The sequence below is a fragment of the Platalea leucorodia genome (genome assembly GCF_965183815.1).
Source record: "Platalea leucorodia genome assembly, chromosome: 1".
In the NCBI taxonomy this organism is placed as follows: Eukaryota; Metazoa; Chordata; class Aves; order Pelecaniformes; family Threskiornithidae; genus Platalea; species Platalea leucorodia.
In genome coordinates, this window is record NC_138823.1 from 66,636,647 (window position 1) to 66,708,010 (window position 71,364).

General features: G+C 43.7%; 2 protein-coding genes across 8 annotated transcripts; one reads left to right on the top strand and one right to left on the bottom strand.

Annotated features, from left to right (window-relative positions):
- Positions 1-10,349: 10,349 nt before the first annotated feature.
- ALG2 (ALG2 alpha-1,3/1,6-mannosyltransferase) lies at positions 10,350-13,043 on the bottom strand. The gene is made up of 2 exons (XM_082337644.1): positions 12,688-13,043; positions 10,350-12,271 (listed from the first exon to the last, which is right to left on the bottom strand). The coding sequence occupies exons 1-2, from the start codon at positions 13,024-13,026 to the stop codon at positions 11,369-11,371; spliced, it is 1,242 nt and encodes a 413-aa protein (XP_082193770.1). The 5' UTR covers positions 13,027-13,043; the 3' UTR covers positions 10,350-11,368.
- Positions 13,044-13,144: 101 nt separating this feature from the next.
- Positions 13,145-56,586, top strand: SEC61B (SEC61 translocon subunit beta). 7 transcript variants are annotated; one of them, XR_014228484.1, is made up of 6 exons: positions 13,153-13,450; positions 13,551-13,648; positions 14,001-14,102; positions 14,487-14,570; positions 17,555-17,821; positions 18,132-18,465. XR_014228484.1 is itself a non-coding variant. In XM_082315006.1 (5 exons), the coding sequence occupies exons 1-5, from the start codon at positions 13,448-13,450 to the stop codon at positions 55,671-55,673; spliced, it is 378 nt and encodes a 125-aa protein (XP_082171132.1). In that variant the 5' UTR covers positions 13,145-13,447; the 3' UTR covers positions 55,674-56,586. The 7 variants fall into 7 exon arrangements, 3 of the variants coding, with proteins under 3 accessions (XP_082171132.1, XP_082171134.1, XP_082171133.1); XR_014228485.1 differs by having other exon boundaries at positions 17,607-17,821; XR_014228486.1 differs by having other exon boundaries at positions 17,614-17,821.
- Positions 56,587-71,364: the final 14,778 nt, after the last annotated feature.

Consider the following 71,364-nt stretch of genomic DNA (forward strand, 5'->3'; position numbering starts at 1 on the left):
TGAAACATTAATGACAATAGGCAGCAACTTCTGCTCCTTACTTCTTGCACGTGGTGACCATGTGTGGTGGTTTAGCCCCAGCCAGCAACTAAGCACCACACAGCCGCTCGCTCACTCCCCCCCGGTGGGATGGGGGAGAGAATCGGAAGAGTAAAAGTGAGAGAACTCATGGGCTGAGATAAAGACAGTTTAATGGGTAAAGCAAAAGCTGCATGCACAGGCAAAGCAAAGCAAGGAATTCATTCACCCCTTCCCATGGGCAGGCAGGTGTTCAGCCACCTCCAGGAAAGCAGGGCCCCATCACGTGTAATGGTTACTTGGGAAAACAAAATGCCATAACCCCAAACATCCCTCCCTTCCTTCTTCTTCCCCGAGTTTATATACTGAGCATGACATCATATGGTATGGAACAGCCCTTGGGCCAGTCGGGGTCGGCTGTCCTGGCTGTGCCCCCTCCCAGCTTCTTGTGCACCGGGCAGAGCATGGGAAGCTGAAAAGTCCTTGACTTAGTGTAAGCACTGCTCAGCAACAACTAAAACATCAGCGTGTTATCAACATTATTCTCATCCTAAATCCAAAACACAGCACTCTACCAGCTACTAAGAAGAAAATTATCCCAGATGAAAACAGGACACCATGCAGGCCATTCTAGGATGAAACTGTCTCAGATGTGGACAACAGCTTCTCACGTATCTTGTATTAAGAAGGTGCCTCTTATATCATAATAATAAAGGACAGAGGAAATGAAACCTGGTAAAAGCAAACAGTAAGTGTATGGGGGGAAAGGGGGAGGGAGAGTGTGAGGGAGCAAACACAGGGTATCAATGCCAATATAGCCGCTGCTTATCACAGTGGGACTCTGAGCCTGAGGTGTGGCTGCTCGCAACACGATACAGCTTGTTTGCAGTGTGGTTCTTCCTCTCCTCTGGACCACTCTTCAACAGGCACAAAGCACTTACTTACAATGTTTTTTGCACATAAAAATGATTTCATGGTTGGCAACCCAAAGTGATGTTACATCAGGTTCTAGACTAAGATATGAAGAATATTACTGTATCCAGCTGAGTTCATAAGAAGATCTTATATTAAATATTTCCTTAAATCAGAATATATTTATCCACTTGGAATTTAGGTGAAGAGGCTGTGCCTTTCTCCAGTTCGTTAAAATAAATCAAATATATGTGTACACATGTATATAAATTCTGATTCCTATTACTGTGAAGAAAATTATATGTAAATCATCCTACTCACTTCTGTTACTCCAAGTTTGTTCTTCAAGAAATGCATGTAGTTAGGGCCTATTTTATGTCTGATTGAGAAAAATGCCCTTCAGGAGACTGGTTCAAGGAGGAAGCTACCTACTCTGGAGAAAAGCACATTTCTTGGTGAAAATCCTGCCGTTGTTATGATCTCCTGTGGAAATCTTGGTTTCTCCTGCGTCTCAGTTTGAAGAAGATCCTGGCACAGAGTGTTTTATCTCAGGCCATTCCATATCTTTCCAATCCTTTTTATTAACCATTATTTCAATACTTTTTGTGATCGCTTTGTGCTTCTTCAAAATGGATCTTTCTTCTTCGAAATTCGCTGCTCTTCTGTGTATAGTGGTCTCAGGATTCACTTTCTTATGTCCTTTTATAAGGATCAGCAGAACAATGAATCATTTCTTGATAACTGTGAGATCTGGAGCATACAAAAGAGTATCCTTTGCTCAACTATGGAATTTTGCTTTAAGTTACTTTTGGGGACAACATTCATGCTGGGAACCACATAAAAATCAAGGAATCTTCTACAAATCTAGGTACCGGCTTCTTCGCACCTTAAAGGAAGGAATGTTAATGCTTAATCATTCCTATCAAATTGATATATGTTCTCTAATCCTTCTGGATTGCTGTCTATTAGTCTTTTGAAAATCTGCCTCTACAATCCTTGTCGAGGTGCTTTGTTGGAGATGATCACAGTTGATATTTTTCAAATTGTATTTTAAGGAGCCTGTTCACCTGCATGAGTCAGAGTTTGTTTTGCCTAATTTTAGTTAAACTGGTACATAATCAAAATCTCTTTCCCTTGCCAAATATAGAAGTCTGTTAGAGCTGTAGGGTTAGACTACCATGTTAGATTAACGGCAAGTGCCCTTACACACTGAAGAGATTACTTTAAATTTAATTCTGATTAATATCTGCTTCAGCCTCTAGAAATGTAGTCTCACTAATAGCCCCATAACTCCCAAGTTCTAGGAACTGACTTCCCTTTAAGAATATATAGGCAGAAGGAAAACTTACACAAGCGTTTTTATCACTATGGGTGACAGCCTGGACTGGGCCTCTCTCACTCAAAAGATCAGATCTCCACAATGGGTTTGTACATATACAAAGTATTTTGAGACTTGAGCATCCATGATTATTTATGAAATATAGCAGGAATACAAGCCGGGGAATTTTACCCGGTCACTTATCATGAACTTTCATATACCTTTAGTGATCAAAAATTCATAGATGGTGTTTTGCAATACTATTCACTTTATTCACAGTAAGTCACAGCTTAATTTAAAAGTGCCAATTTCTTGTCTTGAATTCATGCTGAAGTGTTAGAAGAATACTTCTATGCAGAAAATTAGATGCTGCTGAAATAGATGACAAAGCATCCTGTCCTTTAAGTATTATTAAAGCAGACACTAGCATTGGATGAATTAAACATCCCCTCTCAGCAGAATTCTCTCGGTGTATTGCTGTTTATGAGGATGCATAGATTTTTCCTGGGACAGGAACAGTTTCAGGAAGGGACTTGCCTATTTTCATGTCCTTTAAGCACTGCATGTGCTCTTTGGGTGCCTTCTTGATCCATTTTGCCATGGTTTGGGATACTTAGGGATAGAGACTTTCTGCCTAAGAACAGAAAAGGTCTGAATATGGATCAAAGATCAGATTTGGTTTATATTCTGTTTTCAGCAGTGCCTGAAAGCAGATGCTTATGTCTAGTATTATTTGTGTGTTATCTAATATAGTTTCCAGCACCTTGCTGCTCCCTGGCAGTCTAACTCTATCCTGACTGGATCCAGACAGGTGGTGAGAGATAAGAGAAAGGATTGACTGGAGGGAAACTGAGATAGCTGGGGACTGAGGTGGCCCCAGATTTCTTCCTGGCCTATTTGAGTGCTGTTTCCTTCGTTAGCGCCAAAGATGGCTTCATTCTTCCTGACCACTGATGAGCCCCCACTAGAACATCAGGCATCTTCATTCAGCTGCTGCATTACGTGTCCTGCTCCTGTGGGAGCTCTGCTTGGACCCCTCTCACCTTGGTGGAGGGTCAAATGCCCTGCTGGCCTCCAGTCACCAGGTCCCTCTGAGCAGTCCTTTGCCATGTTAATCTTCTTGGCTTTCACTTGGTTAAGAAAATGTTTTTTAAAAGGGGGGTGCAGGAGGCAAACAGTCTGTCTCATGTGCCAGGTGCTAGAAGAGGGGTGCCAATGAGAGACACGTTCCTACTATTTTTTATGCTTCCATAGTTCTCTGTCCTCTCCTCCTGTGTTCCTAGAGGAGGTGACAGTCAGGATCTCTTCCTGCGATGAATCATTACAAGGTTTAATGTTTGTTATTACACATAGCACCTTGTTCAGCTGTAGGTTTGTTTACAGGGCTAATCCTAGGCCAGGCTCAAGATTAAAAAAGAATAAATCAGACAAGGTGTGACGCTCCTATGATTTGTTTTACACATTTGTAAATACTTAGAGACACAACCAAGAATTATGCTTTCCCCTCCCTGCCCCGCTTTTGCCTGGGAATAACTGAAGAGGGCTTCTCAATTTTTTGTCTTTTACAAATCTTGCTATACAGTGCAGGAGTTCTGTGTATAATTGTGAGTGGGAAAGTTCATTACATTAAAATATGGTATGTGCCTATAGCTGTAGTGTAGGTTGTTTGAAGGCTGATTTCCCAGTGATTGATTATATTATGCAAGGGTTTTAAAACTTAGCAACTCTTGTTCCCTTTCTCCATGTAAAACAACTCCAAATGATTGCTATTTTCATTTTCTCAATCGTTATATTTTTCTTCTCTTTCAGCGCACAGGAATTGGAGTCGTAAAGATACCATAATGTTAATAGATTTGTCTCAGAGTTCATGAGGTCAAACTTGTTGGTCTTCCCATATGACTAACAGTGCAAAAATCTGGAATCAACTCAGTTAATCTTGGGCACAAAATAACCGGCACTGAAGAACTGCACATCCATAAATCAATAGAGACTAACCTCTGATTTATTTCTTTTTGGGTCACATGTTCTACTTTCACCATAAAAGCAGATAAAGGTAACTATAATTAAAATGTCTATTTCCTTCTCTACTATTTGTGTTAACATTCATGCTATTGAATATACCCCTTCCATAATACTATATCTTTTCAGTATTCTACAGTTATTGTTTCATTAAAAATACCCCTGTGATATTAACTGTATAATAAATTACAAGTCAAAATAAAATATCAGCCATTTCATCCATGAGAGAGAATAATAAAGCCATAATAAAAAGGAATAAAGTTTAGCAATATGATAATGTAGCATGAGGTTTTTATAGACTCCATGTAAATGTTAAAATCTATAAATTTTTTATATTGTGTAAAAAATAGTAATGAAGGGGGCAAGGAGAGGGGAAAAAAGCAACATTAGCCGGCTGGTTTAATCCTGAAATTGCTGTTATTCCGATTTCCTTTTATAATTTGAAAAAGAGTGTATAAAAATTATGCGTATGAAATTATTCGTTTGTGGCTTATCTTATTTACTGTAGGTATTAAAGATAAATTGAAGAAGAAAAACTGTGGCTTTCCACTTTCCGGCCCACGGTATTGGCAACTGAAGAAACTCTAAAGCCTAATCACCTCTCTCCTTGCCTTTCTTTGTTCACACCTAGTATCCCTGTACATACTCTGCGCTTATTTTTAAAACTATGCTTTAGAAAACTTCTGTATTTGGCTTCTTTTTATATATTTGTGTTCTAACTGAAGGTAGAAGGATGTGCAAATATGGGAAGGAGAGGATAGGACATGAAATCCTTCTTGCAACCATTTTCTTCTTGTTGCATCCTCCTTCACACCACACTGGTGGGATACGAATTTAAAACCTTCATTTTCTTGTAGGCTAATGATAATTTATTTAATTGTACTAGTCCAATACTTAATATTCCTTCTGATAGCTGATTGCACAAGGCATTTGCAATTTGATTTAGATAAAACTCTCTTAAATGATTTTTTATTTAAATAAAGGAGAAAGGAGGAAAGATATACACACAAAGAGTATGGATTTCTAAAACAGGTTCAATGCAGGTACAAATAATTATTACTTTAAAAAGCTGCCATTTTGGAAACTCAACACTGGTCTGCCTTCGTTTTTTGTACTGTGTTGGTCTAGAGACAGCACAACAAAATGTACCCAATATCCCCTAGAACATGCTGACTTGCAAAATATGGGGGCACTTATTGTCCTCTCATGATGGAGCTGCTTCTATTTAATTGACAGGTGGCTCGTCACTGACAAGGACATCATGCATTCTACCTGCATAATCAAGATTCTTGCTGCATTTCCAAAAAGGAGATGAGGAAGTAGAGAGGAAACAAAGCTACACTGGAATAAGATAAGGAACTGACTGAGCACTTGCACTTCTGAAACAAAAGGTTTCTTTCTTCTGTAAACCTAAAATTTGTTTTCGTGTGTGGGTCTTTAAAACAGCAGTAGTGGAAGGACAGTACGGGACTAGATGAAGAGATGCTCAAGAGAACATATCAATATGAGACACTGCATAATCTGAAAACATTTAAGGACAACCATAGCTTTAATCTCAAAGGTTACAGCTCTGAGACACTGTGTAGTATTAGAACATAGTTAGCTTTCCTCACACACAGCAGTAGCACTCAATAGTTTAAGACAGAAAATTAAGATAAACACTGGACACAGCAAAAAATCCTGAGGCAATTTATACAGATGTAATGTTATTCTTCAAGCTGCAATTCACTCAGGACTACTGAGGATTACTGAACCTAAACCACAAAGAGCCAAAGAGGAGCTGATTTGTGCCTCCCCTGTCAAGAGGCAACCTAGGGCAGATTAATTAAATAAGAAAAAAACCCATCGTCTTTCTATCTCCTGCCTTATCCCATGCCAAGGAGGTGGGCTCTGGGGGAGGCAGCATAGAGTTCCCCTCCAGCAGGAGACAGTGAGAACGGAGAGCAAAGAGGGAGGCCTTTGCAACTATACTGCAGTTATGAATGGCGTGGGGAAGATGGATAGGGTTGAGTTGTTCACTGTCTCTTCTAAAGGAAAAATTAAGAGGCTTAAAATGAAGCAAGCAGGAGGTAGATTCAAAACAGTCTGAAGAAGGTGGTCTTCATGCAATAGGGGAGTTAAACTGTAGAAGTCCTTGTAGTTGGGTGTTATGAATGCAAACATTTCCATGAATTTCAAAGGGAAAATGGAAAAAGCGATGGAGGAGAAATCCATTTGAACAACACAAAGAAACCACAACTGGCTCAAGAAGTCCCTTGGCTGTCAGGGAGCTGCAGGAGTGAGGGTGCTCCACAAGGGCACATAAATCAGGAGCCGAGGGCTATCCCAGCACACGAGGCAGTGACCTCGCCAGCCGGGGCACAGCCCCACTGTACCCAAGCAGCTTGGTAGCAGTGACAGGGTCTCTCAACAATCCAGCAGTCATCAAACCAACAGGTCTTATTGGCCCTGACCAGACCCACCTGGGGCTTCCACCCACACCCGCTGCTCATGGCTGCAGGGGCTCCATTTACACTCAGGCCTTCAGTTTCTGCATGAGCTGTGTTGTAGGCGTACCTCTTTCTAGCCCTGTCCTTGAGCTGTTTGGCTTTCCTGGTTTGAACCTGGACCTGACATGTTACCTTATTTCTGCCTGACGATCACTGAACTGTTGATAGGACCTTCTTTTGACCGCCCCTTCTCTACTTGCCCAGTTCAAGAGCTGTGGGACTGCACCTTCTCAGTGAGATCATTGCCCAGCCTTCGTTGTGGCCATCCTTGGCTCCTGGCTTGTTCTCTGTTGTGGAAGAGTTGCTCTTGCTGCTCCCTGGCAGTTCAGGCCTTCTCAGGCCCTGAGCTGAGTACCATGGAGCCTGGCCTTCAGACTAGAGCTAGGGCTTGCCCCCACAGCCTCCCTGCACTTAGCTGTCATAAGACTTGACCCCGTGGCCACCCTGCAGTTTCTGTTTCAACCCCAAGCCCTGCAAGGAACTGTGATCAGTAACCTCCCCTGCACCCAGAGTGACACCCCCTGCCCACCAACTCCTTTAGCACCTTTTGGGAGCATCTAGGCTTTGTCATGCTCCAAATCAACAGCCCTCAAGGAGCATCTCAAGGACGATCTGGTACGTGGGTTGATCTGCCCCTCTACCTCCACTGCCAGTGCCCCGTATTTTTTGTCAAAAAGAAATATGGGGGTTTCTGACCCTTCATAGAAGGAGCCTGCCAACTTAAGGTGGCTTCAGCCTACCTGGGATCCACATGCCAGCAGCTGGGGTCCACCAGGTACCCCAGGAACTCCACCCTGTGCTGTTGAAAAGACCAAATCTCTGGGGTTTGACATGGAGCCACTACTGCGCAAGTGACTCAGGGCTTCCCTGGCATAGTCTGTGTGCCTGTTGAGCATCAGAGAACATGAAGATGTCAAGAATGCCACTACATAGCTATCAAGTAGGCTGTGCAGGACATCACTTACAAAATGATGGGAGGTGGTCAGAGCACAGAAGAGACCAAATGGTATCGCAAGATCCTCGTAGTGTCAGTATCTGGTTCAGAAAGCAGTTTTCCACTCCTTCCCTTCTAGCGTGCAAGGACTGCAGAGTTTCTTAGAATTTGCCAACTTCTTTTGATGACTTGTAACAGGGTTTTCCAGTATCATGGCTCCTATAACAGCACCTACTTGGAAGGGACCTCACTTTCTATGGGCATAAGAAGCACACGCAGCTTCTGAGGAACTGAAACAGGCATTCACCACAGCCCGCCTCACAGTCCCACCCAGGCCCTGGCTGGCATTTCATTGCGGAAGCAGATGCTTCTGTGTCATAGGGGCCATACTCTCCCAGAAGCTGGCCCAAAGCACAACCCAGGACCCTGTGTCTATTTCTCTAGGCAGCTCACCCCCACTGAGAGGAATTACGATGTCTGGGACCAGCAGCACCTGAAAATCAAAGCTGCCTCTGAGGAGTGGTAGCACATTCTTGAGGTAGTAGAAGAACCAACAGTGGTGCTGACCTATCACCAGAACCTGGAATACAATTGAAGGATGAGTTGCTTCTCTCCCCACCTTCTCTGCCCAGCTTCTCTCTCTCTTCACACTTTGTTAACTGTCCATTCATCACTAACTTTGATTTCCAACCCAGAAGTCTGCCAGCCACACCAGCTGCCTCACGCGTACCTGCACCAAGTGACTGTCAGAGCAGGGGGTCTGTTGGTGCAACTGACAACACAGTTGCCATTTCTACCACAGCAAAAGCAATCCCCTTTTCTCCATCTGTATTCTCATTCTTGGGATGAGGGGTGAGGTAGATGGTGCCTATGTCCACGGGCTCTTCCTCTGGGGATAGTAAGGAAGGTGGAGCAAAACATGGTAGAGGTCTGCGTATGCTCTTCCTGACAGAGCTAAGTGCTTCTCCAGTGGTAGGCCTGTCTGATAGGCTGCCCCAGGCTCTGGGGCAGGCCAGTCCTACCCATCTCATTTTTGAGGGCCTCAGGCAGCCCTAGACTTTAGAGGGCTGTAAGGGCTTGCTCTTCACACTCAGTTTCCCCAATAAACTCCATGACCTGAATTGTGTAGTTAGTGGCCAACTACTTCCCCTGCTGGAGCTCCAGCAAGGCAGCCTTGGCCACTGCACAGATGCGGTCCCCTAAAACCTGCTCCAAATCAATGAATAAGTCCTCAGGTTTTGGAGCATAGGGCCATTAGTCTTCCACATGGTCCCAATCCACTCCTGGGTTGCCCTGAGCATTGGGAGATTACTCCTGAGCACGTAATGTTCCTTGGGCTATACAGCCCCTGGATAGGGTGTAAAGATTAGCCACATCTGACTAGTAAATCCTGATACCATTGTCCAAGTCCCCACTGAATCGTTCTAGAAGTTGGGGAGCAAGAGATGCTGAAGCAGCCTGAAAGGCTGTGCCACACCTCTCCATGCTGACCATAGCTTCCTGCAGGATTCTGAGGTTAACCTGCAGCTGATGGGCAGCCGGAAGACCAGGCTCCGTGACAGTCAGCTCTGGGCTTGAGACGGCCCGAGCTACCTGTCAGGAAGCAGCAAGACTGGGGCTGCTCTGCAAGGGATGACAGTCAAAAGCCGAGGGAGACCGTATCACAGAGGGACGGTGATCTCACCAACCAGGGCACAGCACCCAGGCAGGGCAGCCTGGTGACAGTAACAGGTTCTGTTGACAGCCCAGTGACCACCAGGTAAACGTGAGACGGCAGGTCAAGTCCAAGTGCCAGTCATGAAATCCAGTCAACAGGAGCTGCAGGGCACAGGGCTAGGCACACGCCTGCCATCAACACAGCTTAGGAAAGGGCTGGAGGCCAAGGTTTGAGCATAAATGGAGCTACCCCCACAGCTAGGCTGGCAAGTGCGCACTGGCACGTACCTGAGGCTCCAGCTTAATTCCAGCGCAGTCTGGAGAGGAGAACGTAACATAAACTAAGCAGCCACAGGAATCGGCTCCAATTATCTTGCACCTTCTAACTGGAGCTTAAAACCCAGGCCAAATATGTCTTGAAGATGTTAACATCAATGACCACAGATTATTTTCACACTCTCCAGGCCCTTCAGTCACTCATTGCTACACCCATCCTGAAAAAGTTGCACAAAGATTTAGGAAAACTTTTAAGTGGTGGGGAAAGAGCACAAATGCAGGAACAGGCAAGAGAGACGATAAATTCAGGCTTGCCAGTTCTTCTGACATGAACAGCAATGTTGGAAATAGGGCCTGTGCGACCACCCGCTCTCAATCCACAATGAATAACCATTATAGCATCCCAATGCCCTGATTAAAGACAAGGACAGACTTTGTTCATGGATTTTTGTTTGTTTTACTTTAAATAAAAGCCTTATACTGAGACCTAGGTTGCAGTCCTAAGCAACAGAAAGACTGGTCTCTCTGTTGTGAAGTACTAAATGTGAAAATGCCTGAAACTTTCTCTTAAATACAAATTGCAGAATTTGGACTACAAAATTGTATTTTATGGATAAAACTGGGATTTCAAAGAATGAGGAAATCGTATAGTTACTCAATCCATTTTGAGACTTAAAGTTCAACTGTATGGATTCCGTGTTATTGGAAACCAAACAGAACAACCAACTAATAAAGATGCGCTAAAAAGATAGGTAGATGAAAAAAAATCAGATATTCCTTGACCAAAACCAGGTATTACACTTGGAAAAAAAGTCAAATTACTGTCACATGTGCAGTCACTGCATTAGGAGAAAAGTATCCCCCAGCTAAGCTATTCAGAAAAAATATACCAAAAAGTTACCACTAAAACAAGCAAAATAAAATCTCTCTTTATTGCCTGCTCCAGATTACCACCTTTTTTAAAAGCGTGCTGTCATTTAGAATGAAACGTTAAATAAAGGGTATATCATTTAAGTCTCTCTAAACCAGAAACTCTCAAAGTAAAATTACATCCTTAAACAGTGCAGGTAACTGCACAAACGTAGAACTTCAGCACTAACATTTTTGTCCGAGGTAGTCTGATGTCCTTGGTTTTATTCTAGTCTCAGCTTCCTCCTGCTCACACACCTGTACGCTTGCTTATGACACCCAGTGTGACGACATAACACAATTTAAGTACAGTAAAAGGTCAATAATTTTAAAACCATACCATTCATATCCCTAACGGTGTTGGGTTTTGTAAACATGCAGTTGGTTGTACTGTGCAATTCTCTCCATACTTCAGCTGAGATAGCTTTTACTTAAAAATTACTGATTAACATTTTAAGTAAATAAAAATAAAGCTGCGCCTGTCTTATCCGTACAAATCCACATTTTGTAAACTGAATCAGCCATACTGTACAGTATTAAAATAAAATGTGCAATAATTTCCTAGTAAGTTACTGCCATTTAACTATGCATTTTTCCAAGGCACAGTACACAAAAGAACTCCTACAATGGCAGACCAGCCTACCACATGAAAATTTTAACCTTCTAATGAAGACAGTGGGACATGTTTTGCTCTTTCTTTGTGTTGGGCAACATAAGGCAGCACAAGAAGCACAACAAGGAAATTCAGGTGTCCCAGGTTCTTCATCATAGTCACAATGAATACTGCTCCCCTATACAAATGACAGATACAAAGCTGTAAAATACAGGAATATAATTTTATTGTGTTAATCTGCATATGTATTGGTACAGCTGTTCTGTGAATGCTTCTGAAGAAAATTTTTCCATAACTCTGGCTCTCCCAGCTGCTCCCATTGTATCCTTTAAGAGAGGATCTCTCACAATTTTTTCCATGGCCTCAGAGAATTGTGTTGGCAGAGGATCACACAAAAATCCTGTAACGTTATGCAAGACTGATTCTAAAGGACCGCCTGAATTAACCGCTATAACTGGACATCTCATATACATTGCCTCCAGAGGAACAATGCCAAAATGTTCATTGCTTGGCGTATAAAGCACACATACGGAGTTACTAAAAAGAGAGACTTTCTGTTCATCTGAGAATGATCTCAGAAAAGTGACATGGTCATTAACACTAAGCTTGGCTGCAAGTCTCTTCAGCTCTTCATAGTGCTCCACATTCTCCAGAACTCGTTTATCATAACCACCTGCCATAACCAGGTGAACTTCATTCCACTCATGAGAATCCAGTCTTCCTTGAAGCTCATGCAAAGCTTCAAGGGCCAGTGCTAGATTCTTTTTTCTCTCATACCTATTAATGGAAAGAAACAAGAACTTTTTCTTTTTGGGTATCAGGTCAGTTATGTCCCCAGGAACTACTGCTTCAAAGCTACTGATATTGAGCGATGGGTAGAGGACATCTGGGTTTATGTGAGATAAAGACTTAAACGTGTCCTTGAACACGCTGGCGGTGAACCTGCTGTTCACAACAACACAGTCTGCCATGCCAGTCGTGTACTCTTCCAGCCAGTCGAGCGGTAATCTGTAGACGCGCTTTAGGAAAGAATCTCTCTTGGTCAGAAGCTGATCAGGAAAGTGACAGTAAAACAAAACCTTCTTACGGGTTCTGGCCAGTCTAAGTACAGGAATGCAAGCAGACACCTAGTCCACCCAGGAGAGACATGACAAGAGAAGACGTTCGTTATTTGCATTGGCGCCACTGGCGCGTACGTCTGATTTCAAAGCCGCGTCCCGAGAGCCAGCCCTTTGCAAGCCAAGGGCCTTCTCCCTCTGCCCTCCGCAAGCGCATCAAGCTGCACCCCCTCGCCCGGGGCCTCTTGCTGCGGCTCTGGGTTTCCTCCCTTACCTCGGGCCTGCGAGGCCGCCCAGACCCCTTCCCCGCCCCGGCCCCATCAAGCCGCGGGGCCTCCCCACGCACCTCCTCCTGCCCAGGCCCCACCACCCGGGGAGCCCAAGCGGCAGTGGCTCCCTCTCCCGCCAGCCCCCCTCGGGCCTCCCCTCGGGCCTCCCCTCACCGCAGGAGCGCGGCGGCAAACGGCGGCCGGCGCCCCCCGCACCTGGTCGCAGACGAAGGCGTCGGCCCGCTCGCCGCTGAGCAGCAGGACGTAGAGGGCCACGAAGACCATGCGCAGGGCGGCGCACAGGGCGTGCCCGCGGCCCCACAGGCTGCGCGGCAGCCAGCCGCCGGCCTGCCGCACCGCCAGCCCCCGCGTCTCCGCGAAGCAGCGCCCGGCGTCGTAGTGCGCCGTCCAGATCTGCACCCGGCAGCCCCGCGCCTGCAGCGCCAGCGCCGCGTCCACCACCAGCCGCTCCGCCCCGCCCAGCCCCAGGTCCGGGTGCAGGAACACCACGGACGGGCCCTCCCCGGCCTCCTCCTCGTCCTCCGCCGCCGCCATGGCTGCCGCGGCGGGCGGAGGGGCCGGCCCGCCGGCCACGTAGCGGGCAGCGGCGCGCATGCGCAGCCCGACAGCCACCGGAGGCCACGTCAACCTTCCTCCGGGGCCTTCCCTCTCGCCCCACCCGCCGGGCGGCCCGACCGCTGCCCGGCGCCTGCTCCCGCGCCTTCCCGGCTCGGCCGCCCCGGTCCGGCCGCTAGTGAGGGAGCGGGAGCGACCGAGGCGTTGCGCGGGGTCAGCTCGCTCAGAAAGCGGCCGCTGAGGGAGAGGGGCAGGGGAAAGCGGCCGGCGCTGCTCAGGCATCGTCCCGGGCAGCCGCGGCGCGGGGGCGGGGCCTGCTGCGGGCAGGGAGGCGTCGGGAGCGGCCGTGCGGGAGCGTCTGTGAGGCTCTGCCGATCCCGGAGCCGCCGCCGCTGCCGCTATGGTGAGGTTCTGCCCGGGGCGGGGGGTGGCTGGGGCGCTCCCTCTCCCGCGGCCGTGCCCACTGCCTCTCACCCCCTCTCGCTTCTCTCCTCTCTCCGCAGCCCGGGCCCAACCCCAGCGCCACCAGCGTCGGCTCGGCCGGCCGCTCCCCCAGCAAGGCCGTGGCTCCCCGCGCGGCGGGCTCCACCGTCCGCCAGAGGTAGGTGCCCGCGGCGTCTTCGTGGTGGGGGCAACCCTTTCCCCTCGCTGTCCCTAGTGCCCTGTGGCTGGGCGGCCCCAGCGGGGGGCGGGGGGACGGTGGAAGGGGGCCGAGCTGTGCGCTTCCCTGGGGCGTGCGGGCAGGGCTCCTGCGGGGCTAACTCGTCGGTCCTCGGTGAGCCTGGCTGTAGCCCCAGGCCGTACTGTGCCAGCCGTCGTGCCCTCTGCTTGCCTGGCTGTGCAGGCTGAGGCAACTGTCTTGCTTCTGCGGAGTCTCTTGGGGTGCTTAGTGCTAGAAGCTGGCAGAGCGCTAACGTGCTTTGGTCTTGGTTTCACTCCGTTACCCCCTGAAGGAAGAATGCCAGCTGTGGGACAAGAAGCGCGGGCCGTGCCACCTCCACAGGTACCGGTGGGATGTGGCGATTCTACACTGAGGACTCTCCAGGGCTCAAAGTGTAAGTTGGATATACAGGTGATGGCAGGCATGGGGGCTGTGTATTTTGCCTGCTTATGTAGTCTTTCAGTTTTTTACGTGAGATCAAATGTTCTGGTCTATATGGGAAAACATACTGAATTGATGGCTGCTTAGATAGGTTTGGGATGAAATATTTTATTTAATCTGTAAACCTGGAGAGGTAGTTTTTAAGGTTATAGTGGCTTTGAAAAGGTAGGTACAAGTTACATTTTGTAATTGCCGAAACTTACCCTAAGTGGTTTTTGAAGACTGCAAGCAATCCCGATGAAGCTGGGAAAGATTCCTTGTCACAGTGAATTTAGGCATCTTCGTGCATGTTTTTGTTCTCTTTTAATTAAAACTGGTGTTTTTTCTTTGTTAATAGGTATGTTGTGATACTGTGTGCCCCCCCCCCCCGCCCCCCGAAAACATAATGTAACTGATATGACACGTGCTTGCAGAATCTCAGGTGTTTTTATTAAAAAGCTGAAGATAAATTGTTTTAGCTAAACTTGCAAAGCAAATAGCATTCCAATACCTTGTATAGCTCTGTCTTTACGAGGTGAATATTCCAAGATTATGGTCAAATATTTGGTGGTAGCATCCATTAAGCTGTAAAGAGAGCCTAAGTTTTTCCTTTTTGGCCAGCTTGACTCATTCAGATCAGTTTCCCAAACAAGCTTTGTAGCCTAATGCTTGGGTAACAAAGGTGGAAGGGATATTTCAGCTGATGGGTGCGTGCTAAGTCATAACCTGAGTGGGAGTTTGTGCTTCTTGTAGAGTTATACTTTATGGCTTCTTGTTCTTACTGGGTTAAAGAGATTCAAGACACTCAGGGATGTCCCTATTGCTTCTTTTTTCTAGAATTCATTAGTATTTTATGTTGGAGCCCTTTAAGAGGACTTCTGCTGGCTGCATAAACAGAACGTTTGGTGAAGGGCTGGTGATAGTCTAGTTAGTGATTGTTCCACGAGTAATCCTTCCTCTGAAGTTGTCTTATGTGTTTTCATTTTCATATGTGCTTGACACTTTAGAAGATATAAAACTATACAGCAAACCATCGAAGCAGTGGTGTTCTGCTGCTGCAGGTCTTGCTTTCTCCATTCTGAATTCAGAGAGGAGGCAAGGCAAAGGAGAGAAAAAGATAATGAGCAATGATAGTGTTCTAGAGTAAATCTGTGCAGATAGGCAAGGCAACTATTTTCTGTGTTTGGTCTACTAAAGCTCAATTTAAAAAAATGAATAAAACCAAACTGAGAAAACCCAGAAGTGTTCTACCATTAGGTAGATTTTTTTCTTCAACAGACTTGTAATACAAGCTATCAAAGCAGCTTTACCAATTTCAGTACGTTTCCTTGTGAATCCTTTAGTTTCACTTCTGATGTTGAATGGCCACTCAATTGTTCTAATCTTCAATACAAGCAGATCAGTAGATAGATTTTCCCTTTTATTTATGTTGCAACACAGTGGTTCCCAATTTTAACATTTTGGAACACAGGGAGTGGGTTTTTTGCAAGCTACCATGGGTGGCTGTATGGTCAGGCTTTTAGTGGAAGAAACAAATCTGTAGTTGGTTTTACAAATTACCTGCACACTAGATGTAACATTTTCTGAATCATGGCTTGGGAGCAACTTTCTTGCTTATAGTTTTCCATGTATTTTTCTAAGTATGTTTTTTTTTTCCATAGCAACCAATTATGATCTCTGTCCTATCCGGTAGGCTTAAAAATGAAAATGGGTTGTGGTTGCCTCAGTAAAGTGCTTCAGCTGAAGTTGTTTTTAAAAGTGGTTGTGATCACTACTGCATAAAGCAGTGTGAAAGGTTAGCCTGCTGGTGGGTTTTTTTTTGTGTGTGTGTGTGTGTTTTCTTAAAATTACTATGAAAAAATACAGGAAAACACCAGAGAACAGGCCATTTCATGCTAGCTATGATCAGGAGAATTCTGCTCTAGATCAAATTTTATGTTGTGCATAATTATACCTCTGATGCTTCAGGTATTTAGTATCAACATCAGAAACAATGAATATGTTGAATAAGCAAGTTTGATTCGCCTCAGGAAAGTACATTTGATCTGCAGTACGTGATGCTACAAAGTATCTGTCTTTAAAAACAATATTAGCAAAAGGGAGCTGTGGGGGATCTGGTTGAGAGTGGGATATGATATTTTTCTCTTTAAAACTCAGATCAAGCATCGCATACTTTGAAAAGAAGACTAAACCCAAACTTGTTCCTCTTTGTGTGGCACTTGGTAGCTGTGGTTCCTGTATCTTTCCTTGAGCTTTCTTGCTTAAAGAGCTACAGGCAGTGTTTCCTGTGGAGCCATGATAGCGAATCAAATGGGGCTTGTGGTATAATATGCAGCCTTATGAAAGACATTCTGAGAATGCATAGCACCAAATCTTTAGAGGTGCCTGAATTGTTTGGGTTTTTTTTTTATTTATTTAAACTGTGTGGTGAGCTGAGAAGATTCGGGTGTTTGGCAGAGAATTGCAGGGTTTCAGCAGGTTCTCTTTGGGACTGGAGGAAATGAGATATACGTGTCAGTATTGGAAAGCTGATTATTCTCCAGGGGGATCAATGTCATCTGCATGTTTAAAAAAGACACCAAACACACAAACAGTCCCACCCTGTTTATTTCCATGCCACTCTGTTCTCGTTGGTGGTGCTCCTCTATTCCTGTGTGCCTTTGGCAAAGAGTAGCTTACATATTACTACTACTAAAGGCTCAAATGAATTAAATAGTAATTCAGATACAGTGTAAGGACTTTGTGCACGGGGTATCATTACGATTTATATTATGCAGGGCATAAACTTCAAATATGTATAAAACACTAGGGAGTGAGAAGTGCATTCTGTTGCTTAGTGAAAGATATCCCTTGATAGAGGTTGCTTATGTACTCACTGTGTGTGCGGACTTCTTTATTTTGCACATTTTGTCATTGGTTTATTTGCTAAATGCTTTATGTCTGTGTTCAGGGTTCTCCATACCCAAATAAGTTTAAGTATGATAGATAATAATTGAGTTTTAAAACTTAGTGTAAGATTATAGTTATGAACATCTGAAGTACATGGACCATGATCTCATAGAAAAATATGTTAGTAAATTGTTTGAATCCATTTTCAGTTTCTTTTTTACTTTGTATTCAAGTAACATTTACCTGCTTATAAACAGTAATCTGGAGGGTAATCCAGGCTGGATAACAGAATTCATGGTGTTTCTCCCAATAGCAGGCTGAAAATCAGGAATGAGATTGTATGAAGTGGGTGGTATGAAGCAGCGTTGAGTGCGTGTAATTGTTGTGTCTCAGAAGTGCGTGAAACAGCTGATTTAGTCTCTCAACATGCACCCTAAGATTAAACAGTTTTTTAAAAAAGTCACTATACAATTTCTAAACAATGTATAAAAGTGGGAAGGAAAAAAGTTAAGAAATTTGTTAATTTATACGTTTTAGGTAATGATTTAATGATGGAGTTAACTTTGACACTCTGTGTATCTTTTTCAAGAAAACAGAAGTCCCCGTCTCTCACCCACTGCTGCCATTGTTTTCAAATGAAATAGAACCTCTGAAAAAACAGCTAATGCAAATTTTATGCCAAAATTTTACTAGCCGCTAGAGGACTCTGTTGGTTTTTGTATCTGACTACGTCTCTGCTCAGGTGGCTATCTGAGTAGTAAATACAGATGATAATTTTCCGGAGATTGTTTTCACAATGATGAGGTAAAATGAACCATTAGTTACTTTTTAAATAAGTGGGGTTTTTTGTTATTATATTGTGCTTTATAGTTACGTAACATTTAGGGTGTGTAAAACTGTGTCTTTAAAAATGTAGGGGTAGCAGCAGTTTTTGATAGAGATGGTTGTCTCATTTCTGTGTACTTTAAGGTATTTCTTTGGGAATGGAATAACACTTTTCTCATACAATTGCTTATGAACTGATGAGTTCACTTGGCTGATAATGACCAGCCTTTGGACAAAGCAGACTTTTTTTTTTATGTTAATACTTTTTTTTTTTTTTCTTTATTTTTAGTGGGCCTGTTCCAGTTTTGGTCATGAGTCTTCTTTTTATTGCTTCTGTGTTTATGCTGCACATCTGGGGTAAATACACTCGGTCATAGACTCAGCTGCCAACTTAAAGCATACATCTTGGACCAAAAATATGATGGATCCTGGTTGTTCTTGGAGAGAGACTGGGGAAGCTTCCTATCACCTATTGAAGTCCTGTCAACTTTGGCTCTAATACCGAATTAACTTCTCAGTTTGCTATTTGGGCAGGCTTAAAGTCTGTTGTGGGTCATTTTATATTTGTATCTGTACACTTAGAATACAGGTATTGCAATAAAAGTTCTATATGGAAATAGAAACAGTCTTAACTGTATTTTTTCCTCCTATTCCAACATACCACAACTAAAAGGTTATACTTGTGGTTTTCATATATAACCGTATTTCTGAGTAAATGCTATTTGACAGTTCAAACCAGATTCTTCTATACTGTACGTTGCTATATAATTTTATGCCAGAAGATCTTTTTTTGTGAATGGGAGAGGCAAAATCAGGTGCCCAAACAGGCAAGGGTAACAAACATGTTTGTTGAAATGAAACTGAGGTACGCTAGCTGAGCTGTTCATGTTCTTCTGTTAACTCCAGAAAAATAGCTGGATTTATTTCTTCTATTTTCTAAATGCAAGTTAAACTTTACTCAGTGCTCGTTATACATAAAAGTATATAAGGATGCTTGTTTTTCAAATTGCACTTGAGGAACAACATGAACTGGTACCTAACTGATTTTAAAAAGAATAATTGCACGGCTGTCAAAGAAATGTTTCTCTTGCAGGTCCAGACTCTTTCAAGGAGATTTAGGGAGGAAAATGGAATGGGAGGACTGGAAAAGCAATGGCTGCATTTTAAATAACAGGACATGCAAGCAGGCTGAGATACAGCTAAGTGGCTCTTCAGATAATCACTCTAGATTCCTTCTGGGTGTTGTTCTTTATTTTCATTTTGAACAGTCAGACAGCTCTTCCCTTTTTTTTTTTTTTTTTTTTAAAGGTACATACATATTGGTGCATTAGTGTTTCAGTTGTTTCTCACTGCTGATGTGGTCTTGAGATTCAGATAACCAAATCAGGCCTTCCCATACAGTTGGATAGAATTATTTTTGCCTGTTGTTCATGTTATGATACCTGTTTGAGTATCAGCTTGTAATGGGAAAACAATGTTCTTGGTTATGCAGCCTTGACACAAGTGTTGACTGCCGACATGCTGTAGAAGTAGCCTCTCTTATGCACCACCTTCCTTTAAAGCAATTCTTAAAGTAGCATTACTTCTGGAAAGAAGAAACGGTTCAGAACAAAAACAAGAATAAGGAGTGCGGACTCAGGGCGATAATCATAATTGCTTTGAGCTGTGCTTATGCCGTAATACCTAGTGTAAATGTAGAGGGAGAGACAGAAGACTTGGAGCAGAAACTGAAAATTGTCTTACAAAATGTTAGGGTAGGAGGGTTATGTTTTCAGAGGATTGAAAGTTGAGGAACAGGGAATTCTGGTGACTCAAAGGCAGTAGGGTAGCAGAATACACTAAAGCGGTGGTAAATGAGCCAAATAAATCATGTATCCAAGGGAAAAGGATCCACAAATCACTTACTGCTATGCATATAGAAGGGAAGTAAAAACACAAGGGAAAATAAAACAAATAGGGGGATTAGCTCACCACTTCAAAAGGCAGAGATAAGGATCTCTTATTTAAATGCTGTGCTTAGCAAGAAAATAAAATCCATGCAGTTAGTGATTTCATTTTAAGGCAAGAAAGAAAATGCTAAGAAAAGACCAAATACAAGTCAGTTGTTCTGCTGACCATGTGGAAAGACTGTGCTGCTGTCTTAGTTTGTGGTACTCAAAGGGAAAGGAATAATGTACTCTAAAATAGCGTAAGGGAAAGAAATAATGGATAACAGTAATATCGAAGTAGGTAACCTCTTCTTTACTCTTGATGATACAGTTTTCTAACACAGCAGGAAACAATTTTCTTCAAAACACTTCCGGTCCCTCAAAGCTGTTTTGCCACATCAAATAATTCCATTTAAAGCCTTCCATATTTTTGCGTGTCTGGTATCTTGCTGCTTCTAAAGACCAAAATCAGCTATGAACTCAGAAAAAAGAAGAGGGGTGGGGGGGAAGGCTTACTGCTGTACAGCCTACATTTAATTCAACAGAGTATAAAAACATTGACTATTTTGACAGTGCTGTCCTTGATTAAATGTTTAGTTTTCTAGAATGGCCTGTACCATAGATCTTTGCATAAACTGTCAGTCTACTGTCTCTAGTTTTGCACAAATTACTTCCCACACCTTCTTGACTTTGTATTTTGGAAGTGTGAGCTTTCCTATGGTTTAAAAAACCTTGCTGCTTTAATTAATGAAAGAAGTGATACTTCAGTTGGATGCAGCTAGCTGAAACATACATAGCTTTGTTTGATGTTCCTTGTACATGATAAAAAGACAGATTTTGCTATCGTATGTTTTCAATTTGTGATCATTTTAATGATTAGCATAAAAGTGTTAGATATTCATGCTCATATTTTTAGCATTTCATGTACATGAGCTGGAGTGCATTCTTGCAATCAATGTTTATCAAAACTTCAGCTCTGCAGAAGTGCAGATAAGGAAATGCAGGTTGCAGAGACTTACGAGAAGTTTGGCTAATAATGAATGTGCAATTCTGTTTGGCCTGGGTGAATGAATTATGGCCACGCTGATAAACAGTAGCTAATCTGTAATACAGAAAACTAGTCTTTCAGTAATAGGTGGAAAAGAAGAAAGGACGGTCATTTGCAAAGCGTTGTATCAGACAACTAGGAATTAGTAAGACTTTGGATTTTTATGCCTACTTGTATGTGATTGAAGTACAAGCTTGGCTGAACTGACTGTTAGAAATTGTAAATATTATTATAGTTTACTTAAGTGCTATAGAAGGCTCTAGGTCCACAAAGATCTTCACTTTTTCTCCTTAACAATAGAGGTTCACGAAATCTGGAGGAACTTCTATTTCCATAGAAGATATAATAAAGTACTAGAAGCTTTTATTCTTGACTTTTAAAAAAAAAAAAATTTTGCAACCTCAGGACCCATTATTCCTCAAGGGAACAAAGGGTTTTATAAGGAAATGGTCCTGTTGTACATGGGTACGTCTGTGTCACTTAAGCTTTCCCTCCCTTCCCCAGTGATAGATCTGGGTATGTAAGCCAACTTCAGTCCGACTTAACAGAGGAGTAGAAGCTGAAAGACACTATTCTTGAGGGCTGGATGGAATAGGTAGCTGGTGGAAGAGGGAGGCTGTAGAAGTTCCCTCTGAGCAAAAGACTCACTTTTAACTTGTTACCTAGGGAGAACAGAGGGAGAGCCAGACTTCTTAAATGCCTTTATGACAGGAAAAGCCTTAATCTTCGCTCTTGCACCTTTTTGCACATTGAAGTCAATCACCCACAAGCTATGGATCTGTAGGTATGTGGGCTTCATTAGTTCTAATGTTTCAGAACTACATTTTACTTTTGGTGTCTGTGTAGAAGCCAGCTCTACTACAGAAAAACAATCTTTGGTTTTTTTTTCCTCCTCTGGGCTGCACGATTTAGTGGTATCCAGTTGGTCACATCCAGGCCAGCCTCTCTTGCAGCGTGCATATAGCATGTCAACTCCTCCCATCTTTTGCCATCATGTCATAATAAATACTGTGCCTCTGGTAATCACTCACGATGTTTCTCATTCTTGAAGGGACCAAGGGCAGTTGTTCAAGTGCATAATTCATGACGGTCCCATACGTACGCAGCTCTTTTGCAGCAAAAGGATTTTTTTTTTTCTTTTATCACATCAGACTCCGAATTTAACCTCCAAGAAGAAACTCAGCTCTTTCCAATGTCTCATCTATCTTCAGCTGTTTCTTAGGCTCAGAGAGCTTATCAGACATAGCATAAACTAGTATAAGCTCTCTTCAGTACTGTTTGTAGTAAGTTATAATGCCTTTACTACAGGCATATTTATATATCTGTAAAGATACATGCATGCACATGTGTATGGTCACTTTATCAGTTTAGAAATGCAAAAGGATGTGTCTCTGAAAATGTAAGATGGTACGCCCTTATTAGACTGCACTGTGACAGCAGTGCAAAGAAGCAGATAGAACAGCTTGTGTTCTCTTCCTCAGCTGTGTTAGCTAGAGATGAGTGGATGCTATGCTGAGATCATGTGGTGAGGGCTAAATGATTTTATAAATATAATAATGGGTTCTTGGTAGAAAATTTTTTTTTTTTTTGGTCTGGAAAAAGAGATGCCTCTTGTTTCTTCAAAGGCTAACTTGTTATATACTTCAGCTTTGATAATAAAGCTGCATTGACATCCTCATATTAGCTGTTTATAAAAACGTGTTTCATAGAAGGCTATGTTTTGTAGACTTGGCATCGTTAGTAGTATATTAAGAGTATTAATGATTCCTAACTTGGGATGTGAGCTGTAAGAGGGGACTGTCTGCCTTTTGGCTTTCTTTTATTGAGGGGAAAATTGTACAGCATTTGTGATTTCTGCTTTGATCCCAGAAGTTGGTGAAAAGAAATGCAGGCAAAGCAAGAGCAGGTGTGAAGTTACTGAGTACACCTCATCCCTGAGAGGTATTGTGACCTTCTCTTCTTCCTTCTGTATTCTAGTTGTCTCTTTTTCTCTGGAGGCTGCCAGTTATACTGAATTGTGCCATGTAGTAGGGTAATGCTGTGATGCAGAGACAGGGCAAGTAGTAACAATAGTGAACAGAACAGACTCATTTTACTTATGACAAAATCCAAGTTCAGATGTGGATCACCACAGATTTGGCACCTTTATCTCACATTTGGCTGCAGGTTGCAAGTAATTATCCTTGTTTCTTATTTTGAAGGATTTTTTCATACAGCTGCCTTCCAGAATAGTGTGTGTGATTTTTTGACCAACCAGAAATGGAGAAATTCTTTGAAGTGACACTATCATTTCATAAAACAGAACTAAGCAAAACTTTTCATGTACTGCCTCCTCCAAAGAGCTCTTTGTTTTAATATTAACAAAGTGAAATTCTAGCTAGTTTAGTGTGATTTTTTTTTAGTTCAAACATTTATCACTGAGTAAATATACTGACCTGTTTTTGTCCTCTGATGCTACAGAGATATCAAATATATTTACAAATGCTGCAGAGGTAAGACTTTATTTCAGTGAAATGCTTCCAAAATTAGATCAGAACTAAATTTACAGTCAGTATGCTCCAGTTTCAGAGGGGCTGCATCCCCAAGATCTATTAATTATCAAACACCATTCTGTGAGACCTTCTTCCAAGTTTATTAGCTACTGTTCTGATTGTTTTTCTGGTAAGGTAATATGAAAAGAACCCAAAGCAATGTTGCCTTACGTTCCCAAGATTGGCTAGTAAGTGATGTTACTCCTTTCTTACATAAAAGTACCATGCAGTTAGAGTACGGTCTATGTTGTAATCAGTGGCAGGAGAGCGTATGTGTTCCTCACCTCAGGAAGGCATCTGTGAAGGAAAAAACATAACAGCATGATACAAACTGCTGAGAAATTTGCAAAGGACCAAACTATTGTAATGGAGTGTGAATCTGAACCTGATGCAGTTGTGGGGCTTGGTAGACCTAGCTTACTAATTTTGTTCCATTGTTGTTTCCATGCTCCTTGGTGAAAAGCTTTTTTTTAATTGCCTTTTATGGCATTTGGGCATGACTTAAAAAAACAAACAAACAAACAAACAAACAAACTTTCCAGAAGATTGAAAACTCATGCATGGAGGAATTCCCAGTGGTGGATAGTAGAATTAGAGCCTTTCTCTCCTCTGTTACAGGTGGAATTAAATAATACTAATCTCCCTGCATGCAAAATTACCTAATGATAGAATTGCTATCACTGAATGAAAGAGTGTGTGGAGTGAGATTATCTCCCTGTTCCTGAACAGAGAAAGAACCTCACAACACCTGTGAGAAGAAGAAAAATATTTTTGCTAGTTCTGCTTCCAGGAATATTTTCCACCTCCAAGCTGAAATTATTTCTAACTGCTTTCTGCCCCATGGCAAACTCAAGAACAGAAGAGCATCAGGTAGGGCCTCTTGTTTTGGACCACTGCATGAAGATTGACCACTTTGAGGGGAAAATTTTTCAGTAAAATGACTTCTTGCAGCAAATCTTTTATCTCAGTTGTTTAGGCTGTTGTGGCTATGGCACTGTAGCTTCTCTGAAAAAGCATCTATGTTCTGCAGAAAGCACAGAGGTCTTTTATTTGTCCTGGTGTCCAAGCAAGGTAGTTGACCTGCAGCTGTTCCTTCCTGATATCTAAGGAACGCCACTACTTCATCCAGCGATAGCCTTTTCTCCCCGCTTTTTTCTGGCTTTTCTTGAGGATGAGTAACTTAATGAACTCCTTTTCTCTGTGTGAATGACACACAAATCTCGCCTCTCTAAGGTGAGGCTGAACTTCAGATTAGTTAACTTGAGATTTCCACAATGTAGCTGCTAATAGTTGTGGGCCTTTTGTAGTCACTGGTGACAAACCTGAATTTCTAGGGTTTAGTTCTGCTAACCTGTTTTAGTGTCAGGTGAAAAGGTGCTAAGGTGCTGTGTAGGTGCCTGTTGCTCCTGGCAGTTGAAGAACTGTGGACAGCAACTTGGAGTAGTTGGAGCAGTTGTCAACACTGTAGGTGCCAGATTGTTTGAGATGAAGTGACTTGGCAGGAAAAGAAAGATGGCGGTAGATGTCCCTTTCTGCTTTCTGAGGGTATAAATAAAGACTGAAAGTTGGGTTTTTTTAATCTCCCCCCACCCCTTTCAACCTCTGGAATCTGTTTTTCTTCTGCATTAGAAATTAAGGCTTCTTTAGCCAGGCCTTTTCACTGGAGAAGTAGAGAAATTATGAAATCACAAAGTGTTGAGGGAAAATGGAGCAATTCTGTCCAAAAGGATGACTAGAAGATGTTTTCTTCCTTAAAAAAAAGCTATTTGAATCAACAGCTAGCTAACATCTTGATGAAGGATGTTTTCATGTTCAATAGCCTCAGCTTTTCATGTCTCTGCTACATTCTCAATAAATAGCCATGAAAAGATACAAGGTAGTTTGCCACAACTTACAGAATATGGTAGATTGAAATAAAATAAGCCACATCTTCCCCCAGAGCATGTTCATATACAAAAAATAAAAGTCTTCCTCCTAAACAACAAAGTTAGCATTTATGAGGATCTGATGCTATTATGAATTAATGATCTTTTAAAAAAGTAATCTATGAATAAAAATTATTAAATTTAATGCTAGAGATATATTTTTAAATCAATATGCTGAACTGTCTCTAATCTCAAAACAATTATTTTTTAAAAAATTCTTAATTTAAAAAAAATATTTTTGTTTTGGTCAAAATTAAAAGTAATTGCCAGATGTCAACATTTTCCATGAACTGGAAATTCAAATTGGAACCAGCACTTAACACTAGGTAGCTATGGCAATGTGAAATAATATTGGAAATATGGGTATAGGTCATAATGAAGTGTACTTTGGAAGGGACTCCTGGACATCTTCGGTCCAGCCCCCTGCTCACAGCAGGGCAAGCATTAAAGCTCGATCAGGTTGCTGAGGGCCTTGTCCAATTGCATTTTAAAAATCTTCAAGGAGGGAGATTTCAGAGTTTCTCTAGGTACCTGCCCCTGTGCTTAACCACTCTCTGGTGAAGATTTTTTTCTTATATCCAATTAGAAGTTCCCTTGTTTAACTTGCAGTGATTGTCTCTCATCCTTTTCCTGTGCATTGCTGAGACAACTCTGGCTCCATCTGCTCTCAGCCTTAGATAGGTAAGGACAGCAGCTGGTGTTTCCCCCTTAGCCCTCTTGAGCTAAACAAACCTGGTTGCCTCTGTCCCTGTATGTCATGTGCTCCAGCCCCCAGCCATCTAAGTGGCCCTCTCCCAGATTCTCCAGTTTGTTGTTGTTTCTTTTGTGCTGGGGGTGCAAAACTAGACACGGTATTCCAAATGAGTGTCAAATAAAGGAGTATCTTTAGGATTACTTCCCTTGACGTGCTCTTTGTGCACCTTGCTACATGGTTAGCCTTCATCACTGCAAGAGCATGCTACTGGTTCACGTTCCACTTGCCCACTGGGACACCCAGGTCCTTTTCTGCAGCGTTGCTCTCTGGTGAGTCAGGCCGCGTCTTGTTGCGTGGTGTTGCTCCATCCAAGATGCAGGACTTAACATTTGTCCTTCCTGAACTTCAAGAGGTTTTTGTTGGCTCGTTTTTCCATACTGCGAAGGTCCCTCAGATTGCAGTGCTCTTCTCCAGCCTAGTTACCACTTTCTGAAATTTGGTGTCCTCACAAACTTGCTAGAGATGCAGATAATGAGACCAATTGCCTTCCTGCCAGGAGCACGAGAATGAGTCTGCATCACTGCAGGTTTACTCTTAAGTTCCTGCCCCTGTTTTTGACCATCCTCACAAAAAACTGGTATATCTGGGCTTGTGTGCAAGGCTGGCATTGAGATGCTGGATTTCACAGAAGAGCAGGCTCTAGCCCCATGCTCTACTTTGCATGGAGCATGCGAGTGAAAACTCAGACGTGCTTGAGAGTGCCTTCCCAAAATTCACCAGGCACTGTTCCCAGGCCTTCTGCTTGTTCATTTCTCACTCACCACCTGTGCATTCAGATCTATCTGCTGGCTCGTAAACTGGTTTATATAAAGTTCTTACTTCTCAATAGCCTACACCATTTCTGTTATGTGTAGGTCTCCCACAGACCATCCTAGAAGATGCCTACGACATGCACTAGGTGGCTAGAGCAACGCATAAAAGTTAATTGCTGGTATGGTTTCGTTAAAAAAGTGTGCTTTTCTGGATTTCCTCTCAGCATTCCCAGTGATCCCAGCAGAAGGAAGAAAACTTCTAAATATATATACGCGCCCTTTATTCTTTCTTCCCTTGAACTAATTCTCTGAAAGGAAAAGGGGCTCTAGGAATACAACTGTAACCATTCTGCCAGGCGCTTCTTTGCCAATAAAAAAGGGTTCAGTCTCTCGGATATCTCCCTAAGATGAGTTAAAGCCACTACAAGCTGATGTCTGTGTGTCCGAGTGCTCCGTTTGGTGGACAGCTCCTCTTCCCTTTGTCTCCACAGACACAGATTTTTAGATAGCTTCACCAGTGGCCCTGTCCCCCATCTGTCCTGCCTGCTCTCTGGCTTAAGAGCCTCTGGCAGGCTCACTGTTTGTTGGGATGAAAATCCTGGTTCTTTCTCTTGGGAGCATTTGTCCATCCAGAGTCTAAGGGCTGGGTGGTCTTCTCCCCATTGTCAAGTAGACAAGATGCTAAAAGCTTTGAGGGGGAGTGCTATTCATGTAATCCCAGGTAATTGTCAGTGCTGACCAGCCAGGTGCCACATAGTGGCTGAAGGATGGATGTTTTCCAGAGAGTTTGGGTACAGACGTCTGGATGTTTACACCTGGCTCATCTTTGCCATATACACATCAAAGCCTAGAGGGAGAAAATAACACTGATGCCACAAAGTTCATTTTCCCTGCTCTTGCAGGCGATGCAACATAAAAGCATTTTATAAACTGATTAAACTCCATATTTTAAGATATATGAACTTCCCATGTCTTGTCTGAGAAGTTACACTGGACTAAGTGCAGCAGTTAGCTATCTCCCTATGTAAAAAGACACCTTTTAGCAGTGAAGCTGTAGGCGTAGTCATGCCAGGCTTAGTAAAATCTGTAGCTGATTCACAGGCTATGTAAATATGCCTGTACTTTAGATGTAAGGATGTGTATTGCCTTGCCCCTACAATGCACAAGCGTCAGGTAATGAAAAGCTGATATCTTAAAAAGCCATCTAATCACCATGTTTAGTAGAAAAGTGCTGTGAGACAATTGTATTAATGCTCCAGAACCTGTTCCCCCACCATCTACTATAAGACAGTGGCTTTCAGATAACGCTAAAGTTGGGAACAATTCTGCTATTGATAATTCATGGATCAGATGACAAGGAACCTTGTCATAAAAACTGGCATACATTCCCAACACAGCATCCTATCTTACCGTAAGTGTCTTTGTGAAGTACCCGGCTGTGAAAAAGCTACTGAAGGCAAATTAAAGTGGTAGAGTGATGGCACCGCAGGTTCTGGCATCCCAGGTGTAACTCGATTGTTTTATTGTAAACTGGCAAATGTATGGAGTCAAAGAGAGACTTCACGTACAAAGTCTCATTTTTTCACTGTGCATTTAACACCATCAGATCCCAGACTTGAAAGCATTACTGTAATGCCTAATTAGCACGCCCATGCTAAACATTTCCAGCACCTGCCGTGACAGAAGAGCTTTCATGCAGTGCTTCCCTTCTTACTTTCCACTTCTCACCCTCACTTCATGCTGCCGGGTAAAACCCCTGTAGCACAGTCTACCTGGAAGACCATTAAGGTGCATCAGAAGACAACAGTCTCTCATTCAGAACTGGAAGTAAATTTAAAATAAAAGCAGACCTACATTTTGTCTTGAAATAAGATAGTAAAGAAAACATAACACTCTGAGATATTATTAATTCCGAAGAACCACTAATACTTACTAGCTATTAGTAACAAGCAATACCACCATCATTTCCTTATTCTCCCAGTTTGCTGCCATCAAGTTTTGGCCAGACTAATCCTTCAACTTCTTTTCTGCTTTAAACAATTGTACGGCTTCTGCTCACCCCCCTGATATCCTGACTGGTTGCAGTTGCTGCTTTGTAGGAGACACGTCATCCATATGTAGCTCAAGTTCATATATGGGATATAGTTCACTGAAGAACTGACTTGGCCTTGATCTTGGTCTTGGTTGTGGTTGGTCTTGCACAGGCACTCTCTCCTTTTGTTTGCTGAGGAGGGCGGTAATCACAGGTCCTGTTCTTCATTGCTGTGCGTGGGATAAAGCCATTTACATCTGAGCAAAGCCAGTGCTTTGCCCCCACTTTCATTTCTGCACTGCATCAATGCCACTCCCAATTTCTTTGTGTGTGTGCCCACCTTTGTTCGTTGCCAGAAAGCACTGCATGGGTTTCTGCTGAGGGGATCTAGTGTCATCATGCCTTTTCCAGGAAAAATACAGCTTGAGATGAAGGTGTTGGGTAGGTCCCACCCTATCACACCTGCTCTTGAAACCGATCCCAAGGCATTAGGGGATGTGTGCTTTTGTCATGTTAATGAAGGAAGAATAGTGTTTGTCTCAAGTCAGACTTGCTGAGTTGGGGTGAACTTTGTATGTATGTTTTCTGTGAGATGTATGCTGTCCTTGCATGGAAGCAGTGTGGAAACTGAAGAATTTAATCTTCTTCTCACAGCAATTCAGTGACTCAGGGCTAGAATTCAGGATTTCTGGGGTCCTGAAGTTACAAATATTCCTCTACGTAATGCTGCGCACTTGACATGAAAGTATAAAGTCCACCTAATATGAGTTAGCCCGTGCATGAGCTGTCAATACTAGGAAATACAAGAGAGTGGCAGTACAACACAGCAGTTTATGGCAGAGATTGGCTGTGTCCCATTTTGAGCACCCTTAATATAGCAAAGACAGTGATAAATGGGAGCGAATCCAGCAGAGGTGGTCAGGGGTTGGAGCACTTGCTCTGTGAGGGGAGGCTGAGGGAACTGGACCTGTGTAGCCTGGAGAACAGGAGGCTTAGTATCAGCCTTCCTATACCTACACAGAGGTCATGAAGAAGTTGAAGGCAGGCTTTTCACAGCAGGAGGATGAGAAACAATGGGCATAAGTTGAAATGAAAGAGGCTGGTTATAAGGAGAAACTTTTTCACCATGAGGACAGTCAAGCATTGGAGCAGGTTGCCCAGAGTGATTGTGCAGTCTCCTCCCTTGGATGTTTTCAAGACCCGATGGGTAAAGCCCTGGGAAGCCTGGTCTGATCTCATAGGTGACCCACCTTTGAGTTGTAGGTAACGGGGTTGCACTAGATGACCTTTCAAGGTCTCTTCCAACCTGAATTATCCTATGACTATATGATTTTTGTGGAGCCTTTCTGACACTGACTTGAATGTGTGCGTCCTCTGAAACTTGGGGTATTTTTTGCTGGACAGCCGTTGAGGTAAAGAGCTGAGGGCGAGCAGAACCCTCAATAAAAGCCTACTTCGGATTATCAAAGGTCTTGGAGAGTTGTGGAGAGAAAGAAGATTCTTAGTTTATCTGTGATTTTATTCAGTCTTTGGAGCTTGAATTTTTGATTTACTGAACTGAGTAGAGAGAGTTCCATGATATTAACTAAGAATACAGTATGCACTCCAAATAAGTAGATCACATGTCTGCAGGAATCATCAAAACTGTACATGCTACTCCATCTGGTGGGGAAATCAATAACAACTTCCAGTATTTAAAAGGTGGAGACATTCTTCAATCACAAAGGCAGGGTTTTTCCAATCTGTTTTGTATCTGTAAGGAAGTGTCCTTGCTTTTGCAATGCTTACACTACACAGGACAGACAGGAAGTCTTAACTTGTTTGGGGAATTCTGGTTTTTGAAAAATTCTGCAGGTATAATTACTATTTTTTGTCCTGTTCCCTTTCTTTCAAGATGAGTAGCCCAAATCGATGTGGTTGATAGGTTGCAAACAGAAGACAGTCCTGAAAAATTGGGCCTCCTGTTTTCTACACATTGTAGACTCGAACATGAAAATGTTTGCTAAAATACCCAGAGCAGATCTTGGAAGTCAGTCTTTGTGGTCCAGGATTGTATTCTTTCTGTTTGTAGAGGGCTTAGCTCAGCGGTCCCTGATTAATGCCTTTCTACACAACGTCATCAGCTGGAAGTTTCTTCACCAAATTCCGGAATGACTCTGCATAGAGGTGAATGAGAATGATTGTGTTGGCGGTGCCTGGAAATAACATGAAGCATGTTAGGATGGAATTAAAATCTTATATATTTTTGGAAGATAATAGGAATAAAAGTCACATTGCCTCTTCATGAGCTATGAGATTCCATGTCTGATAGTAATTTCTTTCTTGAAATAAGAGAACTCACAAGAAAAACACATGAAAGAGTAAAGGCTAAGCTAAGAGTTATATGGATTTCATAGGTGTCTTTTTATTATCATTACACAATCAGTAACAAGCATTTTTTTCAAAGTAACACGCACATTGAGATGGAGAGAGAGGTCAGAGACAGTGAGCCTCAGTCTAAATCTGCATTTGCGTTTGGATATGCAGGCAGAGACTGAGGATTATGTTGACTGTCCCGGAGACTTGCATGTTTATTCCTGTATTTTGAGCTAGAGAAGGAGCAGTGAGCACCTTTCAGGAGTATGATCGCTTCATTTTGGTGAGAAGTAAGCTTTCATTTGGACCAAAGAGGGTGTTACAGTGCTCTTCACAGCCATGAAATCTTCAGTTTTGCTCTTCTTTTGCAATGAATAAAAATGCCTGTTTGTTTCCTGTATGATGGCAAATTTGTAATTCAGACATTTGTCATAGAGACTGACTGATGAGTAATGAAATCTAGTCCCTTCTAATCTAATCTGAATTGAATATCTGATCTCAGAGAGAAAGGGTTTGCATCACAGTCCCCACCACTTGCCAGAGGCCCACTTCTGATCTGAAGACATAAATTCTTGAGAGACTTTTTCAAAATCAGAATTTGACTAGAGACTTTTCTGCTGTCGACTTTCATATCTCTGTCATAAGGCCAGTGTTCAAGGAAAAGCTGTAGCCTTGTAGCCCACTAGATAATGGTGTTGCCGTTTATTGTAAGAGGCCGCAGGCTTTGTCTGAAGTTAACAACGGAGGCCTCTGGACCTGTCAGGCTTTGTATGGACTTGTCTTGGCCTGCCTGCAGATTTCTTTTAACTTGTTTACGTGTAATAGTGGTTGTCTAACGACCAGGTAACTATTACTTTGCTTTAGCTTTTGATCAGCTTTGTACAACTGTGTGGTATAACACCTATTCTTATATATTTTTTCTAACTAGAAGATATTAATAGCAAGTAATTATTCTCTGTAGAATGAGCTGTGTATGACTGATCCTAGAATAAAACACCTTGTGAGTACAGGAACAGGATGATACCAGAGGTCCCAGGCCTATGAACAGCTCGCAGAGGTCACTTACTAGTGATCGAAGGAAGGCAACCTTTAGAGCTGGGTAAAACCAGCTAAGGATAAGAAAGAGCACAAATATTAAGTATCTAACATATGTAATATACATCATATGTAGTAAGTACATGTGTTACATAGAGTTGGAGATGAGTGAAGAAAGACCAAGGTGCAGAGCATGTTAGGAAACGTGTAAAAAGGGCTCCAAGAAGATCCTAGTTTGAGGAGGAAGAAACTGTCAACACCGTATTGGCAAAAGACTTGAATACTGATAGCTCACTGTTCCCCTCCCCCTGCACCGAAGCTATCATCGTTAAGACCCAGAGGGGCAGTGGAAAGGAAAGCATGCTGCCAAAAAATGGGTAGATATTAAAATGTCTGTGTATATACAATTTTAACTGAATATAATTTGAACTGTGAAGTGTTAGTGTCATTGTAACTGGGTGGGTAATTCTTTCATTAGACTTCAGCTAGACTCACAGTAAGTGATTCTAGAGACAGTAAGGGTCTAGAGCACAAGACTTACAAGGAGCAGCTGAGGGAGCTGGGGTTGTTTAGCCTGGAGAAGAGGAGGCTGAGGGGAGACCTTATTGCTCTCTACAACTACCTGAAAGGAGGTTGTAGCGAGGTGGGGGTCGGTCTCTTCTCCCAAGTAACAAGGGATAGGACAAGAGGAAACGGCCTCAAGCTGCACCAGGGGAGGTTTAGGTTGGATATTAGGAAAAACTTCTTCACCAAAAGGGTAGTCAGGCTTTGGAACAGGCTGCCCAGGGAAGTGGTTGAGTCTCCATCCCTGGGGGTATTTAAAAGACGGGTAGACGTGGTGCTCGAGGACATGGTTTCGTGGTGGACTTGGCAGTGACAGGTTAATGGTTGGACTTGATGATCTTAAGGGTCTTTTCCAACCTTAACAATTCTGTGATTCTAAGTTCATGGCTGTGCATATATGGTGTGTTCCTTTTGCCCTTAACATTTCAAGTGTATCAGACTGATGGGAATTCAAGCAGTCTATAATGTAACCTGAATGCAATGATTTGGCAGCAAAGATGAGCAAACAGTCATGAACGGTTGTGTATCCCTGCCTGATATAGCAGAAGTATCTTGGGATGACCTGTCGTGGGGGGGTACATACCCACCTTTTGTCATGCTTAGCTGCAGCAGATGAATCTGTTTCCAGAGATATTTTTCAGAAGAGAGTAAAGGGGAAAGCTCTGCTCCAGAAAGGTGTGTGATTATGTCATGAGTCGCTTTCATCCTAGAGAGGCAAGATGTGTGACTTTGGAGTCTTTAGGAAAAGACAGCTTGCACGCTGCTGAAGGTGACACTACTGGATTTGGTCTTCGCGCGCTTGACCCAAATATAGTGAATATGTGATTTACTTTATAAGATATTATTTGAGGATGATTCAAGCAGTCATCATCCTCTGATACCAGGATCTGCCATCTTTCAAGGAAACTTTTAAATGCTTCTAGACTTAATCTACTTAGACCTTGTGAGTGCTGTTGAGACTTCTCAGGAAGCAGGAGGAAAGCCATCATGTTTAGAGCTTATTTATTTTGTCTAGCAGTGGGTACAGTGATTTGGGTAGAACAGTCACATTTCAGAAGTTGTACCGAGAGAGTTTAGCTTGGGAACAGATCTGTGAAGGAGAAGGATTCACAATGGTGTTTAATGGAGAGCATCAAAGACAGAGGAAATGAAGCTGCTACTGTGTTGTTTTAAAAGAATGAAGAACAAACCACACCGATATTAAGAGGAAATATTGTAAGCCATAGGCTGTTTCCTGTGAGGCCAAAACGCAATCCCTGCAATTCAAATTGCTCTTCATATGTGTGAAGGACAGATTTAGACCCACTAGGGAAAGAAAAGCTGTGAAGAAGAGGAGGAGGGCTAACAGCTTACTTCTTGGCTGTTAACATTGAATAATTAAACACTAGCAGCCAAAAGGAAAGCTGTTGTTTTCCTAGTCCAAATACCCAGCCAGGAATAAAACATTAAGCAGCTATACAAGTGATGTCTTTCATTTTCTTTTCATAAAACAAACCATTAAGTTAAACAACATATACTTTGGACACATGGAATATAAGTGCATTTCATATAGCCAGAAGTGTAATTTCTGAAATTTGTGCTTTGCATGTCATGGGTAAACTGAACATTACTTAGTGTGCTGAGTTTTTTCCCTTAAAATGCATTGTGCATCTGTGGAAATTAAGGCTAATGTCTAGAATACTAAAGCTTTAAGCCATGAATACCTTATGGTAAAGGACCCCCTAAACAGCTTGTGTGTCCAAAATCTTACCTGAGTTTTATTTCCAGCTATGTTGTTTGATCCAAAAAATTTATTATTTACTAACCCTGTCCTGCTTCTGAAAAACAAGTCATTAGTCTGTGCTTTTACTGATGGAGGGTCTTAGGGTGTTGTGGCATTAGACTCTGGCCCCTATTCCTTTTGTAGTATTTTCACAAAGGCTGAACTTTTGAGAAGTTCTCAACCTGCAGCTTAAGTTTACCAGAGAGGAGAATAAAACAGGTTGTTTTACTGGTAGTTTTTATTGTGTGTAAAGCAAGGATTGTAAAAATTAGAGTGAAAGAGAGACACCACATTCATGATTTCAGCCTACAACCCGTACCCATTCACACGTTTTATACTGTAAGAAAACTCAGAGGAGAAGGGGAAAAAAAAACCTAAGGGGAAAAAAAAGACATATGAAATGAAGGAGAGATGGCACTCAGAATCCAGTACGTCTGACAGAAGAAATACCCCCCAGAGCCAGAAAATTGTCATCAGGTAGCAATGATATCAGTCTAGAGCTCCTTCCAGCTTTGGATCACGAGGCTCATCAGCAGAGCTCCCCATACACAGCACCCCTTCACAGTCACTCGTCAATCAAACAACTCTGAAAATAAAGACCACATGTCATCAAATTTGTGGAATTCTTCCCTTCCTGTTTATGCAAGAACTGCCAGATCACTTATGTTGCTGCACCAGCTTTCTGTCCTCAGAGAGGCGGGTGATTTTATTTTCCTAGTGTCAGAGTCGATCAGTCCTTTTGCTTCTGGTGTGAAACTTAAATGTTGTTGTTATAAGACAATTTCACACTGCACAGGATACCTGGGACCTTTGTAGGAATGCAAAGGTAATAGCTTTGAAAGTTTATTTTTTCACCTCTATAAAGCTCCTCTGCCACCTTGGATGGGGAGGGTCAGAAGGATGGATCCAAAATACCACGTGTGCTGATGCAAAAGCCTTCGTATGTGTTTGTTGGATTCAAGTGCTGGAACTGGCAGATCGCTCCGAACAGGGCAGCGTGTCATTGTGTGAAGGCCATAGCAGCAAAGTATACAGGCACATACAAATAGATGGAGTCAGGACTCAAAGGCTGTATCTGCATGCTAAATAAAGTGGGCTAGGGACTGCTCTCTGGTCCTGGGTCCAACAGGGATGGCTGAGATCTTGTTCATAAAGCTAGACTCTCTTAACCCATCCTCCCCATCAGAGAGGCTGGGTGCATCCGGCATGGCTGCTGGCCTGCATTGGCTCCTGAAACATTACTAGAGATCAGCAATGACATTTGGCCTGGGCCAAAGCTGTGCTAGAAACCATGCTGATGCTTTCATGGCAAGCCTGATTGCTTGTCCATGCTCAGGCCTGTGTCCACACCCTGTTCAGTTAACTTGGATAGATACTGTCAGAGGTTCCCATGCCCATGTCGTGCTGGAATGCCAGGTACGGGACAAAACAGTCCTATTTCAGTGAATTGTTACCTATATGTAACTCACTCCTACTCAACCTACATCTTCAGAGGAGCCATAAGAAGTAGAGATCACTCCTTGTAATAACCAGCGCTCTTTCCTCTAATGGAGCTGCATAGATAAGGAAAAGGTTGAAATTTATATTAAAAACATTAAAATAATAGCAGTACTTCTGCTGGCAGTTTTCCCAGCACACCATATGTCGACCTTTTCTGGTCAATGTAAAAACCGCGATCAACTGTTGTTGGATTAGTGTTTCACCTCAGATGTATCACCCCATGCTTTGCTTTCTCACCGATGCCACCCTGCCACCCTTCCCAAGTGACTTCAGGCTCCCTTCGCGTGACTTTTGCTCGCGGCTGTTCCCAGTGTGTGTTCTCAGAGAAGCCGTCGCAGGCTCGGGCAGCACAGCCTGCATGTTCCCCAAAGCCAGGATTTCATTCAGTCCTACACATGCCTGGGCCTGGGCCCTGTTTCTCCAGTGTTGCTTGTCCAACCTTAGAATGTTCTTTGCAAAGCTTTTTTTTGTTGACTCAGAGGTTTCTTTCTTTGATTATCAGAGGAATATCCCCTTCCTCTTCCACACCTGTCTGTGTTTTCATTCTCTTTTTCCCACAAGATGAATTTCTGAGGGTTCTCCACCCTCCTGGCCCATGAGGACAACCTGATGCCTGTTCTTTGCTGGCCTTTGCTCCATATGCCAAAAATGAAGGCTTTGTATATTTTTAACATTCTTCCATAGCATTAATTCTTTATATCCAATATGAATTATTGGCAGATTAACAGCAATCTGGAAAAGCAGATGGTGCTTTCCAGACCTCCCTCCTCCTTTCCTGTCATGGTTGAAAGGAAACTAACATTAATGCAGCCCCAGCCTTCAGTGAGAGCACAGGCCTACTCAGCGTGTCAGGCTGCCAGATCTTTACGTACAGCTTTATCTCATGTACATATTTCCTATTTCTTCTGGATATAGGAAGAAATCTCCAATATATATCAGTATTTTTATACTGTGCCAAAATTTTATCCATAGTTACAGATGCAAGAATATAAAACCACCATATAACTACATCCATGTATAATCACATAAATATATATCGGTGGCTCTGCATTTGTACTTCTAAATACATGGATGTGTGTTCACAGAAATATATATGTATGTATGTGCATACAAGATACATCAGGTGCTTATCTGTACTTCCTAAATCCATTGGGCATCAATATTGACCTGTTTCTCTGTGGAAACTCTGAAATTTAGGTCTGATTGAAAGTTGTTAGCATGGCTTGGAATGGCAGACATCCACCAACTACTAATTAATCAATCACAGACATCTCCTCTGGCTAGAAACAGATGCTTCTATCACCTTCTCTACACGGTTGCACTGTGTCCCACCTTTATGCTTGCATCGTGTTTGGCACCTTTTCAGTCTTTCTCTGCTGGACAACTTTCTTCAAAGATTTCATGTCAAGAAAATTCATCATGCTAGTTGAACGTGTGCCTTTTCCCTGTACTGGCAATATTTGGCACCATTTATACTCTTAACAATGGATAAGAACTAGTTTGGATGTGTACCAATACACCTCAAGCTCTTTCCTCAAGCTTCTTCCAACATTCATTTTTTAACCACTCTTTCATTCCTTGGGAGGTAAGGTTAGTATGAAATTCACTGAAAACAGCGGAAACTGGTAGCAAATAATATATATGCACTGACACACAGAGGTTTCAGTCTGAAACATGCAACCTCTTTTTGGCAGATGCTTTCCCTTTGTCTTCAGTAGTCTATTTTTGACCATCTTTCCTCCCAGCCTAAAATTAATAAAGTTAGTCACCAGAGGCAGTGAAATTATTCTTTATTCTTTGTCCTTTTGTTTACTAATAGCCTGTGCTGTTCCTTATTGTGTTACCTTAAGAAGGGTTTTGATGGAAACCTTCTCAAGACAGAAGGGATCCCACAGCACTGGGAGTCAATGAAGCCTGTGGTGCCCTCTTAACTTCTTACTTCTGCACCGCTTACAATATTTATTTTTTCTTTTTTTTTTGAAGAATAGTGTTTAGTCGCTTGGTCACAGCTTCCCTACATTGAATGGCAATGAATATAGCATCAATGAGTACGGTATCTTTGGTGGTAAGCAGTGCAGGGAGAGAACATCAACTGGGACGTGATGGAATTTTGTGAGGTTTTGGTGTGTTTTACTTTGGTTTAGTTTCTTTGTTTGTTTCGTTTGTGACATTTTGGACGTTTGGGAACTAACAAGTATACTCCACGCAAATCTTGAAAAATAACTGTGTTTTCCCCCATCCATGCCCAAGTGCCATCTCATTTAAGATCAAGCTTATTAATGTCAAGTTTACCAAGAGAATTTGGAGCCCCATGATGGAAAGTAAAATTTATTTATTACTACTGGCTTCTGGTATCATTTCAGACTGTTTCATGCTCATCATATAAACATCCCCTTGCATTTACTCAGCTATATACTTATACTCCAAAAGGAGTAGCATATGGTGTGAAAACCAGATGCCCCTGCCCACATAAAAGCTCTATACATTTGTTTGAATGTAGTCAGGAAACAGTCACGATCTTCTTCCCACTCTCAGAGGAGTCAGCTGAATGCAGCCAAGCCCCTGTTTAGCTTTCAGTGACTGCTGGTGTTGCCTAGGCTCTCCTGGGGGGGGAATGGGATGGGCTGTCTCGTCTCAGGGGAATGTTTCACCATGCTCCTCTGAACTTCCCATGCTTTGTGTGTTAATTCTCTCTACTGACATAGTCTTCCTCTTCCCCTCAAAGGCTGTCTAGGTTCCTCCACAGAAACTTTCTACGTCATTCCTCTCCAGCATCTGGCTCTCTATCTCATTCTTTGCATCTGTGGAACAGTTAATATCATCAGGGACCTCCTTCCCAGTTGTGCCCTATACGCGGCTTTGGCCTCTGTTTCCAGAGGCCAGGTTTGCATCCTGCCTAAAAACTGCCTTTAATTCCTCATCTTTTTAAATTAGTCCGCCAAATGAGAACCTGTCACAAAGCCTGTAAGAAGTCACAACTTTCACTTCTGTTGCATCTTCACTTCTGACCATTCTTTGTTCGGAGGTCAATATTTATGTCAGCCATTAATTTGTTATAGACTCCCTTCAGCTGCCTTGCTCCTGCAATTTTCTTGCATGTGCAATTGTAACAGAACACGATGCTCTGAACACCAACACAGGTCCCTTCCATGTGGCATAAAGTCTTTGGCATGCTTTGCCGTGAGATGATGGGTTTGTTGTCCGTGTGAAGCAGAGGTCTGGTTCCATGCTCTGCTAGTGACCTGCCATGTGGGGGCAGAACAGCTCCACCAAGGAACATGAAATGAGTTCTCCCAAAGGGAGCCGGTGGCTCTGCGGCTCATCTCTCCACAGGAGCAGATACTCCACTGAGGAAACCTGCAGGATAAACCGAGTTCCCTAGAAGCCCCTTAGGTTCAGGTTAGTCTCATCAGTCTTGTGTTGTCCTCCTGCACATTTGCAATAGCTGATTCGGCTGCTCTTACTATAGCTCCAAGACATAGGAAGCCCACAATCGTGAGAAATTTCATACCTTCTGCTTCACCTGAGTTGTCACACAAGCCAAATTCAGCTCTGAATATTTAGTGAAGATCAGAACGACCCAACAGTACACATGCCTACTGTGTGCTGGAAGCATCATTGCATAGCCTGGGTCAAGTGTGACACCAGTGGGAACTCCATATGCAGAGGAACTGCATGGCATGCAGAAGGGGTCTCCAGTGTATGGACCTCTGCATCTCCCATGTACACTCCAGTTGTAAGATGTGTAGAGGCATGGCTTTCTAGTAGGACCTATATTATTTTAATATTCTACTTTCTTCAAGAATTCTAGGCATGGACAGTAAATCTTTAAAGGCATTGGGGTATTTTTAGTGATGCTATTCTGAAAGTCTTCCCTGCAGAAATTGCAAATACTATTTTAAAAAGTCTCTACAGCTCTAAGTCATATGAGTCACTAAAAAGGGTTTATATCTTCCTTTTTAGATTTAAAAAGAGTTTTTTTCTCCAGTAGATTCTTACTTTGCTCTCCCAGAAAAACTGATGGGTTTGTTCTTTCAGTCAGGCTAAAAGGTGTTGTTGAAGGCCCTTTGATATGTTTTCCTTATGTACATCAGATGATGCAGGTCATGAATGGACAGCACTGTGACTGATGTTTGACTTCAAAATACCATTTGGTAATGGGCTTGGACTGCCATTCCTGTCCTGTTGGCAAAGCCACACTTATTTCATGCCGCTTGTTTCTTCTTTGTTGCATGGAACATGCCATTAAAGGCCAGAATTCAAGCAAAGAATCTTTATATCTTTGATCTTTTATAAAAAGTGAACATATAAGCAGAGAGGTTTATGTGGGGGTGGGGGCGAGGACCCCTGCTCTCCCCTCCACTTCCACCTACAAAGGAGCTTCCCTTCTGAACTGAGTAACAGTATATTTCTGGTAACACCTGAATTTCAGTCCTCTGTATCCTGGTCTGGAAAAACTTCTCGCTGAAATTGGTGAAAACTGCTAAAAAATTATTTTTTCCAAAACCTGCAAAAAATAGTGCAAAACCTTTAAAAATAGATAAGTTAAATCCAATTCCTTAAATCCCTGATGGAAGAAATCTTATTACCTTCAACACTATTATATACAGGACAAAGCCTGTAAGGCTTTGCCGAGTGATTGGAAAAGGCAAATTAATGACAGCACTTGAAATTACCTGTAATTATCAGTGACACTGGGTCAGCATCATTGCAATGACAGTCTCACAGAGTGGTGACTCTGACTGATTCGGAATTTATACAAAACTGCAAAACAAAACGTGACCTCCACATTCAGTATTAAGGTATCTCTGGAGCATTGAAGCATCTGAATTCACAATCTACTTTGTAGCTGCTTTCATCTTTTGAAGAGCAGTTAAATTCTGAAGCAAAGGGTCCCAAGCGTTTTCCTGGTCAAAATCACGTCTCCTTTCCCATTCATATTTACTCGGGCCTCTCCCTTCACTGTCACTGTCACACAATGTCTCTGCAGCAGCTATAACAACTGCTTATATGGAAAAGTAATAATAGGAAGGCGTTTAATGAATTTTAAGCTGACTTTAATGTAATTTAGCAGCTGAAAACAAGGAGAAGAGCCAGCACTGTGTGACCTGCCAGCTCTCTATGGATTGTAAAGTGGTCAATGTAGCACAGATTTCAGCACTGCTCTCCAGGGTATGCTGGCGATGTTTCTTTTCTCCAGCTACATTCCTGATTTCAATTAAATCAGAGTCTGAAGTACTCTTTCTGATATAGTTAATACCTTCCAATAAATGCTTCTGGCTTCCTTTCTCCCCAGACGCTGTCCTTCCTCACACTTCTTCGCTGAGTGAGTGAAGCAGACATCACCTGAAAACCAAAGATGTTCTTTTTAGAGAGACTAGAACCAAAGTTTTGTCTTGAGAAAGCAAGGAAGAAAAAAATAGTCCTTTGATTACTTAGCAATAATTCCTCCATCCCTGGGGAACCTCTCCAAATCTTTCCTTTGTTCCTTCACTGTTACTATTTCAATATTAGGTCTGCAGTGTTGGGTTTTTTTACTCTTTCTATAACTATAAAGGAATTTCCAACATAAAGCCACTCATCAAACTATACAGCTGAAGTTTTTGGTTTGCAGGGAACAAGCATACCTTGACGTTCTTTTCTCTTTATTTTCCACTAAGTATATGAACCAAATTGTTAACACATTGACCCAATGCCTTTGAGGCATTATAAAGCTCTTTATGACAGCCTACAATTAGTATTATATAGTTTCTTTTGAAGGAGGCTTGCAACAGGTGTCCTGGCTTTCTGCTCCTTGCTTCCGTCCCCTCCAGTTCAATGAACAATACGCAGTTTAATGCCATTAAGATCAGCCCTGTTTCCGATTCACACGTGTCTGTACTAGGACATGGGAGGACACTACAGCTGTTTACTAAGCTGGGCAAAGGACTGCATTTGCCTTCATTTTTTCAAAACTTCATTTTGATACAAATTCATTTTTGCTGTTTTCAGCTGTTTTGACCTTTAAAAAACCACAAAAACAACCAACCGCAACCCCCCCCATCACACTATTGTGATGAGCTCCACAAGCAGCTCTTTGTGGTGGTCCCACTACTGAGATCCACAACAGCACAGATTGTTGTGCTGATGGTCTCTGGAGCCATTCAGCTGCTTAGAGCTTTGCAGAAACCATCCCAGAGAAGATGGTGGCCTTCTGACAGTTTCCTTTGCTTGTTATGGAAGGGTTGTGGAGACTACTTCAGGTTCATTTGGCTGGATTCCAGTCTAATCCTTTGTTGCACTTTGACATTCTCATTTTTCCTGTTTGGGTTGATGACCAACTGTGATAACCTTGTGGCTGCTGAATCACAATCAACAACCAGTATGTCCGTGGCCGTGTGCAGCAGATAGCTGTAGTTCTGGGGACCTGACTGCTGAAGACTACTATATCTCCAAGGGCGTTCAGGCAATTGCAGATTTTACTAGCTGAACATTTAAGGTAGGGTGAGGATGCCTGTACCTCCTGGCCTTTGGAGATTTTGGCACAAGTGCCAGCAGCTGTTGCAATCATAGCCATGCAGTTGGGCTACTCACAACCATATGGCAAAGGTTGCTCAGGACGTCTTAGCACTGTAAACCAAACTTAGTGGTGCTACCCCCAAAGTGAGATGCTGGGGCAGGACCCATACTGTGGGAAAGAAGAAGGTAGGGAAAGGAGCTAGTTCAGAGAGAGAGGGGAGAGCCTGGGGAATGCAACTTGTTGCTGCTGTTAAATGGGATGAGTGAGAGTGAAGACCCCAGCTGAAACCTCTGTCCACTCGTTGGTGTCAGGAGCTGCATTAACCTGCCTCTCTGCAGCTCCAGCGTATTCAGAGCAGATGTCAGGGCTGTGCTTGTTATCAACCTGCTGCCCAAGGCAGCTGCATCCTCTGTGCTTAGCATTGGCCCTGCTGTGCATGAAGGTGGAAGGCAAGCGGGCAGAGGTGCCCCAGTCCCCAAAGACAAGATACATGAAGGCCATTGAGCCCTGACCTCTCACTTCTATCCCTTCACTGCACTTCCCTGGATAATTTTGCAAGCTGTAAAGTCTCAGGCTGCAGATAAACAACATTTAAGTTGGGACCACTGCTGAATATCCCTCCTCAGTTACATATTCCTGTCACTTCTCTTATGGTGTCTCTGGCACGCCTACACAGTGAGTAGATCAGAAAACTGACCACGTAACAGAAGTGAACCTTTTTGGATCACCAGTAAAGCAGAGGAACGTGGGAGCTAATGCCAGGGAGGAGGCTGGGATGTACAGCTGGGGTGAGACCACGCGGGAGTGTGTTGCACAGCAGCAGACTCAGATCAGCAAGAGTATTTGGTTTACTAACTTCTGCTCAGGCAGCTCTTTTTGGGGTCTGGACCTAGCTTTGCTTTGGAGGTTTTGGGTACAATGTGGATTATTTCTGGTAGAGAATTTCGTGTTTTCAAATCAGACCACTGTCATCACAGAACAAATGCATTTGTAGTTATTGTCACTGAAACAAAAAGGGTTATTTGTGATGAAGAGCAATGTTATGACACTTGTCTGAAAAACAAAAAAAAAAAAAACCCAAAAAACCAAAACCCCAAACCATAACATTTCCTCCCCCTTTGCCCTTTGCAATTTGACCCTATCTCCCCTGACATTTCCCGTAAGCACGAGCTTTAGAGATCGTAGAATCATAGAATTGTTAAGGTTGGAAATCATTCCAGTTTTCAAAAAAAAAAACCACCCAGACATGTTGACAAATTCAGTGATCAGTATAATTAGTACCTATAGCTGGAAAAGAGCTTGATGCATACAAAAATCCTTGTGATTCTGATAAATACACATGCACATGCAAGTTCCCTGAGACACTGAAAACCCCACATGCAATTTTTGAGAACAATTAATTTCAAAATCCGTAAACACATATGTACTTACACCGTCTTGTACTATTACCCCAGTTTTGAAATATTCAGTTAATAGATAGGTTCTTTTCTTAACTATATACTAAATTGTGAGCATCATGTTCTAGAAGTAGTTCTTATTAATATGAAATATGAAAAAAGAGAATGTTTGACTAAGTCTGAGGGTTCCTGAGGAAAGGTGTCTGTACTTGTCAGGGCTAGAAGAGCCTAAAACCATTGCTCAGAGCCCCGAGCTGAGGTGTGAAATGCATCACTAAGTGCTGGGGGATTCATAGTTACTTGCTGACCACAGTGTGAGTGGGCAGGCTTGTGAGCTTTTCTGAAGGGAGGCATGATGCTTCAATGTGCCTAGTAATTACATTATGAGTTCTAATTGATGTAAGCAGTAAAGAGAGAGTGCCTCATGGCATGGAAAAAAAGACTGGCAGATACCTCTGGAAAAAAAGACTGGCGGATACCTCCAGTCGTTTGCTGTGCTTCGGTAAGAGATTGTCCAAGTGAACATCTCTCCATTCAATCACATTTTCCACTGGAAATTCCTCTTTCCTTTGCATATCTTGCAACATATGAGACTCTCTGTGGGCTCATTTGAATAGGTTGCCACACAGGTACATCAGATGAAACCACAGGCTGTAGCCTCAAAAGGAGCGGAAATACTATTTTAAAGATCTTGTCTCTTTCTGAGAGTCAGGCTGGCACTGTCTGTTGCTTTCCTGCTTTTACATGTGCTTGCCAAAAAGAAGCTCTACTCTTTAAGGACTCAAAAAAACCCAACTAAATAAATAAAAATCGCTCTCTAGGCCTGAAAATGTTTTAAGCCAAAATGTGCTGTGGTTGTGCTGCACCTTCAGAAAATCCAAGGTCATTTCAAGAAATCCTGCATGTAAGGAGGCTGGAGCAATATTTAAACGCTAAGGTGTGTCATAGGTCTAATTACTGTATCTGTCTCTGCATAACGGTGTCAACTCTGTGTGAGTAATTGGGGCAGGAGCTGGTGTCTAAAATCCCCTTTCAGACCCTAGTTTAGCAGCATCACACAGGTGAGGAATCTGTGACAGCGTGGGAAACATGACTCACATTGGTAGTGATCGTTGAGATTAGACTAGAGAACAAACCTTCTTCTAGCTAGAGTGCTGGATGGTGACAGCAGGATCTATATGGCATTTGGCTCTGTCGTTTGCCAGCTCAATAAATCACCTTTTGGGGCCTCTGGTTCCCCACCTGTAAAATCCTGGGCAGGAAAGAGTGGCACAGCATTGTTCATCTTGGCAAGAGCAAAGAAGAAGAGCTCTATGCAGAAGCCACCTACTACCAGAATTGTGTCCTTGATTATTATTCCTCACGATGAAGACTAAGGAGAAAACTGAGTCGAAAAGATGCTCCTTTTAGGCAACATAGGGAGGGAAGAGAGCTTGAGAGACAGACAGATGAGAGTCAGCCATGGCTGTGACAGTGAATTCAATCACCAGGTTTGCTTTAATGTTGCTCCTTGAAGAACTGTGTTTTAATAGACATTTTACATTAGAGATACCAGCTGCACTTGGCATAAAATCTGAACTGTGCCATACTTAGAGTGGAAGCTTGTAAGAAGTGAATTAAAATCTCACTATTGTTTTACTGCTTATTGGGTCTGAGAAATGCCCTTCATAAAAATAATGACCCAGGATGTGGTGGTTCAGCTAGATGGGGATGATTTCTTCCTCACCACCTGAATCCAGCACAGCAGCCAGCTGGACAAGTAGACTTGGCTGCTGGCATAAGCAGGCACCAGTATATGTGAGCAGAGCAGCTGGAGAACACATGTTCAGTCAGGAGTCGCATGCATCGTCCTGTAATTCAGGCGCTTTGTTGTGACAGGCTATTTCTGGGCATAGCAGGTCATTACTGGCTTAATAAGAGCTACCTCCGAAGGTGGCAAATGCCCTCTCCTGTCCCTGACTCCGGCAGTATTGGCAGGGAGAAAGACTTGGAGTAGAAGGCAAAGGTGAGCATGGGAGGAGGGGTTCAAGAAGAGCCGTCACTTCATGAACGCTGCCGGCCTTCTCGAGGGCGCGCTTACAGTCTATGGCCTCCTAAATCTTGAAAAGCACGCCTCCCAAGTGGCACAGGGTGAGGAGAAGTCAGTATGCAGCATCTGCTTTCACCCTCTGGAGACCAGAGAGTTGTTAATTCCTTTGAATATTCTTTAGAGGGTATTAATTGCTCTTCATCAATAACTACTAGGGTATTCTGTTGGAAGATTAACACAGAAACTTCGGTGTCTTTATCTGGTTTTGTCCTCTTAGGTCTCATAGAAAGGACTGTAGAATGTAATCAGTGTAAGTAAAGGATATTTTTAAATTCATTTTTGGCTTCAGTGCAACAGTGGCATAATTATTGCACATAATTTTGCAATGAATTTTTGAGTAAAAGTAATATAATTACAGTCTATTCACTCTTCTTGATCACCTACAGGTCTATCTTCCATTCATTTGAATGGATTCAAAATTAACTGGTTTTCCTGTTCCTAATAATGATAAATGACCGTAACTAGATCACAGAGTTTTGCTTACATTTGTAAACGATGCTAAATTGTTTTGAGTGTTTTAAGGTGCGTTCATCTTTTTCAAGTTTGATGAATTGCAAATTATGAGTACTGGGAACCTGTTACTCCTCTTTTCCTGCCCCCCGGCCCCAGCACTCATCCCAGTTATATTATGTTACACTATTAAAAAGATGATTGTTACACTAATGCCAGTGAGGATAGGAACTCAAGTGTGTGAAATACAATTGTAGAAGGGAAGCTTAGCCCTAAAGAGCTGAAATACTAGTTAATAGGATGATAGGAAGAGGTGATGTAGAAAAGATGGAGAAGAAAGTGAAAACAGAGCAGTAATATTTTGTGTAGCACTGTCTTACACAAAATGTATGATACGAAGACTTCTGGTGGGAGGTCTTCTGAAACATATATAAACTATGTGTTAGATCCTGACTGGAGTGCTCTCATGACTGAGTGCAGGCTGTTTAGGGAGGATCAGCGGGATTGCTGTGCTCTCTGTAAAGGTGCTCCTTGACTTTGCAGAGCTCTAGTAGAAATCCAAGGATGTGTCTGTCAAAAGTCAAGGTCTAAGGGCAGAGTGACACTGAAGATGCTGTGGTGGGGTCTGACCAAAACTCCTTGAACAAGATGTAGAGGGTGAGGCTTTCTGCAGACAATTACAGAAGCCTCCTGGGAGACTCCAGAAGTCTTCATGGGAGATTTCAGCTATCCAGATAGGTATTGCTAGGCTTGCACCATGTAAGAGACCCAGCAAGTCCCTCAAGTCTGTTGCTGACAGTTTATAATGCAAATGGTAGAGCGGCTGTACTTGACCTGCTGCTTGCAAAGTGGGAAGAACTGGCAGAAAGTATGGCAGAAGTGGCAACTTGGGCTGCAGTGACTATGAGATGATTGAGTTCAAGGTATAGAGGAAGGCTGGGAAGAGAAGCAGCAGAATTAGGACCTCAGACTTAATAGAGCAGAGTTTGGCCTAGTTAGGGAATTTGTACACAGAATTCCTAGGGAAGCTGCCAAAGGGGAACAGGGCACAGGAGAGCTGGCTGATTTAAAAAAAAAAAAAACAAAACAAAACCAGAAACAGGCAAAAACAAGCAAAAAAAATTTACTGAGTGGTGAGGAACAATCTGCCTCATTGTGCAGGATGGGCTTTCAGCAGAAGGCTCTCCTGACTAAGCGCAGAGTGGCATGGTGAGCCAGTAATGCAACCAAATAGCATGCAAGAATTGAAAAGATGAATGTACAACAAAGGAAGAGTATAAATAAAGATACTGTTTGAGCACTTTTTGACAAAAATGAGTAACGTCAAGGCCCAGCTGGAAGTAAGATGAGGAGAGGGCATTAAGGGTAACAAGAAGGGATTCTACAGGAACACTTATTACAAAAGAAGTTCAAAGAGCGTGTAGGCCCACCGATGAATGGGAGAGAACAACATAGTGGCAAAAATTACAAAACAGGGTCCCCAATGTCTTTTTTGCATCAGATAAAGCCTACTCCCAGCTTCATACATACCAGCACCATTTGTTATAGAGGGTAGCCTACAGGGAAGGAGCAATGAGTTAGAGACAACTACAACTGGATGTATTCAGGTCCATAGGGCTTGATGACATTCATCTGACGATACTGAAAGAGTTACCTGCTGTCTATCATCTGTGAAAAATCAGGGTGATCTGCAGAGGTCCCTGAAGACTGGAAAAAGGCTAAAAGCTAAAAGGCCTGTCTTTCATAAAGGCAAAAAGGAGAATTCAGGGAACAATATGACAGTTACTGTCACCTCAATCACTGAAAAAGAACATCTTCTTGAAATTCATTTTCAAACATAGCAAAGACAAGAAGGCAGTGGCCTGTATGAGGAGGCAGATGGCACCGTTAGCAAATTTGCAGACTGTGTTAAGTGGGGGGGAGTGATTGACACACAGAATGGCAGAGCTTTAGTCCAGAGGAATCTTCAGAAAGTTGAAGATTGGGACAACAGAAATTTCATGAGATTAAGCAAGAAGAAATGCAAGTTTCTGCATTCAGAGCAGAGAAACTCCAGCATTGGTACAAAGTGGTAATGGGCTAAGCAGCAGCCTGGCTGGAAAGGACCTCAGGGTTATGGTGAACTGGTTGAACCATGTATGGTTGAGCCAAAAGTCATTGTAAAGTAAACCGCACGCTGGCTAGAAGGAGCATACCCAGCAGATCAAGCAAAGTTGTTGTTCTCATCCACCTTTACTTGGCACCAGTGAGGCCATACCTGGAATCATGCATCCTGTACTGGCCCTCCTTCCTTCCCCCAGTTCAAAGGAGGCTGTAAAGAAGCTGGAGGGAGTCCAGCAGAGCACTGCGAGGGTCGTGAAGGACCAAGAGCACAAGCAGAGGTTGAGGGATTACTCTGGTGAAGAGGAGGCTGTAGGGTGATCTTAACAACAGCCTACAGCAACTGGAGGGGGAATAGCAGCGGCAACAGAGCTAAACTCTACCGTTTAGTAGCAGACAATATGACAAGGAGCAACAGCCAAGAACTGCAGTGGGGAGGTTCAGGTTGGACGGCTGGGAAAACCCATGAAGAGGGGTAGGGCAGCCCTGGAACATGTTACTGAGAGAGACTGTGCAATCTTCACCCTGGGAAGTTTTCAAGAGTTGGCCAGACAAACCACAGCTGATGGGAACTAGTGTGGGTGATACCCATGGTATCAAGCAGGAGGATGGACTAAATGATCTCCACAGGTCCTTTTCAAGAAACTTTTCTATGATTCTATGATAAAGACCATCTGTAAGTAATAGGAGATACCTGTGTGATTGCACAGATGCAGAGCCAAGTATTATCAAGATGAGACAGGCTTCTGGGTCAGGGCAAGAGCAAAAATCTCTAGGAATGTTTTTAATGATGTTGCATTTTTCTTTTACATGTGTCCTGACAAAGGAATGGTCATGTTTTTCTGCCTCCAGGAAATGTTTCCTGAAACACTGCTCTTCCTCTTCCTGATAGCCACTGAGCAGAGAGTTCATTCTATTTCCCAGTATTAGTCCATGTATCTTGTCTGTCTACACGTTCCTCTCATACTTCTTCAAGGAGTTTGAAGTCACTTCTGCTGAACTTTTCTTTGTTATGCACTTGTAAAATCATTTGGTACCTGAGTCATGACTCCTGAAACTTTTTCTTGATTTTGGTCCTTGGGTGTCTTTATTGGGTTTGGTTGGGTTTTGTTGCTGTTATTGGTTTTAACAACCTTTATCCTAGATCATACAACTGCAATGAGCATAACTTTTATAAAAGTTTAATTTGTTGTCTTCTCATTTACTCGGCTTCGGTCTCCTCCGTATTAGGGAGTACACAGTTCCGGTCCTTCCACAAAAACAAAAGAAAAGAAAGCCAAGCCAGATTTGCCAAAACAACTTGCTTCAGCCAATGTGTTGCTCCTCTGAGCTCTCAGAGGAGAGCAGGGTGTAGTGGAGACACCAGGATTGTACGTTTTTGAGGGCTGTGAGAGAGGAGGAGCATGAAAGTAGGTGCAGAATAGCTATCAAACTCACTGAGATTTTATAAATATTCCCTCCACATTTCAACATAAACCTGAAACGGTTCAATATAGTTGCAAGTGCTTGCTGTGCTGAAACTAGGCTGTGGCCTCCCCAGTCTCCAGACAGTGCCTTTTGCAAGGGAGTGTGTGTGGGACTTTCTCAGGCTTTCCAGTTGCGTCTGTTCTGTCTTGTATTAATAGTCACTGAACCACAGAAAGACTGACTTGGCTTCCTTCATATTCTTGTTGTGAATCAGGCAGAGCTGGGACTTGTGTCTGATTCTCTCACATGCCACGTGAATTTACTTCACAAGCAAGTTACTAGCTATCCTGGCATTCCTTTCTTCCTAGTTTTGACCAAAATTCATGGCTCTCCTTGTTGATACTGCCTTATTTTCCCCCAAAGTTTGTATTTGACTAATTAACATTTTCTAACAATGACAAAAATATTCAGCAGATAATTGCCCATCAACCTCTGAAGACAACAAAGAAACTGCAACGTAGGGCATCCCGTTCAAGAGATCCAAAGGTTTGTGATTTCAGCTTTTAATTTCACAGTAACTTCTTGAGGTACACTGACTTCTCAAATGTCTTTTAGAGTTTGCTGGACTTTACCTTTAACTAGGTCTTTGTAAGTACATTTTTCTGTAGCCACACAACTAGGAATCCTAGCAGCTTCATTGGTCTGGTTATTTATATACAAAAGGAGCAAAGACAGCTGATGAGTGATAGGACTCAATAGGCTGAAGCAAGGAAAGAAATGGAGAGTGTTGTGTGTGTGTGCACGCCTGAGAGGGGAAAGATGTTGATGCAATGGTGAAATGAACATAAAAGATTGGAAAAGTTGGTTTTTGCTTGTTGTCTGTCTTTCCACCTGTCCCCCTTTCCCCAGTGTGCCTTTGTTAATAAACAGCACTCTTTCTTTGAATTCAACTTCCAAAAGTTGTATACAGTTTTCTGGGACTGACTTGGACCTTTGCTGGGATTATGTATATTATTATTACCTAGACTTTTCAGTTATATTTGGTGGTTTCCATTCCTTTGTGTCATTGTTACATTATCTTCCTTGTTTTTCCTTTTGTTATGTGCTAGTTCATATTTGAATGCCTCCTCCTCTGTCAGGTGCCATCTGATTCTGTCCTCTCTGATCTTTTTATTTTTACATATTTCTCCAACTTCACCTGCTTTTGATTGGCTATGAGCTCGATCATTGCTCTTGTGAATTAGTTTCTCTTAATGATTTGAGATTTTACTACCATGTTCAGGTTTTTCAGCTGCACATTTTGGTTTTACTTTGATACTACTTCTCCACTTTCCATTACTATCCCTAAACAGTATGATCTGTAGTGATTTCTGTGATTCAGATACAGAATAAATATTGCTGTCAGTGAAACCGAAAGCAACCGTAGGGGTGTATTAGAGGAAAAAGAGCTGGCCCTTAGTTTCTGCATGTATGTCCTGTAGTAGTCTAAGTGGTGGAAGGAGAAGAGGCTGTTAAACAGCAGCTACACGGCAGTAGCTCCCTTCACTGTGTGAGACTGAGCCCAAGTATGTCAGTAAGTTCTTACCTACTCAAGCAGTCTCTCATTGCCTCCAGAAGAAAGCAGCAGGGCAGAGTTTTAATTGTGTTTGGCTGCTCCTTTGAGGTTGCATGCGGACCATCAGTGGGCTTTGCACACTACAGATTGGAAATCTCTGGTTTAGAAGAGCTGGCAGAGGAGCACTGTAAATTTTGAACTGAAGTTGCCTAAGGAGCTGTTCTTGGTTCAGCATTGCTCAAGACCTTTATCAACAATTTGGAAGGAAATGTATAATCGTCATATAGATGCAGATGATATAAATTGTGACCCAGTAGGTGGATGCCAGCATTTAAGACCTTCAGGCACTGAGTTCAGTCTGTTTTGCTCAGAAGAGGAGGATTGTTCAAACCACTTCTCATACCACTCTTTTAAGTGCAAATGATGAAATATATAGTTTGGCATTTCCCCCTCCGTCTATACTGTTCTCCTGGAGATCAGGCTACTTCCATACAGTGCTATTTTATGAAGGCAAGGGTTGGGTTAATTTTGTGAGATCTAACAGATTGTAAGTAACAGAAGTTCACTCTCCGCAGGTGCCAGGGGGCACTGATATGCAGCCAATACATCTGGGGTTGTGGACCTTTCCCTTCCCTTCCCTTCCCTTCCCTTCCCTTCCCTTCCCTTCCCTTCCCTTCCCTTCCCTTCCCTTCCCTTCCCTTCCCTTCCCTTCCCTTCCCTTCCCTTCCCTTCCCTTCCCTTCCCTTCCCTTCCCTAGCTAGTGTTGCTTGTGATTTAGCAACACACATGCACACACACACACAAATTCTCACGGAGTCAGTGCTGCGGCAGCACACAGCAGAGCAGGAGGGCAGGATGCTGTTCACACTCTCTTCTTTCGCTTATATATTATAACACACACAGCCAAGTGTGTTTTTAGTTCAGTGACTTCCTAGAAATTAAAACCCTCTAGTTCTGGTAACAGCTCACCTATGGCAAATGTGATTAGGGCTGATTCCACATAAGTAAATTAATATTAAATGCCGAGGTGTGGAAGGAAAAATGTAGAAGTAATGAAGTTGTGATCCAGCAGTATAGATATAGCCCATGAAGCACTTCTTTATCATGTGGATCAAGCAGCTTAGTACATTTTCTAAAATTAGATCTTTCAGAAGGTTCACCTGTGTTTGCTGTCAAGTTTTGTTTGCACAAGCAGAGATTGCTGGTGGCACAGTGGTGTTATCCTACCAGGGAAATGTTCAGGTGAGCTCTGCAAAGGATTCTTGCATTTCCTCACATTGACTTACACCTAGGGAGTTCTCTAGTTTGGTGGGCAATTTCAGCTAGAAGGAGATCTTTAAGGGAGTTTGTGTCTTCTTTGGCAAACACAGAAGACAATGTGTCCCTTTGAAGGAAGAGTACTGTCTAAACAAATGGATGAGAATTTAAAGCCTTATGAGGACAGAAGAGTTAAGTGTAAAGAAGACAGAGCACCCCTTCCCTTCTTTTCCCTTCCCTTTCTTCCCCTTCCCCTTCTCCTTCCCCTTCCCCTTCCCCTTCCCCTTTCTTCCCCTTCCCCTTCCCCTCATTGTAATCAGGCAGACATTCCCTAATAAGATGGAGAAAACATTTCTGCTCTTGTAGTGCTACTCCCATCCATTTGCCTTCTTACAACACCCAATCTGACATTCAGAGTTACACCCATAAAAAGGAAAAGTTTAATACCTCTTTACCTCAGTTTGACTGTGTCTTTGCTGGTGTCTGCCCTTATTGCTAAAAAGAAGTAAATATGTTAATAAGGTGTTAGTGTGCATCTACACTGGGCACAAATTTGAGTTTTGCTCAAGGTTAGTTAAAAAGGATGGGTTACCTCTAACGTAGTCACTATCTCTTTCCAAGTGGAAGGATGCCCAACAAATCTTTGCTTTCTGAAGTTCAGTCTCTCTTTTGTTTTATTTTTGCACTGCTCAGTTTAATGAGGCTCTGATATAATCCCGAGTTCCACTAAAGTATTAATGCCATTTTTGTCAAGAAAATCAAACAATAAAGCGAGATCCAGCCTTAGAGAAGCCAAGGGATTTGAGTGAGCTTTATATCTTTCCTGAATAATCGCCACACACCTGAATGTATATTTTAAAATAAAATATCACATCATTAAATGAGAGTTCTGGGATGTACTTCAGGAGCATTCTGGTATATACGCTGAAGCTGGCATTGAATCTCTAACTTCTTTTCAAGGTGGTGTGTGCAAAATCAAAATATTAATATATTTGTGTGAATAATGCCAGCAATTATTACAAGCCCACCTTTTGTTGAACTGCGCAGTCACTTTGTGAATCAAATGTAAAATCTGGGTTTAGTCAGGAGATTTTGCCAAACATTGTATTAGTTGTAACTGCTTGCCATCTTGTAATGTTTAGAAACTATAAAACTCGTGAGACACACACCACGTTAGTCAGGACCACTTACAAAATCCGCTGTCACTGCACAGTCTGAGCAACCAGCTCCTTTTTTGACTACCTGGGATTGCACCAAACTTTTCTCTTTAGCAGATGGTACGGTAGTCATGACACTGAGGAAACACCAAGAAACAAATTAGCCATGAAGAGAAGAGCAGATAAAAATATTTCCTTTTGGTAACATTTTCCAAGCTTTTCTTGCTCTTATTTCTCTGCATACATACAGGCACAGGCACGCAGGTAGGCACCACTCTCCGTGTCCAGTGGTCTGCGGCCAAGCTTGCTCCAAGACAAGCATCTGGCATTTGCTGCGTTCTGCAGGTGGGTCGTGAGCGACACACACGCGGTGCAGCTGTCTGTGTCTGGCACTCAGGTGATTATTTGTTTGCTAATCAACCAGCAGTTCCATTAGTTGAGTTGGAGGTTAGGAGAGGGTGATTAAATATACAGAAAGAGAGGCTGTTATGTAGTTGTGGGTGAAATGCTGGGTGGTAATTACAAGAGATGTAAGGATTGTTATTGTAACTGGGGCTGTAGCAAAAATTAAATCTATCTATTCAAACTGCTTGTCACTGAATATCCAATGGCAGTTCCCTAAAGCAGAACAAAAAACCAAACCCACTCTGTTCTGCAAGGAGAATAAAGAGGTATCTCCATGTTTGCATTACAAAGCTGCGGTCACCTGCGAAAATGATCAGATTTCAAACTAAATCAAATATGCAGTTTCTCACAACCGCTTGCAAAGGACGTCAAGAGTTATGTGTGAAAAGAGAAGGAGTGAAATCTGATAGCTTTGTGCTGCTCAGTTCAATTAGTTTAGCTAGCTGACCAAAATTGCAGGTGTTAATTCTGCAGCTGCCAGTTGGGTCTAATCAATCTGCAGGTTTTATCTGATGCTTAGTGTAGCTCAGCTGGCCGAACGACAGGCTTAATACCTAGCAGAAAGGGATGGTCACCTGCTAGGATGTGATTTGTTGCTGTATTTTATGCAACTTGTAATAAAATTTAACTCCATATAATTTTTAATTTATTGTGGTTTTATAGGAGCATTTAACCTATACAGAATGAGGAAAAAATCCTCAAATGATTTTAAAATGTCAGCATTTTGTCGTTAAAATACACAGGGTGACATCCTGAGGTCATTGGTTTTGACCTCTGCAGTAATGGAATAGCGTCGTTAATTTTGAGTAAAATGCTCCTGTGCTGTGGGCTGGAGCGTGTAACGTAACGGGGGTGGGCTGAGGGCACTGGGCGTATTTGGCCCAGAGAAGAAAACGGTAAGGGGACATCTAATTGCTGTCCTCAATCGTCTAAAGAGGGGTTACAGGGAAGACAGAGCCAGACTCCTCTCCATGTTGCTCAGCGAAAGGACAAGGGGCAATGGTCACAAGATGCAGCAAGGGAAGGTTCTGACTGTAGGAAGGAAATTCTTCACCAGGAGACTTGGTGAAACACTGGAACAGATCTCTCTGAAACATTGCATAGCCTCCGTCCACAGAGACATTGAAAACTTGCAAGGTGCTTTGGTCTGCCTTGAAGCTAGCCCTGCCTTGAGTAGGTGGTGAAAGTGGAGACTTCCAGAGAGCCCTTCCAGCTGAAATCTTCTTGACTTTCTGCATTGCTGTTCTAGGTTGCACCTGGCTGCCTGCCCTGCTCTCCCCTCCGTTCTTTCAGAAGGAGATGGAGCTCATCCTCACCTCAGGATCCTGAAAGAAAATCAGAAAGGACAGCGGAAAAAGCTGGCTTTGAAAAAGAAGCTTATAAGAAGTGATTGTGGCTTTGTTAATTTACTGTTTCTAATTGGAAGCTTACGAGGAGTATGGTTTTGCTTTCTAGTGGTTAGCCAGCTGACTCATGCACCATCACTTGTCCACACAGGACAAACTGCAGAGAGTTATGCTCGAGACACCTCGTGGGCTTCATCATATCTGGTTATTCAGTAGGGGCTGTGAACAAATAACAGGCTCAAAACCACTATTTGGTTTAAGTTAACGAATTCCAGAGTTTTTGCTAAATAAACAGCACTCGTCCCTTGGGTGCTTTTAAAAGCAAGAAGGCATCTCGGAAGCAGGGAGAGCCCGTGGAAGCAGAGGTTAGCTGTCCCCTCCGTTTCCTTACCGAGTCCTGCCTTCAGCCAGGCACTGCAGTGCAGGGGGTCACTGGGACCCAGGGGAGGTTTCGTTGGCCACAAAGGAGGCAAGACTTGAGGGACACAGGTGTATTTGTGGATGTGTGTCTTGGTGAGCTCTGTGAAGTTGTTGGTGGAGTTAATCCTGGCAGGACTGAGGAGTGAGTGGGGTGGCATTAGACAGTCTTAGACAGAGAATGGCGTTTTGTCTACTCCGTGAAGACCATTTTATCGCACATGTCAGAGCCGGGCGAACTTCGGACGCTGGTTCCCCCAGCATATCCACTGTCTGCTATATTTTCTGCGCTGCTGTGGGTGCGTATGTGCAAAATGATGGTGCATTGGCCATCTTAACATACCCTGCCTTTTGCAAGGGAATGCATGAAGCGCAGGCATTCCTGGACTCGCACACAGCCTGCCTAGTCCTGGAGCTGCTGGTGTCTGGGGAGATACTACACGCAGGTTTCCTACAAACTTGCCTGTCACAACACTGCAAATAAGCCAAATCCCAGTTCCTCTTGGGCACTTTCAAAATTAGTATGTTAGGTATACATGGGGGAACTGCAGGACTTTTAAAAGACAGAAAAGGGACTGCACAGTTGTGTTTTCATGTCATAGGCCCTGGTCAGACCTTGCTTTCTGGCTTTCTCTACTTTTCTCACGAAGGATAAGACAAGCCATCTCCTATGGTCACAGGCTGTGACTCCCAGCCCAAATTGCCCTGTCCTAGGATACGTGCTTGGGCTGTTCACTTGAAGTCAGAAACTGCTGTGTATCACTGACTCCGGACGCATGCCTCTAAAGAAAAGGGAATAAGATAGTCCTGGCAGGTGCCCTGGACCTCTGGAAGAAATTGGGGGATTGCGTTGCTTCTGCTGGGAACTGGTTTTTTTTTCCCTAGGCCCTGGGACTGGGTGATCGCTGTATTTAGTGGAGGCCCATTTCATGAGACACATTTGCAAACTTGCCTTGAACTATCTGAAAATCTATTTCCCTGTGAGGGCCCAGGATCTCACGTGTTCAAAACACCTGCTGCGCAAGACCTCTCTTTTTTCTGTTCAAGCACACTCTTTTTAGAAAAGGGGCATTTTGGCCCTCAGTCATTGGCAAAGAGGTGATGGATTGAGTGCCCCCTGCCCCAGGCCCAGCATGCCTGCGTGTGATCAGCTAGATCTGCTTTTGGGTGATCTTAGATAGCGCTCAGTAAGGCAGGACCCCTTTGTAGGGCTTCATGGTGAGGTTATAGGGTGACCATGGCGCATTTGCCTTGAGGATATGATGACTAAAGGGCCTTGATGATGGACCCCTTCCCTTCTGGTGAGCTTTGGAGACTGACTTCATTCCAGAGAGCTGGTCTCCACCTCAGGAGGGATTTGGGATGCCTGAAGGCCTTCAGTGTGGACACCGGTAGGTTCCTCCACTTTGGGGCACCATGAGTCAGTCTTAGGAGTGATCCAGCAAGGCCCCGTAGATGCGGCCACCACTGTCCTTTCAAGGTTATGTGCATAGCTCTGGAAACCTCTTCCCCCGCACAGTTCTTCTGCCTGTTTCCCAGGCTTTTGCAGCTTGCAAAGGGTTAAAGGGGTTTCTCTGCACAGGGCTAATCTGCTTGGGAGGCAGGGCAGATTTAGGAGGGGTACTAGTGGGGCTCCAACCCTTCTGCCTAGCTGCTGTGCAGCCCCCCAGGTTTACACAGCGCCTGCGGTCACTGCGCACTGGGATAAGGCGGGAGCTCTCAAACTGCACCGTCCCCTCCCGGAGCACAAAGAGCGGCTCTCCCTGCACGCACCTTCATTTAATGAGCAGTGACTTCCCCCCGTAGACAAGCCCTTCGGCTGCAGCAAGCAGCCATTCGCTATTCTGTGTTTATAGGGTGCCTGGCAGGGCCTCGCTTTAGGTTGGTACTTAGGCAGTATTGTAGTAAATTATAAAAGATCCTCTCTTTGATGCCTTGTAGGAGAAGGCACTGGGCCTGATTTCCCCCTGCCTTGTTCCTTGTGTTGTGATTCACACAAGTCGCTATAAACTGCTGCCATGCTGATTTGGTAACCACTTTGCCACAGGTATGAATTACAACCCTAGGAGCGCAGCAGTGGGGGAATGAGGCCAACCATCTCTAAAGGTCAAAGGAGCATTCATCACACCGCCAAGTCTACTGTGGCTTCATTGTGACTTCGCATCAATCAACATGCTGTTGTTGTTAAAGAATTTTAAATCGATACAAAATAAATAAATAAATAAAAAGCCACACTTTCCTTTTCTGCTTCTTTGTTCTGCCCAGAAACGTCTTGTTGTCCTCTGGTCTTCTCAAACAATGTTTCTGGATGTACAGGTTACAGATATATGTGTATTTAGCCAGAAGTGGAGTGTAAAGGGATGGTTCTCAGCCAGACTAAAATAGAAGGGAGCAGCAGTTAAAAACAATCGCTGTAACTATGACTTCCTCAAACAGCATGGCTCTGATGTCAGATACCGGGAAAGAGGAAGCAACGGTTAGCATGCATGATGGTTTAACCAAAGGTGCAATTTGTTCCAGCTTTCTGATGAAAGGCTCTCCCCTGTAAAAAGGAAATACGAGCGGAGCAAGCAGAGTGCTGTTAGAGATCCCCAGCTGTACAGAAGTAAATGAGGAGCAGATTCGGTCACCCTCAGCTGCCCGACACCGACTGCGAGAGCACATGCTTGCTCAGTTCTCTCCTTATGTGCCTCTGCTTTCATCTGGAGAGAGCCCGCCCCCCCACCCCAAAACCCAGAAACTCCTACTTGACAAGGTTAAATTACAGTTCCTTAAAAAACAACCAAAACAAACTGAAATAAAGTAAAAGCCAAGATTATGCTATGTTTGACAAGCGTATCAGGATTTTTGTCTGCTGCTTGTGTTTGGATTAAAGCATTAAGTTTCCTTTGGTCAACTTGTTAGTAAGTTTGAGCAGCTTACAATTGCTGGTTTCTGGGTATGCTGTATATATCTGAGAAAGCTGATCGTGAATCAGTGCCACATTAAAATACGCCTTTAAAGTTAAGGTAGTGGTGAACTGAGAATGCGCTTATGAAATTCTTCTGAATTCTCTGTTTGATGCCGTACATCCAAGGCAGATGCACATCCCCGGTGTTTCTGTTGTGTTTCCTTGTGTTGTTAATTAGCGATGATCTAACTTGGAAGTTGCCCTGCTTGAGCAGGAGGTCGGAGCAGGTGACCCCCAGCGGTCCCTCCCAACTGAAGTGGCCCTGCGGTCCTGTGCCCACGCTGATGGGGGCTGGCAGACCAGAGAAGCAGGCAGGAGGATCTGTGGTGAACCTCACTGTCGCTGCTCTTGTGATCCACGCTCAGCTGATGCGGGCATGTGGTCCCCACTCAGTAATAGGAAGAAAAGTGAGAAACTTGCAGCTTCCTCTCCATCAGCCCTACAGGAACTGCATTTATAGAAATGTACAGAAAACGGTAATTTTCCTGCAGCGTTTATAAACCATATGATTGAATTTACATGTTTTATAGACCAGTTATTTTGGAAGTTCAACAGAAAGGAGAGTTTTCTGTATCAAAAAATAAATTCTACTGACTTTTCACAAGTCTCTGTATGATCACATTGATCTCAGCCCTACTACATTCCTTAAGTCTCGCAGAAGTAAATTTCCTGGGCCTTCATGACCTGCCAAACAACCGCAGCCATTCTGCCATTCCCAGATTGGAGGCAACAGAACATGGCTTCAGTTTCTAGTAGTCCCTTTTAATATACTTGCATGGCATCAGATCACATTCCCTTCTCTGCAGCAATCTGAGTGTCTAAATTATGCTCGATGGACAACGAGGGGACAGTGACACTGACCTATTCACATGCTGTGAATGATACAAAAAAGGGTTAAACAAAAAAAAAAAATTCAGTAGGAATGGTAAAGGGAAGAAAACTGTATCAGTGGTTTGGGAACCATCTCTGTTTTCCTCCTTCCTTCCTCTTGGCAAGAGTCCTGCCCTCCTACAGGTATGAAAGTTGTGCTGGCCACAGGAACACCTCTTTAAATTCAAAACCTATTCAACACTTGGTACAAAAGACAAAGCCAAATTTTTTGTGTCAAAAGCATTTCTGATGTACCTCTCAGCATAGCGTTTAGTCACCTATTGATCCTCTATAAACGTTTTAAATGGAGTCCTGGCTTGAATTAAGTGGAGCTGAGGGCCCTGTTGCCAGTGAGAGTTACAGACAGAAGTCCATGGTTTTTCAATGAAAATTAAATTGAGAGATTTTTATTTAAACTGGAGCATCATTTCACCGAGATAAAGGCAACTCATCCTCAAGTTTGGAAACTACTGTACCAGCAGGTTTGCAGTTCACAATAATGACTTCTCCATTCTCCTGTGAGTGATTTAAAAAAAAAATACCTGGATTTTTCTACCGATGTGAAGTTCCAGTTTCATAACTCAAAGACAGTGCAGCGTGCTATCATGTGACGTTATAATTATCAAAAAATCATGCATAAGGTCGAGAGAAATGTGCTGAGTGAACCGGGACATTTGGAGTCCGTAGGCACACGGCCTTAAGGCTGAAGGAGATTAATGCTTTTGGCATCACACAGAGCCAGTATTATGTTCATGCTGTGGTAGGGATTTCTTTTTCCATAGACCTCCTGATTGTAAAAGGGGATTCCAAAACTCACATGCAAGCAGCAAATGTCTCCAAGTACACTGTGGCACCTGGCCAGGAACAGAAACCCCCGTTACTGTCTGCTGCCGCGGTACCCTGATTGGAAATCGGATAGCCGTCCGAGCGCGGTGTACCACGGCGCTCGGGAGTCATGTGAGAGAGACATCAGGAAACAGTAGCTGACAGTCACATCACTGCCAGTCAGAAAGGGATCGGTGCTTAAAAGGAAGCCCTGAATGCTTGCAGCATGACTGAACCCGCTGCTAATCTGCATATGTCTGGATTAGAAGTCACACCATCATAAAGATGCCATGAGCCAGGCAGCACCCATATGTCATTCGCGCAGTGACAGTTCCTAAATATCCCGTCCCCCACAGCTCTATTCCTAAGCGTAAACAACAACTAGGAGGCAAAAGGCAGAGCACACAGGCTGTAAAGCATCCCGGCCCTGATGCCGGTATCCCTGTATCGTTAGGACGGCTAGGTTTTTATACTCTGGGTGTATTTGCACATCCTCTTCATCATTTGAAAAAGAAGATGATTGCATTTGCCAATAGTTTCTCATTTTAGTCCTGAAACAACATTATTACGTGGGTTGACTGAATATATCACTCTTAATCAGATGCAGAACGGCATACCCTACCTTCCTGACAGTGTTATGGACCACATACCATTTGATTTAGTCTGGTGATGGGGTTGTAAATGTGGAGCTTCACATCAAGCTCCCCACCGGGGTGGTGCCTCCTGTTCCAGCCTGAATGCAAATACTGCTGGAGGGGGGGCTTGGTTCTGAGTAACCAGAAGATGAATATCAGTGCTGGTGAGTGTTTGCATCTGCTTCTGAATGCAAGCATGAGCTTGAAACAGAAAGGCAGACAATTTTGGACAGCTTCATATGGGTCCTTTTGGCCATGTGGCTAAAATGAATCAAAGCTGAAATTTGATGAACCCCAATCTGTGCAGAAGTGATGAGCAATATACATGACATACATACGATTTTTTTTTTCCGGTGCGTTGACTTCTGGGGAAGACCTGCGTGATGTGACTTCCCAAAATATTTTTCACATGCTAGTGATGAGTTCAGTGAACAGGACGAAATTCAGAAACACAAAAAGGCTTTTGTTTATTTTCATATAATAATTCAAGTAAGTGAAAGTTTCCTGATGATGACAGCCGTACCATGCATCTGTGAACGGTTACTTCTCAAACCAGAACTGACTCTACCAAAAGTTGCACTTCTTGCAAGTCTTTTTTTATCTGTCTGCTGCGGCAGAGGTAAAAATCTTTGCTCAAGATGATGTTGATGTGTAGTCTCCTGCACTGCACGTGGAGTGACAGGCAAAACGGCCATCAGCAGATCACAGCCCGCAATTTGGTCAGCGCTCCCAGGTGAGAGGCCTCCGGAGCGCAGCTTCAGGTTGCGGGCTACCTGGCAGTCTTTGCCAGAAATGCTCCAGGTTACCGGCGGGGAGGAGGGAAGGAGTTGTGGAGATGCAGAGCCTTTCTTTTATCCTTTTTCTTTCAGAAACCAAGTAGATGAAGCAGCTGTTCCAATTGCAGGTGCTCTCGAAGCTTCAGGCTTCAGTAAAATAGCGCTAGCCCGGTTTCTGCTGGGCCTGATTCTGGGATGCAAAGCATATGAAACCAAAGCTACAGCTGAGTCAGTATGTCTCGTCTGGAGTAGCCCAGCTGTTCTGAGCACTCTCATGTACTAGGTACTAGGCTCTAACCAGTTTGGGGAGGATATTTTTTTGTTTGTTTTACCGAGTGCCTGGGCAGACCTCATCTGTAAGTAAGGCCAAATGTCCAAAAATTCTTAGTTATTCAAAGACGATTGCGGCAAGGTTTCCAAACATGACTGAAGAAGTTAGGCACCCAACTCTTACTGATTTCATGAAAGCAGTGGGAGGGAGTCAATTGGCCTATTTACTCACATTCAAAAATCCCAGGAGATACCTATCTATGTCTTTCAGCAGCTTTGAAAACCTCTCTCCTGGTGCTTTCTAGAGTATGTTGTCATTAATATTGAAAGGTCAGTCAGGGTTCCAGTATTATTTGGGCAGGAGTGGTGTGTGTGGAGGAGACACATGCAGATCACAGAGGAAACCTGAGTCCTGGGCTGGAATGCACAGCTAAGGCTGTGCTGGACTTTGCTCTGCGTGGATTGAGACAGATGGGCACTTCTCACTGGAGATGGAAATGTAGACTGAGGGTGATATGATTTAAATACAGGCATAAGGCCTGGATCAGGACCCAGATATTTCAAGCTGAACTAACTGATTTGACTGCGTACTCTTTATTTTAGAGTAGAATTCATGGCACTCAATGCAAAGTTTACTCTAAATTATTCAACAGTAGTGGACCCTGTAGGTATTATTGCATGATAACTAGCTTTCCTGGGTTAATGTTGCTTATTCTACTTTTGAATAAAGCTAAAAAATTAATTGTTACAATCTCAGAGCTTACCTTGTTTGATCTTGCATACCCTCCCTGCTGTCGAGTTGGAACTACAGTGACTTTTGAGGGTTGGGTACAGAGCTTGTCCAAACTTACGGAGATGAATAAAAAATAATAGATGTATTTACCTCAAGGACACACCAACAGGAGCCAAGCAAAGTCACTGTGATGTTGGTGCAGATGCTCCTAGCTGAAATGACATTCTTGGGCTTAGGGATTTATGTTTACTTTATGGGCTGTTAACCAAGTACATAATGTTTTGCCCAGAAAAAGCACTTAAATGAGCTCAATTGCTCATTCTGTGGCTTCCATGACATGGGACAGCTTGAAGGAAACAATCTTCAGGAACCACTAGTGAATTCTTCCATTCAACCTGTCCTTCCCAAGATGACCATCATCTTAGCCCCTCTCCTCATTCACCATGTTCTCCACTTGATTCTTGAGAATTGTTTTCTCCTCCTTCAGTCTTCCACCATAAACTTCCTATGTCAGAGTAGGAAGGGGGAGACGAGGGGCATACACATAAGAAGGAAAAGTAATGTAAGGAAAAAGGAAGGCCTGCAAAGCCTGGAAGAAGAGTGGTATCCGGGAAGAAGGAAAACCACTGGACAGCAGAGAAGGTGAAAGAGAGCTGGCAACATGTATTTACTAGCACAGCAGGGCAGCAGTATCAGTTTTTCTGGTCAAGGTCTGTGCAGAGCCTTGGGCAAGACAAACTCAGCTCAAATTCTCACCTCTCTTGACTTATGCATAAGGTCTGTCTGTCTTGGTGCATTGCCTACCAAACCTAATCATAAGTATACAGCATAAATCAGGATATGCAAGTCTTCCTGTGTTGGCATCTCTCACCTTAATCTACCTTTCATTATCATTTGTTTTGAGCTCCCACAAGTGGTCCCCTGAGCACGAGGTGCTGTCAGCTCACCAGAGCATTTTTGGGTGAAGGGCATTTGTGACGATGAGGCGGCTGGTCATACAGCAGAGATGGTAAAATGCATAGAAATCTTTGGTGATTTTTGTCTTACAATGATTGCTGCGCCAGAAGGCTTCAGTATTAGACTTGTCTTGTTAGAGGAAGGAGGGTGTTAGAGGAAGGTGAATGCATGTGTGTATGTCCTTACTGGCCAGAGAGGTGGACATTTCAAAGTTTCTGCACACTTCACCAGCAGGTCGAGGGAGGTGATTCCCCCCTCTACTCTGCCCTCGTGAGACCCCACCTGGAGCACTGCGTCCAGCTCTGGAGACCTCAGCACAAGGGAGATGTGGACCTTTTGGACCGGATCCAGAGCAGGGCCACTAAGATGATCAGGGGCCTGGAGCACCTCTGCTATGAAGACAGGCTGAGAGAGCTGGGGTTGTTCAGCCTGGAGAAGAGAAGGCTCTGGGGAGACCTTATAGTGGCCTTCCAATACTTAAAGGGGGCTTATATAAAAGAGGGGAGAGACTCTTTATAAGGGCAGCTAACGATAGGACAAGGGGGAACGGTTTCAAACTGAAAGAGGGGAGATTTAGATTAGATGTTAGGAAAAAATTCTTTACTCAGAGGGTGGTGAGGCACTGGAACAGGTTGCCCAGAGAGGCTGTGGACGCCCTGTCCCTGGCAGTGTTCAAGGCCAGGTTGGACGGGGCCCTGAGCAACCTGGTCTAGTGGGTGGCGTCCCTGCCCATGGCAGGGGGGCTGCAGTTCGATGCTCTTTAAGGTCGCTTCCAGCCCAAGCTGTTCTAAGGTTCTGTGATCCATGGGAACAGGTCGAGGGCAGAGGGATGAGAGCTCCCTTCCTGAGCCCAATACAGGCAAAGTCCGTACTTGGTGCTCACGCCTTATTTGATACCAGAGGGGCTGGACGTGAGCTGTTGAAGAGCTGCGGAGAGGAGCTCTCTCGGAGGCCACAGCCGCGGCCGGAGGCGGCAGCCGGCGGGAGGCTCCAGCGCCCCGCAGGACCGGGGAGCAGCGGCGGCGGGGAGCGGCGGGGCTGGGAGCGGCGGTGGGGCGGCCCCGGCAACTGTGGCGGCTGCCAGCGAGGTGGCCGCAGAGGTGGCCGCAGAGGTGGCTGCAGAGGCGGCTGCAGAGGTGGCCACAGAGGTGCCAGAGAGGTGGCCGCAGAGGTGGCCGCAGAGGTGGCCGCAGAGGTGCCAGTGAGGTGGCCGCAGAGGTGGCAGCAGAGGTGGCCGCAGAGGTGCCAGCGAGGTGGCCGCAGAGGTGGCTGCAGAGGCGGCTGCAGAGGTGCCAGCCAGGTGGCCGCAGAGGTGGCCGCAGAGGTGGCCACAGAGGTGCCAGTGAGGTGGCCGCAGAGGTGGCCGCAGAGGTGCCAGCGAGGTGGCCGCAGAGGTGGCAGCAGAGGTGGCTGTAGAGGTGGCCATAGAGGTGCCAGCGAGGTGGCCGCAGAGGTGGCCGCAGAGGTGGCCACAGAGGTGCCAGAGAGGTGGCCACAGAGGTGCCAGAGAGGTGGCCGCAGAGGTGGCCGCAGAGGTGCCAGCGAGGTGGCCGCAGAGGTGGCAGCAGAGGTGGCCGCAGAGGTGCCAGCGAGGTGGCCGCAGAGGTGGCCACAGAGGTGGCCGCAGAGGTGGCTGCAGAGGCGGCTGCAGAGGTGCCAGCCAGGTGGCCGCAGAGGTGGCCGCAGAGGTGCCAGCGAGGTGGCTGCAGAGGTGGCCGCGGAGGTGGCCGCAGAGGTGCCAGCCAGGTGGCCGCAGAGGTGGCCGCAGAGGTGGATGCCGGTGTTGTGCCGGGCTATTTTAACGTGGCAGCTGGCCCCGCCGGGGCCGGGCCGGGTTTCACAGGGCTGTCAGTCGGCCTCCTTGCTGCTCTGCCCCCGCACATTCCCCTGGCCGCATTTGTGCCCCGCTCCATTCTCCAAAGGAGGTACAGTTTATACTTTCCTGCTTTCCCCATATACCTTTTTATGGCTCAGTTCTCCCCCCACCCCACTTTTTTTTTTTCTTTTTTTTCTTTTTTCTTTTTCCTTTTTTTCACATATCCCAGAGGCTCTCACTTCTTTTTCCTTCTTCCCCAGGGACATGAAAAACAGCAGTGGCTCCTATGGAGTTATCCAGGAGGGTGAGGCAGAGGAGAGAGAGATTTGGGCGGTTTTATTTTCTTAACAGTGTCATCAGAATGCCTTCCTTTTCTTTAACATATTGACAGAAGCTCTTCCGTCTTTCCAGAGCTGACCCATATAACAGAGCCACCTTCACGCACATTTTGTGTTGACAAAGGATCAGCTTTTTTCCCCGACCCATCCGTTCACCCCACAGAAGGGCAGTCCCGAGGAAAGGGGGGGGTCAGTCACTGGATTCGGGTGTCCTAATGTCAACACCAGGAAAACAGGAATGAGAGAGAAGGCAAAGGGGCAAAAGCATACAAGGAAATAAAAGAAAAATGCTGGATATGCTGTAGTTTTGAGATAATGGAGGAAAAGTTATTTGCTAGAGAAATGTGGAACCTGGAGGTTAAGGGGCAGCAGATGTTAAGTAAACAAACACATTTGATATATTCTTCTTGCTTTTCTACCGTCCACTGAAGAACTAATTAATGAAAAATCTGGCAGCTTGGATCTCATTGTCTGGAGGACAGACCACACGAAAACGTGTAAAATTTTGGCAGTGTTTTAGTCATAAGGTCGATCCAGGCAAAGGAATACTTCAGCTCATTTAGTTACTTTGTCCATGGAATTTACAGTTAAATTATTTGCATTTTTAACAATCAGAAAATCTGAGACTATGCCCTGCATTCAGAAGGTCTGAAATAAGTTCACAATTCGGGGGTTTTTTTAGCCTATACCAAAACAGCATTGTAGCTACCTAACAAAAATTTATTTTTGCTTGTATTTGTGAAGCACCCTGGTAATATGACACGGAAGAAGAAATTAATAGGGGATATGTAAGCAGAAGAACACTGTTGTATTCTGTTAGTGGAGACAATATGCAAATCGTTGGCAAGTAAGAAAAGAGGCAGCGTAGAGATCTCAAATCTAGGAATATGTACACAGCATTAGACCAGTTTTTGTTATAAGTGCTTCCTCATCGTTTTAAACAGCAATATGTCCTTTTTATAAAGTATCCTGTTGATTTTGCCTGGGGGAGAGTCCTTCCTACAAACGCCACGACGCAGGCAAAAGCTGCTGATGTAAAAAACCGCCACCACTGTGGTGTACTGAAAACCAAGGTTACTAAATAAAGGAAAAGTGATATTTGAGGCAGTAACAGAGATACCGTTGCACCGTCCTCATTGTTATCTTGATATTTATTTGGTTAAACATATCCTTTGTTACCGTAGAAAAGAAGCAGTGGCAGAATTGGCTTTTGCCTCCACCAGATTGTTGCAGAATCTAGGAACTTTGCCAATACAATTACAGTGGAGTTGGCTGTGGATTATGTGAGGCCTCAATCCCAAACCTGGGTAAACTGAGGCATAACCATATCCTCAAGAAGGAAGACAAGACAGTCTTTCCAGGCATATACTCAGCGTAGGATGGTCAATGGGAATCGCAATACATTATCTTTGCTCAAAACATTAATGCTATTACCAATCTGGGTTAGAAGTCTAAACCGTTTCCTCTCTCTGCCTGATCTTGGCTGAATTTTGCAGCAGCTATAGAATAGAAAGGGATGTTACAGAAGTACAAATATAGGGTCAGCTATGTTCATGTTAGAAAACGTAGCATTCAAACAGAAATGCCTAGAGGCATCCTTTTATAAATAGAGAGGAAGACACAGGGATGGAAATTCCATGTGTTAGCATCTAAGAAAAATTTATATTTACCCTTTTCTGTAACATAACGCAAAGACAGCACTGACAGGCTAGAGGAAGGGGCACAGGCAGCTGCAGGGAAAGGAGTTCTCAAACGTGACTAGAGTCAACGTTCCCTAATGATTTAAACATTAAAGTGGCAAAACTGAAGTCAGTCTCCCTCTCTCTGGTGTGAGGCAAGCAGTACTGCTGTGTTTCTGCTCGTTTGCGTCCAGCTTTCTGAACAAGCGTCCCACAACAATGATCTGATGCTCTCAGTGTCACTAAAATGGAATACCAGTTATTAATCCCTCATGTGCACAGGGTCACATGTTGTTTTTGGGACACCATGGGTAAGGTAAAGAAGGACAAGCCCGAACAGACTGTGCAGCTGAAATACAACCCTTTTTGATCATATCCATCACATGTTTTTTCCAGGGGGAAAGGCATGATCAGCAGGGATGCTAAGCTTTTTAACCTTGAATGACATCCTGTGATAAGCCCAGGCACACAGGAAAAGAAAGAAGCAATGGCTTCCACCCACCAGAAGTCTTATATTTCCACAGCGCCGAGGCTGCGATAATTATGACGCATCCAGCTGGTGCTATTATTCAACCATTCCTGCAGGAGAGGGTCGGTCTTAAGCAGCATGAAGATTGCTACAAAACTTCATGGCGGCAAAAAGTTAATTAACAAAAAGCAGTTAACTATTCATGTGAATGGCAGGAACAACTTCCACAGCCACGTGATTATATTTGCATTCGGTGCAGTGCTTAAGATGCCTCGCTCGTGGGCCAGAAGCCCACTGTGCTAAGTGCTGCATGAAACGGGTGAATGGAAAAAGGAGAGAACAAACTCGTAGTGGCAGTTGTCAGCCTGCTCTTGGAGGAACAGTTGTTGCAGTTGAGCCAGTGCCAGGATAAAACTTGCAGTGGGAAAAAGAGGGGAAAGAATCACAGCATCCAGAGAGCATCAGCAAAGCTATGAGTAGAGGGAAAGGACAAAAGGTTGAGCGCAGATGCCAGTGGACTGGAAGACGCATGAATGCCAGGTGAGGGCTTGTATCCAGGAGCAATGGATAATGCTGAAAGAGACTTGGTCACGGTAGGAGGGGGAATTTAACATCGGAGGGAACAAAGAGAGAGAGAATGGCTTGATGAGCAGCCTTTTAGGTGAGAGGGAAAGTTGAGGCATGGCTGCAGACAGCATGAAGAGAAAAGTGCAAAGAAACCAACACCTATAGGATCGGCTTGTCATCAGCGCACAAGCATCCACATCTGAGGATGGGCGAGGGTGAAAAGAGGATGAAGAACTCTCCAGAATTTCTCAGGAGACACAATCTGAGGAGAGTCTTGGCTGAGAGCAATGTGGGAGCAGAGAAAGGGCTTGGGTACAGGGTTATTCAAAAGAGCAGAAAGGAGGAAGAAGAGAAGAAAGAGAAAGAGAAGCGAGTGTGAGAGAAGAAGAGGCATCTTTGTGAAAAGGTGGCTTCAGTGACAGCGACAGCAGAAAAAACACATCTCTGTCAGGGCTAGGAGATGATGGAGAAAATAGTTTGGCTGTCTGCAGTAGGTTTAGGAATGGTACGGTCATGCAACAGACTGCCAGGAAAAAGAGGGAAAAACTGAGTAGAGAAGCATTCAGGTCAGGCATGTTGCCATGAGAGGTTACAGCAGGAGAAGCTCATGAGAGCAGCGAAGAGGAACATGGAGACGGACAGGCAGCCAGGTTGGGTCAAGTGTCATCAGAGGTGTGACAGAGGAAGGCCAAGGTAGGGTCTGGGTTTGTGTTACTGAGGTGAGAGGTGGGAAGAGCAGCAGGCAGAAGTGTGAGTGGGACAGAAACCAAAGAATAGGGCTTAAGCAGAGCAGGTAGGTGAGCTCTGTGAGTATGCGGGGAGAGCTCTTGGGGAGTAACAGAAAAATTAGAAATCTGAGTGAGTTTCATCTGGGGGGAAAGGGGAGCACTGTGAAGGTTATTCTGTACTTCCTTGCATAGCCAGAGGGTGATATTTTCTTTGTGGGGAGAATGGAAGTTGCATAGAGGGAAAGGGGTAGTTGAGATTTCTTAGCAGGGGTACATGAGAATTGAACCTGAGGTAATAAACTGTATTTGATCATTTTATCTTAAATGCACGTTTTGTTGCATCCATCTTTGTGGCAAAACTGTACATAGTTACCTTTTGTGCAGTCTCCTCTCGAGCACTGCACTTTGCCAGCTTTTGGGGGAAAGCAACCTGGCTTAGACGGACCACTCCTCAGCTCTTTCCTGGGCTTCTGGGCTTTGGTAGGATAGCTGTCTGCAGTTATTTTTGGATGATGTATAGATTTGCATTTCTTCATCTGGAGTTTCCTTGTTGTTTTCAACCATGGTTTTCAACCCTACTAGGCTGTCAATCTCAGATCTTCCCCAAATGTCTGAAATTGTTCTTAAACATGCTCTAAAGACTTTTCATAGATCCCACTGTTCATCCAGCTTCTTCCCTTTCTGCCTCTAGACCAGCTGTACTGGCTAGGATGTCACTATAGGAATCATCACACCAAATTTCTGTTAACACTTATGAAAATGCATGTTCTGTCAATGACTAAAAGTGTTCATTTTCCTTGCCTTTGTGTTCAGACAGCTTCCTACATTCATACTTTCCTTCTTCTTCTAAATCTTTTGCCTCAGACAGAGTTCATTTTCTGTCTTGCTTTTTATGTTAGAAATACACACCACGTCATTTGAGTTAAACAAAAAAGTGCCCTATTCCTCTTCCCCTACACTGTTTGAATAGAGGCCTGTGTAAGAAGCCCTGCCAGCTTTGAAACGGGAAGGCTGGTCATTTTTTTGCTTACATGGAGATCATTTTAATCCAAACAGACTCTCATTACGAAAGATATAAAGGACATTCCATTGCTTCTTGAGTCCAAAGCACTCCTAAACTGACACATTTACCACTTGGTCTCAGTTTGCACAGCACAAAGCACATAAGAGTGCTTTGTCTGCAGTGCTATAATGCTGTTCTTTCAGAAAGCTGATAATTCTCTAGCCTGAGCTTTGGCATGATCTCACTAACAAAGCTCAGCACATGGGCAAGAGGGTACGTATCTGAGGGATGCCTTATGTCAGAGGCCTTAGTTTGTGATAGCACTAAGTGACCCTTGTCCTCTCTATACGCCTTCAGGCAATGTGAGACAACGTGAGCTACAATCACAAGCATCCCTTACATGCCAAGACTTCAACCCAGATTACTATCATCAACAACTGCTTGAAGAGCCATTACAAGCTAATTGGGCTGCAAACACTACTTTCAGATCTGTAGGAACTTATTTATGGCCCTGAGAAATTCAACCTCAGCTTTAAAGAAAGGCCGAAACCAAGGAGGGAATCTGCTCAAGACACCATTGGTCTAACCACTGACTGGTCTCTTCATGTTATTAATTGTAGTCTCTAGAAAGAGGATGATTT

What these genes read in the sequence shown, in the direction of transcription:
- ALG2 (XM_082337644.1), bottom strand. Translation starts at nt 13,026, where the DNA reads ATGGCGGCGGCGGAGGACGAGGAGGAGGCCGGGGAGGGCCCGTCCGTG. An exon ending in ACGCCTTCGTCTGCGACCAG is followed by an intron (nt 12,272 to 12,687) that starts GTGCGGGGGGCG and finishes TGGGTGGACTAG; the next exon opens with GTGTCTGCTTGCATTCCTGT.
- SEC61B (XM_082315006.1), top strand. An exon ending in GACTCTCCAGGGCTCAAAGT is followed by an intron (nt 14,103 to 54,189) that starts GTAAGTTGGATA and finishes GCATACATACAG; the next exon opens with GCACAGGCACGCAGGTAGGC. An exon ending in GCATTTGCTGCGTTCTGCAG is followed by an intron (nt 54,285 to 55,593) that starts GTGGGTCGTGAG and finishes TTGCTGTTCTAG; the next exon opens with GTTGCACCTGGCTGCCTGCC.